General features: G+C 37.6%; 4 protein-coding genes across 6 annotated transcripts in view; 1 reads left to right on the plus strand and 3 right to left on the minus strand.

The window, feature by feature from the left end:
• Positions 1-3,824: 3,824 nt before the first annotated feature.
• On the minus strand, positions 3,825-19,018 carry SLC2A11 (solute carrier family 2 member 11). Of its 2 annotated transcripts, XM_072415608.1 has the most exons (12): positions 18,826-19,018; positions 13,205-13,297; positions 12,368-12,528; positions 11,783-11,907; positions 10,625-10,754; positions 9,971-10,119; positions 9,678-9,865; positions 8,999-9,109; positions 8,726-8,827; positions 7,942-8,017; positions 5,494-5,621; positions 3,825-4,861 (listed from the first exon to the last, which is right to left on the minus strand). In XM_072415608.1, exons 1-12 carry the CDS (start codon positions 18,880-18,882, stop codon positions 4,661-4,663), a joined length of 1,521 nt encoding a protein of 506 aa, XP_072271709.1. In that variant the 5' UTR covers positions 18,883-19,018; the 3' UTR covers positions 3,825-4,660. The 2 variants fall into 2 exon arrangements, with proteins under 2 accessions (XP_072271709.1, XP_072271710.1); XM_072415609.1 differs by lacking the exon at positions 12,368-12,528 and having other exon boundaries at positions 18,826-18,840.
• Positions 19,019-32,507: 13,489 nt separating this feature from the next.
• On the plus strand, positions 32,508-39,487 carry DERL3 (derlin 3). Of its 2 annotated transcripts, none has more exons than XM_072415612.1 (7): positions 32,508-32,604; positions 34,237-34,302; positions 35,312-35,385; positions 36,302-36,395; positions 36,968-37,163; positions 37,901-37,991; positions 39,305-39,487. In XM_072415612.1, the coding sequence occupies exons 1-7, from the start codon at positions 32,512-32,514 to the stop codon at positions 39,411-39,413; spliced, it is 723 nt and encodes a 240-aa protein (XP_072271713.1). In that variant the 5' UTR covers positions 32,508-32,511; the 3' UTR covers positions 39,414-39,487. The 2 variants fall into 2 exon arrangements, with proteins under 2 accessions (XP_072271713.1, XP_072271714.1); XM_072415613.1 differs by having other exon boundaries at positions 32,508-32,601.
• Positions 39,488-39,730: 243 nt separating this feature from the next.
• Positions 39,731-52,608, minus strand: SMARCB1 (SWI/SNF related BAF chromatin remodeling complex subunit B1). The gene is made up of 9 exons (XM_072415610.1): positions 52,451-52,608; positions 50,782-50,902; positions 49,362-49,491; positions 48,439-48,576; positions 47,566-47,693; positions 46,396-46,562; positions 45,845-46,035; positions 42,976-43,107; positions 39,731-40,208 (listed from the first exon to the last, which is right to left on the minus strand). The coding sequence occupies exons 1-9, from the start codon at positions 52,538-52,540 to the stop codon at positions 40,169-40,171; spliced, it is 1,137 nt and encodes a 378-aa protein (XP_072271711.1). The 5' UTR covers positions 52,541-52,608; the 3' UTR covers positions 39,731-40,168.
• A 6,994-nt stretch (positions 52,609-59,602) lies between these two features.
• Positions 59,603-72,089, minus strand: part of MMP11 (matrix metallopeptidase 11) — a 16,628-nt gene continuing 4,141 nt past the window's right edge. Inside the window, exons 2-8 of the mRNA XM_072415614.1 lie at positions 67,553-67,755; positions 67,293-67,436; positions 66,143-66,276; positions 65,789-66,033; positions 64,907-65,111; positions 63,487-63,747; positions 59,603-63,375 (exon numbers count right to left, since the gene is read on the minus strand). Coding sequence (XP_072271715.1) covers positions 63,233-63,375; positions 63,487-63,747; positions 64,907-65,111; positions 65,789-66,033; positions 66,143-66,276; positions 67,293-67,436; positions 67,553-67,755 — 1,335 coding nt within the window. The 3' untranslated portion in view covers positions 59,603-63,232. The remainder of the gene's footprint in view (positions 63,376-63,486; positions 63,748-64,906; positions 65,112-65,788; positions 66,034-66,142; positions 66,277-67,292; positions 67,437-67,552; positions 67,756-72,089) is intronic.

Raw genomic sequence — 72,089 nt, forward strand, 5'->3', positions numbered from 1 at the left:
CATTTCTCAAAATGTTCTCATCTAAAACTAAAAAAGTTAGGTTATAGATATCCTTTCATTACAGGGACTCTTTCATTACAGTATAATAACATTATCTAAGATTTAACATGAATATAGGACCATGGTTGTAAATGGGCACCATGTGCACAGACCGCAGGATACCTTGCCCACCACAGTACTGTTTGTTGAATACAAGAATCTGCTTCCAAAGCCAGAGTGACTTGCCTAAATGAATTCTGCTACGGCCAGGTGTAGTGGTCTATCAGTTAAACTTTGTGAATATTTAAGTTTCACTTACGACATTCTATTAACCATTTAACCCATATTAAGATATGTTAAAAGTTAATTTTTGTTTTTTGAACTAAAATGTATACCTATTCAACCCTTTTAACACTCAGTTATCCCTAATCAACCTAATTAACTCTTTCCTCCCCTTTACTCCTTAGCTATTGCTTTGCTTGACTTTCTTTGTTTCTTTTCCACAAAATTGAAAAAAAAAAAAGTATGGTGTTATTTTAAACAAGACAATTTGTATAATAAAATGTATATATAGCTGTACAATAAAACTACTTTTTTAAAGTTACACTGTCAAAACAAAAAAACATTTTGTCTAGTCTATAGATTTTATAGAAAATAAAACAACTTTTTGCAAAACAATATTGCCAAAAAAGCCTAGTAAAATAAACTAAATTAAGTTTTTCAAGTAAATTAGGACACATATACAAATCAGGTTGCCTCCAACCTATAAAAATCTCTACAATATGTTTACAGTGTATTTTCCACCCATTCATCTGAATTCTCGGAAGTCACTCTGAAACAGATTATTGACGATGAGCCAGTCTTTTTTTATTCTAAACAAGTGCACAATAAGAAGTGGTCAGGGTAAGGTTTACTTTGGTAGTTGTGTAATTTAGGAACAGCTAATACAAGAATTTAAGAATCAAGCTGTAACTTTGTAATAAATCTGTTTCAGTCTGTCTCAATTATCCTGTTTAGCATGAGAAAATATTTGCTCAATAAAAAACCTAAAGTAGAAATGCAAAAATTGTTCTGGTTTATAAGCAGTATAAAGGTATGAGAGGGGAGTGTTTAATATATAAATATGAAAGGACAAATGCTGAAAATCTTATGTAAAGAGTTGCAGATCCAAATATCCCATGAAAAGCATTTTATAATACATAATAAATTAAGAGGGAAATAAAAGAAAAAAAAACAATATTTACCAATGTTGTGAGGTATAAAAAAAACATCAGGAAAGCTTCTTCTGTATGTGGCTACTTGGACTTCACCTAACATTATATACCAGGTTTAGGCTGCCCCACCTTTTAGGGGCTCAACACTTTTCTTTTGTGTAACCATAAAAAATACCAAGTAATGTCCTTTAGAAATGAGGTGATGCCCTATTAGCAACTTTTAATGCTAACTGGTCCCTGGTAAACACAGCCACCTTTATCACACAAATGCCGGTAGTGAATGACCCCTCTCTGAGATGAAAAGAAACCTGTAAATTGGATGCAGGGCTGGTAAGGAAGTAGTCTCTTTTGCATGCTAATACCTGTATTTTGCTGTTCCACTAAATGCAGATTTCTTAAAACCTGGGATGTGCTTGGTGTCACATACAAAGGGCTTTTTTTTCTGTCCATGCCCTACAGATTACTTTTTTCAGTTTATTTCTCTTTATCATCATAAATCTTTCTTATCTGCAAAAGAATCATATATCCATTGTTATTCCCAAATCTGACAAAGTAAAGCTGCGTACACACTTCCAATTTTTATCGTTGGAAATGAACGACGAACGAACGACGAACGATCGATTGGGCAAAAATCGTTCGTAAAAAAAGTAACCAAAGATGCCGACGAACGAGGATAGTCGTTGGAAATGAACGACCGGACAGGCGGATCGGATTGGACGACGATCGTTGACCATCTATCGCGTGTACGGTCGTTCATTGATCGTCCATGGTCTGAGCATGCGCGGTGAATGAACGTTCGCTCACTTCCTGTGGTGCACATCACTTCCTGTATCGTTCAAACGATCGCATCTATCGTGTGTACAATATCTGCGAACGATCGTGTCGTTATCTGTATGTACAGGATCGGTGCTATACGATCGTTCGCAGATATCGTGCAGGATCGTTCGTCGTTCGTTTACCAACAATAATAATTGGAAGTGTGTACGTAGCTTTAGTTGTATTGAATAGATACTGACAGTCCATAGCAATGGCAGAAATATAAATGATTGCACAAAGTCTCAGTCAAAACAGGAAGTTAAGGAACATTTCCTCAAATCCCAAAATATTTAAAGAGTTTTCTGTACTTTGCCAATTGAATATCAAATGATAATAATAACTATTGTGGTACATGTGTTTGATTATGTCTTTGTAAAGACTCTTTTTAATTATGTAACAGTACTTGAGCTTAGTGACTGCACACTAGGCCTGAACACTGTCATGTGGCATGTGGTCACATGTTCCTCCATACCCAGGGTATCTTGCACCAGGCAAGGCAGATAAAAAGAGTGCCCAAAAGAAAAATATTATTAAGATATTATCACTGTAATAACAATTGCAACATTTTATTTCACATAAAGAAACTTTTCCTAAAGTATTGTGCTGTAAGGTGATGTAAGTATATTTTGTTTTCCTCTGCTGGAATACAGCTTCATCAATTTAAATTCAATCACGAGGACTCCCAAAGAACAGCTGGAGGGCTGACGGCACTGAAGGCCTGGTACAGGTACCTATGTGAGCACATATGGTCCAAAAAGAGTTTAGGCACACTGTCATATGCACAGAAATGATTACTGACCCAAATATTGGTGCCCTAAAGTAGAATTTACAGGTTCTATATACAGTAATCACATTTAGAATATGACAATAAGATCTTTATTGGTACCTGCAAAATTCAGCCTCTTTCTACCTTCTGCATCAAAAACATTCATTAAAACCTCAGACCTTTATTTTTTTTTTAATCATTTGCAGCATTTATTAAAACAACAACTGGCCATTTCACCATAAAAGTTTGATTTCCTTTTAAGGGGTGACAACTGTTTTCCAACTGTGATCCTGGTGCCTTTGCCTTGTTACCCAATCACATACGACTGATGAAGTCTTTAAAACAGGTTCCAATGTATTGAATCCAGAACAGGAGTATGTAGCTGTTGAGTACATCTAGGTAGAAAGTGTCTGAAAGAGGCTGGAGCAGATCAGCAGCAGCTGTGAGATGCACCAATAATTATAAAAAAAATCCTATTACTACACAAACAAAAAAGACAATTACCACCATTACAATATATCTGAAAGAGACATATTTTTAATATGTATGAAAATCATAGAACCGTCAGAGAAATTATTTGTAACCAGGTGTTAACAAAGAAACTCAACTTTTATTTTATCTGTATCTGGTAAAATCCAGTTCGTGTTGGTTTGTCTGGTACTGCACCCCTGCTGTTTTTCTATACATTACCATAATACATTAGTGTGAAAGGGCCCTGTTTTAGTTTTGCTCTACCAGGTATATATTGTGGACATGTCCAGAAAACAATATCTTAAAGCCCTTTCATATTGATTCATCAGGATAATGCTGTTATAAGTGTGTTTGCTTTACTATTATTACTAGCAAATTATGTGATGAAAATAAAATCAACTTGTGTAAAGTGTTAATGTTACACTAACACTAATATTATCAAGTTGGGGTACAAAATAATACATTCAAAATACCATTATGTTTCCTAAACACAAGTGTTCCACAATTGCACATTAAAAGCCTACAGGTGATCCAGGCAATAATGGAGAAACAAGATTTTTTTTTATTTTATTAATTCATTTTATCTAACAGTCTGGATGTAAACAGAATGTGACCCACAAGAGTTCTGGTACACATCTAGCACAGCCTACTGTGCATATTTGATATCAGATCTTAAGCACACTGTGCTACACACTGGACACTGACAGGAGGCAAGATGGGCTCCACTGCCACATATGATTTTGCCCTATGCACACAGTATAATAAGTCAAAGTGTATTGTGTACATTCACAATTGCACTTTTGCCTTTCTTCTTCAAAGGTATTCAAAGGCAACCAAATGCAGGGTTCTCCATCTCTAGAAAGTTGTGGTCATCATCCTGCTGAATGCCTTGATCTAATGTTTTTATTTGACGTTGCACATGCAGCACAGACAATATATTTTCATGAGTCGAGTCCGAGGGAAATAATTTATTCAATACAGAATGTTGAATAAACAACATAACTTGCTCATGTTTTCTTTGGGAAAAATTCTGTGTACATCAATCATAACTAGAAGGAGTGAAGTAAATGTACCATGACTACATTAGAATTTCTGGTTATGATAGAGAGGAAACAATGCACAAACATGAGTAATTTAAGGACGAAGTATAGACACTAGTAAGGCCACAATGTCCGGTCATATAGCATAACATAACATGCTAGGTTCTGAAGGAAAGGCAGTGCAGGAAGACGTAGGTCAGGAGGGGTCTTGCATCCTCCCCTTACATTCCAGTTCAAGTTTTAGTTTAAAGATTGCCAAAGTTAAAGTTTAAAAAAGCTGCAGAACAAAATTAGGCAAATATTCCACAGGAGTGCTCTGTAATCTAAAAAAGTTACTGGTATTTGAGGTTATAATGGGCAAGACTCCGACCTGATCATAACATGGTGGATTTAATCTCTTCAGGTGCAATCCAGCCATTTTCCCCCTTATGTGGCTTTGTCCTGTACTTTGTAAATTCCTCTGTGATTTCTAGAAGACTCTTTCCTTTGGTCTCAGGAAGGAAGAATCCAACGTATACAGCAGTGCAGACACACACAATCATAAATGGAATATAACAGTAGTGGCCAAGGCCTTGCTAGAATTAAAAAAAAAAGCAGTTGGTCAGGAGAAATGCAAATAGGCAATACATCAATATGTGTCAGAAAAGTCACTTTTCTTGTACCAAAAACTACAAGGATCAGTACATGAGACCTATATGGATATGATCAGGTGATAGAAGAAAAGTAGCTATAGATATGTAAAAGGATGTGTGTACATACAAAATAGCTAAACAGTCAGAGTACAGATGAGTTGTCTTGTTTAGCCAAAATGTATAAACAGCAGGGTGTGACTCAGGGGAGTACTTTAAACTGGTCGATTGCTTAAAAAGGATCAGGAGATATACCATGAAAACACAGTGGTGCCATAATGCCAGCCTCACCAATGTTAGGGTGATCATCATGATGGTCCTTGCCACTCTACACAATGTGGTCGATCTCCCCCAGTCTCATCAGACATATAAATGATATTGTGCGTATTTAAAAAAAAAAAAAAGGGAACCTATTTCCCCAAAAACTGCAATGCAAGCATATCACAAACACTGTAAATATTGGCCTCTAACTTTCTTCAACAAGTGGAATTATTACACAATTCCTAGCAAGTGTGTTGTCAATATATACTGTAGAATGATAAAATAGAGATGTAAAAATATAAATAAATTTTGCTCACCACAATGAAGGGAAATGCTAGCCCAACAACAAACAGATTTATCCAGATGAGAGAGCCGCAGATCATGTATGCAGCTGGGCGTGCCATCTGATCAAATATCTCTGCTGGCATAATTCCTGTGACCCCAGCTATTATTAACAAAAAAAATCAAAAAATTGGGATTAATGACCCAAGAAAAACACACTTTGAACAAAATCGTCTGATACATGCACACAAAAACATTTAGATTTTTTATATCTGATAACAAATTTTTTTTTACCTTGGCTGATTTAGGACAAACTAGAAAATATATGTGTCACATACTTTATTTACAAAGTATCTGCACATAAAGTACATGATATTGCACTCCTCCCCAGCCTAGGTACAGACACAAGATTTCTGTCAATGGAATCTGCTGCTGCAGATCACTAAATGACATTGGGAGAGTGCTGTACTGCTAGATTTTCACCTAAGATAAACACAATGGCCCTGATTTATTAAAGCTCTCCAAGGCTGCAGAAAATACACTATCATTAGCAAACCTGAGTGATCCAGGAAAAACGGAATGGATCTGGTCCAGAACTGAAAAATTTGCTAACAATTAGCAAATTACTTTTAGGAAATCCACTCCAGGTTTGCTGGATCACCCAGGCTCACTGATGAATGTTTATCTTCTCCAGCCTTAGAGAGCTTTAATAAAACAGACCCAATAGTTCATCTCAGGTGACAATCTGAACTTTTTGTACATAACTTTTCAGTGAAGGATCGGAACCCACTCATAAGGAAATTTTCCCAACAAGCTGGAACATCTCACTGCATGAAAATAACTGTCTCAAATTGGCATAGGCCCTGGTTATTTTTTTTCTTACAGTGCAGAAATGTCAAAATAATCAAAACTTGGAGTATAACTTTCCCTTATTGTGTCATCTATAGAAAGCCTAAGGCAAAAGTACAGACAAATTAAGTTATCTCATGCTTTATTTAATCTGTAAAGTAATAATTGGTAGGGCTGTGCTCTTTACCCAGGATGTTGTCTGTGTCTTAAAACACAGTGATCAAGTTAGAACACATTCTGGAAATATTATTGTTAATATTGAGAGGGGATGAATTTGCTTTATGTTCATAACACCATGAAATTAAGGATCTGCCATTTAAAAAACAGCATACACTAACATAGGGGGTCCCTCATTCTGCATACAATCTCCCTAATTGCAGCTGAATCTTGTTGAATAGGAACCCTTCATTAAGGGGAAACCTAAGAAATTTGAGTCCAGCATTCAAGTTTTTAAAGTTCCTGCATTTGACTGTGTTGTCAAAAGTAGTTGATTCAAGCTGTATAGGTTATAAACCAGAAATTCCATTCACTGCTTGATGTGAACAGAGTACAACAAATCCTGCATATAGGAATGTGTATATATTTATTATTATAATCCACACAAGAGCATTGCTCTATATCTTATTCTGCTCTGTGGTTTATCTCTCATCCAACCAAGCAAGATAAGCATCTCATCTGATCTATACCAAGATAGCAAAACCCCTCCACTCACTGCCCCTGATTCATCAAGCAGAATCGGATTATCGGTCGCGCATTTGTATTCGCGATCCGAAATCGTACGCCTATTGTGAAGGCTGGAATCCGGCTGGCAGTGAGGCGAGTGTACGCGCACACTCGAGTCCGGACCGCGGTAATCCGCGATCGATGGCCGCGCGTACTTTCGCGCTTCCAGCGAGCGCGGATTTTATTGATGAATCAGGGGCACTGTCTCTTATTGCTCACTTTTCAATACAGGGCACATAAACCTGTACACCTGTTGGCTGATACCTGGGAGTGAGTTGCGTAAGGAGAGATCTATGTGAGCACTGTAGGTCCATCGGCATTTGAGGGGTATGGGGAATTTGACCCTTTAAAGAACAGCAAGGAGGAATCTTAGGCAGCCTTTGACCATTTGTCTGTTTATAGTGGTCCACTGAATTTGGTGAGTTTATTCTGGCCTCTAAGGGGGATTGAGGAGAACGGGTGACATGAAATCACTATAAGTTTTGTCATATAAAGCAGTGTGGAAGTTTTTTGTATATTTATTTGTTTTGTTTTTTTATTTTGTTTATATATTTATGATTTTGTTTTATTTGTATTTTTAATTTTAGTGGCACTTATATTGAGGCACCTTCACATACCCCCAAATTGGCTGTAGTTTATAAATGGAAGCTCTTTTACTTGTATTGTGGTCTGAACCCTCTCCCTATTTTAGTACCTCTACTGGCTGAGCGGCAAGAAGAACCTTTACTGACCAAAGAAATGAACATGAGAATACCAAAATGTAGGTGTAAGAGTTGTCTCCTTGCGACAGTGAAGTCATAGGAAGTGAAAACATAAAGCATGAGCATAATTTAAGATCAGTGTATCAAAAGAACAGTTTCCTCCTGTTATAGTTTGAAGCCTGTCATCTACTTTTATAGCTCTGTATTTACCTGGACCAATGCCAAAGCTCAAGATGTAGGCAAATATGCAGACCATGCTAAGGTATGGCATCCAGCTGACCTTTTCCTGGAAAGAAAAAAATTAATTCCAAGTAATTATCAATGATTTCTTGCTTGTTGCCACAGCCTGAACAAAGGTCACAATATTTTGACCATTTGACAATACATTAATTTGCTGCATTACGAATCCTTTTGTGACACAGATCAAGTACCCACTACTCCATGTATAGTGGATGTGTGATCCTTCTTCCCACAGGACAGCACTTGTGAGTAGCAATTGGTTTAGTGTCCCCAGCTCTTAAAACTTATACAGACCCTTTTTTCCATACTACTGGCAGTAAAAAAGTGTTTGGGAAGTGATAGAAAAGTAAGTAGAAGATTCTGTCAATTTAAAGTAAACCCAGTGCTTTGCCCTGCTCAGGTTAGGCACATTTTTATTCACTCAGCAGTTTTCACATATGGAGGGTAGACCAAAGATACATTATTCTGTTTTTACAGTAAAGATAAAAATGTTTTAGAAAAGTAGAACTTATGAAATTGAGTTCGAAGAGTGACTAAACAAATTTAGTTACCCATGTTTTATTGATTTTATTTAATTTTATTTAACTTCCAGTTAACATGGTGCACAGCCCAACACCCCACGAGTTATGCATATGTATTTAGTCTCTAAAAGACTTCTACAACCCACGGCAACTTGTTTTCTTGAATAATGAAATGTATGTGTGATAATGAGTGGCAAAAAACCTGATAAAAACCCTATATGAAGAACCAGTACCTGCTGAGATAAAGCAACCATAAAAATGACAGCCCACACTGACATCAGACTATAGCCTCCCATCACTAGAGCCCGACGTCCAATGCGATCAATAAATAAAGTCTGTAAAATATGAAAATAGATGAATGCAAATAAAATGGCACAAACACTAAAAGCATTGTCACATCATATGTTTTTACAACACATTTCATATGAACAATCAAAGACCTGAACAAATTGATGTCAAATAAAACAATAAATAATTAAAAAATGTTTTTGTACACAAATACTCACACAGGTGAATGAAGTGATGAGCTCACAGCTCCCTGTGCCAATAACAACATATGGAATTTTCTCGGGAGGAATCCCAGCCTCATTAAATATGTAGGATGCATAAAAATACATCTAGAGAGACAAAACAATGAGGTAGCAATTAACTTGGGAGAAAGAACAAAGTATAACAAAGAAACAAAAAATATGATGAAAAAAGAAAACAGTGAAATATGGCAAAACACACACACATAGCTAGTAGTAATAGCCTAGTAATAGTAAACATAAACATAAGGCCTGATTTACTAAAGCTGATATGTTTATGCCATTACCTTGATGATGCTTGCACCATTTAGAAAAATAGTGCACAAAATAGTATCATTTCATTTTTTTTCCCAACATATAAACATTTTTTCACATTGTATTCAATTAGCAAATGCGTGAATTTACTCATGATTCATTCATTCGTTTTCTAATTGAGAACAATGTGAAATGCGTGTATTATTGGTAACATTTGGGTGAATCTTGGGGGACGGACCCTTAAGTTTACTCACTGGGTGCTTTACACAGACAGCAGACAGGCAGCACAGACACTGACTGTTATGTTTTTACATAGCCAGAGTTAGGAATGTGTCAAAGAAAAGAAAACAGGTGACAGCTGATCATACAAACCATAAAACTAATTCATACATTTTTAACTTACCGAATCATTTCCACACAGTTGCATAGCACTGCTGAGCACCACTATAGTAAGAAGTTGCCTTCGCAGTAAAGGATCCTGGACTAGACTAAGCATGTTCTTTGGCTTTTGACCTTTGATGGCTGCCTGCTCTTCAAGCATTTCCTCCATCTCACTACTGAGATCACAGTGTCCACGCAGTCGTTGTAATGCTGCAAGGAGAATAAATCGGAAGGCTTGGTAGATGCAAAGGAGATGTTTTTTTTTGGAGTAGCTAAATTACCTAGCATTTAAGAAGGGGTCCACAAGAAACTCACCAGAGACACATGAATCCCTATCCTTCAAATCTATTAACAAGTATCGAGGGCTCTCAGGAAGCCATGGAAGGACCAGAACTTGCAGTATGGCAGGAATTGCATTACTAGCTAGTAGAAAAGGCCAGGCCTCTTCACTGCCAAGTAACTCCCTAAAAGATGAAACACAACACATAGAAAAGACATTCAGCATTGTGGAAAATTTGTCTGGGTATGAATAAAATTCAGGTTATGCCAACCCAAACATATCAATGTTATAGACCTCTGACTTATATCTCTTAGAGATACCAGAGGTAAGATCTGTCCATCCAAGATCTAGATTTGTTTCTGCTCAATTACAGAGCTCCTACTGCTCCAGTTGCAAATTCATAATGTAAAAGAAATTTAATGGGACTGTATGGTAAGTGAATACACATATATTGTTTTAATGAAATATATGAAAGAGAGTTCTTGGTTAGGCTATTCTGACTGCCAGGGGTACCTGAAATATTGACATGCTGAGCAAAAACAAAATCCTCTAGGTAATATAGTAAACATATATATCTTTAAGTGAACTAATTTGCCTACTTGGACACACACAATTGAGGAACACACACACACGAAATGGAAATTTTAGTTATTTGATTGTTTGTAATCACAGTTGCACTATTGTATTACCTGATTCCTACCACTTGTCCCATCACCAATCCAAAGGCAGTAAAAACAGCAGAAGACAGAGCTACTGTACCACGGAGCTTCTTAGGGGCACTTTCTCCAAGGTACATAGGCTGGACATTCATGCTGACACCTGGAAAATTAGAAGGTTGTAAAATAACATTTTTTTTATTTACCTTACTATCCCATCTAAGGATCTGTGCCTAGAAACAGAGGATTTTTGTTATGTCTTGTTTTATGATAGTGGCTGTGAGGTTCAGAAATCACAATCAGTATGCGTGCATGGACATCCATGCTTGCATTTTTTTCCAGATTATACCTATTATAACAAACACAATGGTAGTGCATCTTTTTTAATTTTTTTTTAAATTATCTTTTATATTGTTTTTCTTACTTTTACAATGCATGCAGAGTACAAGCTCAAATTGTATTATGTTGTTTTTAGACTGTATTAAAAAAAGAACATGAGGAGTGACAAGAACAAGTGGATGTGTTAAGGTCATCCTGGGGCCACCCATTATTTATAGTGACATTTATATGTTGTAATAAGGGCAAAGACATTGCTTTTCAAATGAAAATGGAGTTATGCCTAATGCATTGTTCAGGGAAAAGCACACTATAAAGACTTAAAACTAAATAAATGTATGATCATATTATTAGCTGTTGGTGTGAGGAAAGTAGATGGTCCAAGAAAAGATTAATATTGTCACATAATATACACTGCTTGGCCAAAAGTCACACACTGTAATAAATTGTTGAATGCCTTTAGCTTTTATTACAGCATGCATTCACTGTGGTTTGTTTATCTAAGCTTATTAAATGTCTCAACATTTATTTCCATCAAGAGCTGCATTGATTTTGACCAAGATCTTGTATTGATAATAGAAGTAGTCAAACTGTTCCATAAGGTCTTCTCCAGCAAATCCCAAAGGTCTGAACTCTGACCCACAAACCACTCTTTAATGATTTGAGCCCAAATAATCTGGGCATTGTCATCTTGCTAAACCTGACCAAATGAAGCAATGCAGATCATAACACTGCTCCTATAATTTTGTATTAATAGCTTATGTCTTGAAGCTGCAAGCTTTGTGTTGGCATATTATTATCACTTTTTTTACACCTTTATATACCATGTCATAAATTAAAATAAAAAATACTCACCTGAATTCACCCCAGCTAATATTCTTCCCAGTATGATCATCTCAAAAGATTTGGCAAGCTGGCTGAAACCACAGAGGACTGCTGACAGGACTATGAAAATGTTATTGAAGAGCAGTGACTTCTTTCTATATAGAAAACATACTACTGCATGAGGAATATCATTTGGGAAATCACAGAATACACGATATACAGTTTGCAATGTCCTATATATTTAAATGCTGGTCTTTTTCTACCCAGTGGTGGGGTAGCAAATAAATGTTGAGTGTATGCTGCTGGGAAGGTATTGCTTTGTCCAGCATTTTACATTTATTTCCCAAAGTAAATCTCTAATATGAAATAATATATACTTACTTTTAAGTTTTTTAGCTTCTTAGTTAAAGTGTAGCATAACTAATACTTTAATGATTAAGTAAAACAGTAAATGTGTATGCATTTCATTCTAAATGGATCCATTTTCCTGGAGTTCTACTTAAGTTAAGCACAGAAAGGAGAACCCCTGTTTATGAGATCTCTACATAACAAAGCAAGCCCTTGCCATTTTTACTGTTAAAGGATGAAGCAGTGCTACTTAAAATGCTACATTACCTTCCTAGTTTGATGGCCATTGGGCCTGCAAGCAGTGCTCCTAAGAACCCACCCAGTGGGTACACAGATACTATTATGGACCATATTAGGGTGATAATCCAACTGTCCAACTCTGATCCACTGCGTTCCAGCAATGTTTCATTTACAAATTTTTGAATATGCTGTAATAGGAGTGAGAAGAACATATTAGGTATTGAGAAATAAACCTGTAAATAACTACTAGCACTAGTGTGATGTTTATTAAAAAACAACTGTGGTAGCAAACAGCAATTCCAAACACGGTTGAGCCTTTTCATGTCATTCAGTAATTTGAATAGTGTATATACATACAGTATATATACTGATTTGAGGTCCAGCATGGAGTATAGAGGGAGTCCTAATGGAAGGCCTGAACTTTAAGGAGACTGATTTGAGGTCTGCACAAAAGGGGATTTGATCAGGAAAGATGGGGGTTTGATTCCAATGTGGCATTGTTTCCTCCCACTTACTAATGACACCATGCAATTTATTTCTACTGGCCGACGAAAACAAACGTTTTTCTCCCTTATTTTTGAGGGAAATACTAATAGGATATGTGGGAGAGGGTATTTTCTTCCTCCCTGTCCCTAAGATTTATTTCTCCTAAAAACTACCCAGCGTAGGAGAGGATAGTGAAAAGCTCAAAATCCACAGGAAAAGTTGGGATCTACATATATATGTTACTATAACTAGGAAAACCCCTTTCTTTTTTAATTTTTTTTATTATATGTCCAGTTTATATTGCTGACATCTGTGATATATTTAGTTGAAACAACTAAAGTAAACATAGGAGTAAATTTTTAGAAGCTGAATACTCACAGTTGTGGGGGCATTGATTATAGTAAGATTATATCCATACTGAAAGGTACCCCCTATACCAGCAGCACACATGGTGAAAAGCAGCACCCATCCCTGAAACACAGTAAAGAAAAAGATGTAAATAAATTACAAGCATGCAATATTCCACCATATACCTGAACAAAAAATAAAATCCACTTGAGCAAAAAAAAAAAATACCATCTCTTAAATTGCACGCTTTAATCTTTTGATTCTAATGAATTTCACTGCAGGTTCCCTTTTATCCCTGTATTTATCTTGCTCTGCTCACCTAAGCCAAACATCAGATTTGATCTAAATACTTATCAGGTTGACATATGAGATCTGAACAGCATTGAATGGGGCTGCACTTTTCATGTGATTTTACTGAAACACTAATAAACATCTAATAAACTGCTACCTTTTTATAGGCATTCCAGATCTTTTGTGACCCTTAAAGTGTATCATTTGGATAAATATATATACCGTATATATATATATATATATATATATATATATATATATATATATATATATATATTGTGGGAATTAGCTTGACAAATGGTAGGCAACTAGCCGGACTGGATGCCATATCAGAGTTTTATTGGGAAAAAAACAACAACAAAATTGTCCCAAGAGGAAGGCTTAACGTCAGCTGGTGAACAAAATAAACACACAAGCACTTATGTTCAGCTGTCCCGTGTCTATACCAGTCCATTTTCAAATAGGCAGAAAAACTAGAGTCACCTTGTCTGTAGAGTCTTGTCTCTCTCTTTCTGTGGAACACTGTGGAGCTGAAAGCTCTCAAGCCCTCTCCATTAGGGTCTTTTCCTCTTCCTTACACAGACCACCTGTCTGTGTCTCCAAGCAGGGCTCCCTCACACAGAGCACCTGTCTGTGTCTCCAGCACAGTCACTCACACAGAACACCTGTCTGTGTCTCCAGCACAGTCAATCACACAGAGCACCTGTCTGTGTCTCCAGCACAGTCAAGTCACTCACACAGAGCACCTGTCTGTGTCTCCAGCACAGTCACTCACACAAAGCACCTGTCTGTGTCTCCAGCACAGTCACTCACACAGAGCACGAACAACTTGCAGAAGAAATCTTTTGCTAAACACAGCTGAGGTTGTGAGTGATCTTAAGGAGCGAGCTCTGCTTTGTTTGTGATTAACTCACATTGAGGTTTTTATACAGTAACTGACACCATGCTGCCTAATAATATGTTGAGACAAGCATCTGTTCCAATTGCATTTTGTAAAATAATGTAGCTGTTCTGACTTACATACAAATTCAACTTAAGAACAAACCTACAGTCCCTATTTCGTATGTAATCTGGGGACTACGTGTATGTAAATATATATTTGTTTTATATACTGCTGACCTTAACTAACCTTGCTAACACTGTCCTTAAATAAGAAAGCCAAAATTTTAGCGTTTCCCCAAATCTTGAGTAGAAATCAATATAGACACTTGTTCCGGGGACACCTAAAAGCTAGGCCCCTCCGTGGCACAAAGACAGCAATAACCTGTCAGGGATTTTTTTTTCTATCAGTTTTATTGAGTTTTCAAAAAACAGAACAATAAAATACATACAACATAGTCAAAACATAGCAGTGTTGGCCTCCGTTGGTAAATATATAAAAACAACCTATATTCAACATAGACCCTGAGAATCATATAAACTAAAAAATAGAAACCCTTATGGCTGGCAGGGATTTTAACTCTAATATATTCTATCCAAAACAATCAAACTTTTTAATTTAGCCAAACTTACAGAATGTCAGCCAGGTATAATTAAACTATGGTGGTGCTGTTTATATCTGAACCGAGAGCAATGGAGAAGCAGCATCTCATGCATGTTCATTAAGGCTTCCTTTCAGAAGGGAGGCTGAGAATATCCTCACCTAAACAGAAAAGCTTAACCAGCTTTTGTCATTAGGATACGTTCACTTTGAGACACTTTTAGGATTTAGAGTTCATTGACCGGTACATATAACAATCAGTTGACCTCCTTCTGACCTGTACATGACCTGTTTTAGGAAGGTTTTGCCATCCCATTGAATGCCAAACTTGTGAAGTGAACAGAATTTATCAACTTATTTTACTTCCTCCCTATCCTAGGCATTCATAAATACCTCCTGCTTAGACACATATTGAGAACTTTGCTATCTATTTCAGGATTTTGCAGTCAACCTAATGGGAAGAAAATGGCAGGACAATTCAAAAAGCATTAAAGCGGGTATATTCTTATGTCCCTGCTCCATTGCAGTCTTCGCCATCTACTTCTTTCTTCTCTTCCTCATTCTGAGCTTCAGCCATTTAGTCCCAGCAACAACAGGGGAAGCCAGGATCTGCTGGGTGTCCGGGCAAACAACCAACTAGCTAATTTTGACAGATAAGATGGCGATCAGGAAGGTAAGAATGGTTAATAGAGAAGGGACATTGCCTGTCCCTTTCTGCAATACGACCTGCCTGATGCAGAACTTTTGGAAGTTTAAAAATGCATTTGCCAACCATCCACTACACTAAAATTGCTAAATCTGGTAATTCTGACCTCAAATGACTGGCTAGCAAGAATGTGGTCAACTTACAAAAAAAAGGATTCAAGTTTTAAAAACTTACATCATTATCAAAACACAGTAAAGTGAAGAAATGTTTATGTTAACATTGAAACATATTTTATGTTTTATACATTATGACAGCTAAAATATAACAAGAAACAGATACATAGTATATAGTATATAAAATCACTTCATTACTAGAGCTTGGAAAAAATGTATTTCCCATGACCCTGGTATTAGGTTTAATCAAAATAGAAGCTGACTGGGAAAAATTGAAATAGAGCCAATGTAGTTAGGTAAAAAGATTAACAGAATATGATAATCCTGATGGCCAAACAGCTTTGCAATGTACAAAGCTCAAAGAAAAGTCAGATGCCAGGCAAAGCTTTACAGTACACATGCAGTATAAGGTTTTCCAAATTTCATTTCAGGTTTCATGATAAAAGTTTGAAAGTGGTAATGTTTTATTTGGAGATAAATTTACCAGATATTAATTTCTGTAATGAAATAGACAATTACTAGATTCATAATGACAAGACAGACATGTTCCAATGGTCAATGCCACATAACTCACGTAAAAAAGAGAAGTACAGAAGATGTGATTAAGGGACTTCAATGCTTTTAGTGTACCTGAATTCCTGACGTCTTTTCCTTGAAATAAAGGGGATTTGTTGGTTACTTTGTCCCTGTGAAAACCATTTCTTGAGACATTCCTTCTTCCTGTCTGTAGTCTGGCATCAAATCTACAAACAGCAGTAAAGTGGGAATATCTCAGGATCAGGAGTTCATAGGGGCAAAGTAGAATTATGTAGCTAATCTTCACAGGAGAAAGTGCTGGTGCCATGAAAGTAAAGAGAAATACATGAGCACTGATAGGGATGATGCTTCCACCCACCACATGGTATACCGCACCCTCAGGTCTGTATCCACAAGGCCCCTGCTAACTGCACGGACTGAAAAGATAGGTGGGAACAGGTGATGGACTGTGTTCTGTGAAGCTTTCTGCTAATAGGTGGAATAGGATTGTAAGCTCTTCAGGGTAGGGTCCTCTCTCCTGTGTCACTGTCTGTATTTGTCTGTCATTTACAACCCCTATTTAATGTACTGTGCTGCTTAATATGTTGCCGCTATAAAAATTCTGTTTGTTAATATTAATAATAATCATAATATTAATATTATTATTAATAATAGGGTGCAGGGTAAGTGCAAAAGTACTGTACAAAGAAATGTAATGGCTGCTGTCACAGGAAACAAGAAGAGAAGAGAAAACTGCAGAAAGGTTTATGGTATATAATCCTGGTAAGGGCAAATATGTCTCAAAGACATTTGAGTATGGTGGGGTCACCTAAAATTTAATGATAGCAGGCTTAAAGCGGAACTAAGCTGAGAAAAAAAATGTACACTTACCTTTAATCCTGCAGATCCCTCGATGGCTCTGGACCTTCCTGCGATCTGGTCCCACGTCGTCCTGGAATTCCTCATCGTCTTGGTGAAGAACCGCCGGATGTCGCCATCTTCAGTCTTCTCTTCTGTCTTCTTGGCACGTCACCCAATCTTGCACTGCGCAGGTGCGAGATCGGGTGACATAGCACTGCTGTAAAGGGGGAAAAAAAAGCCAATCTCACTGTGCATGTGTGGGATCAACATCTCTTTCCCTTAATAAACAAAATGCCCCTTGGACATGCGCAGAAGAGTCTCCAGGATGCGTGACGTAGGTATGCGCTCCCATTCAGTCTTGATCTCATTTAAAAAATAACTGAATTTTTTCCTTTACATATAAGGTTTGTCTACCCTTTTATGGAAAGTGAAACGTTGAGTTTAGGTACGCTTTAAGGTTCGAAGCTGCCTGTGCATGTCAGTGCCCAGAGAATTGGAATGTCACACAGCAGTCCCGTCACATAGTGGCCACAGTGGGGCTACAGGGGATCCTACAAGGTGGTGTTGTCACCTTACAAAAAGAAATGGAAGAAAGACAAAAAATTTCCTAAGAGAAAGTGCAAAGAATTGACAGTCTCTCCAGTGTATGTATTGTGATCACACTGGTTGCAGCCAACTCACATAAATAACAAAGTTCAGATCATTAAAGCGTACCTAAACTCAGAAATGTCACTTTACATAAAAGAGTAGACAACCCTTTTATGTAAGGTAAAAATTATGTTGTTTTTTTTAAGTGCAACATGCATTTTTAAAAAAAAAAAAAAAGGTGCAGCACCGCCCCCTAATTCTTGAAGGCCTAGGCATTCAGGCCTCCCGGGATACCTATGTTACGCATCCCGGGAGGCTCTTGGGTGCTCCTTCTGCTCATGCCCAAGTATCTCGAGCATGCACAGGAGCCTTTTCGCGCAAAGAAAAAAAAATTGCAGATCTCACTGCAGTTTTTTTTCATCCTACGTCATCTGATCTTATCCCCGGGTCAGGTGACGTAGAATGAAGAACCTGGAAGAAGAGACGACGTGATCGGACTGTCCTGCGGGTTTGAAGGTAAGTGTAATTTTTTTTTGTCAGTTTTCAGTTTAGTTCCTCTTTAAGTGGTCTAATTTGTCTTTTAGTTTCAACCATTATATAAATCCCAAGACTAGAAAAGCCGTCAAAGTTGATCTTTTACAAGGTAAATCAAGATTTGAATGTTTTTGTCAGACAAAAGTCTGGTACAGCGATTAGTTCAAAGGTGTTCATTGTGGATAGATGAATCGATCGGGAAAAAGTGCTGATCGGTTCATCAATCCACGCTACAGCTACATTCATTCATCTGTCACTGGAAAGTTCATTTCAGGTCAATCCACCGACCTCCATATGACCTCCATGTGACCTCCATGGGGCTTTAGTGCATCAAAACTGTAATAAAGTTCACAATGGCACCTTCATATTAGACATATTCACACTATAGGATTATGAAATAGGAGAAATTATGAGTTTTGGTAAAATGTTAATTGGTAGGAGAACATTTGGAGGTCCCAGTACACACAACGCGCATTCTATGCCCGCTACCCACGTGGTTACATTCAGGTCGCCTCAGGTTCTGTGACGTCATGACGCACAGACGTCAGCGGATTTGGATTACCTGGCCGTGTTGCTTTGTGTGTACTCGGTACTCCTCTTCGTCTCCGTCGTCCTCCATCCTTACGGAGAGTCAGCAGGCAGGAGGGCGGCTGTGTTTGTCGGTATGGAAGCCGGTGATAAGAAGGCTGGCTCAGTCACTGTGCCCGTGTGCAGTCTCCTCACTCTCCAGGCGGGCGGTGCTCAGCTCCTTCCTAGTAGCCCATCCCCCCTCCCCCATAATGCGGCAGTGTAGTGAGGAGCTGCAGGTGATCCATGGAACTGCGCCCTGATTGTTATTATAACTCACAAGATAACATAAGATGATACACAACAAGTGTCATTTATGTAATATATGGCAATGGAGATATGTAAAGTATGTAGTATTGTAACATTCATACCATTTATACACAAAGAGCTGAACCTGGGCGAGCAGCATGCCGGTCACTACTGAGCAGAGTGCAAGGAAAATGTTTTACTTATTTTTATTTTCTATATATCTTTCTGTATATCCCCATCATTATTATTAACTGTTTATAGCGCCAACATATTGTGCAGCGCTGTACAGTATGTGTAATCATGCTGAATACCTGATCAGAACCTTGTGATCAGCATAGTGTGTTCTATCACTACCAATCCCTAATGCCAATGTTACAGCTTCAGCCAGCAATGTATTCGCTATAGTGGCTGCGATGTGATCTGTCCTAGGTAAACTGTCCTGTCCAAAGGATGTGGTCGGTGGCTTTGGCTGGTGCATCCCCCCAGTGGGGTCCTTCTCCTGACCCTGCTTGGGGGGGGCACCGGCCAGAGCTGCAGACCACCAGTTGGCGACCACTGATTGGGTGCATAATAAATTGTGCAGTGATAAATCAAAATATCCAAGTTTCTTAGCTATACTTAATTGTTTTACCTATAAAATGTTTTTTTCCAAACTGAGAAACTAAAAATAGCACTGAAAGCAGCTATAAAGGTCAGGGTTTATTTGTATTAAAGCTCTTTTACTAAATGTTAAGAACATGTCATAGTTTAAAGCGGAATAAAGCCACAGGACTCCCCTATCTGCATTCCCTTTGCTGGGATGCCTGCACAGGAGTTCATCCATCCCTGGCACACACAAGGGAATCTGGGATCCCTGATGCTGTCCATGCACAGTTTAGCGTTTTACAAATTCCCAGAGTGATGATCAGGTCAGGCCTGTTGTTGCAGAAGGGACATTGCCTCTCCCTTTCTGCAGTAACCACCTGCCTGATCCTTTATTTTGTAATATTGTTCCATTTTAATGTCAATAGTCCCAGTTTAATGTGTATCTTTATTATTAAAAATATTGTTTTAGGATCTCCACCCTAGTGTTTTGACAGCAATTCCCACCTTCAGCTATGTAATTCGAGGGTTTAAAACTCCTCCAGACTTTCTGACACCAAGGATAAGTTTATGTTAAAATAACTGGGTTATTCAACACATTTCAGACCCCCTGTTCTCTGAGAATCAACATCAGCAGTGTCATGTTCCGTGGGTTTTGGATTATGGTGTTTGTGCTGTGCGGATATAAATGCTGGGATATTTTCCTGATAAGAACTGATAAAGCTTCTCAAAAAAGCTGCAAAACATCTTCAACATTTCAAGAACAAGTCCAGCTGAATATGGCTAACTGCTACTAAATATACAATGACCTTAAAGTAGAGAACCTTGACAGAAAGTTTATGCTGTGGTGTAAATTGGTGCAGTTTCCCTTTTCTTACCATCCAAGTGAGAAGAAATCTCCACAAGTTCCCCTCTTATGCAGGTGTCCCTGGAACAGAGGGCCTAATTGGAATATTTATTAGAACTAGAAAACTATCTGTACCTAAATTCAAATGCCTTTCGTATTTATACAACATACAAGGTTCTAGCAGAAACGCAATCACATGATAACACACAAAATCCTAAACTATTTCTGCACATTTCTATGCACACTTACATGCTGTTAGCATAAAAAGGGTTTCTTGGTTTGCGTACCCTAAATAAACCTGTATTGCAATAAATGTGAACCAGGAATCCTTGCAAAGGTTTGGCAGGAATATGCAAAGATGTATAGCAGAGTTCTGAGAATATCTTCAGTATTCCCACTGGAAGATTTACACTCATGTTTTGTTCTTATGATAACAATGTTTTTTTGGATTTCCCATCATTTGGTCATGGAGATCAGCATCCAATATGTAGCCAGGTAAAATCCAACTATATAGTAGAATCAAATTCTACTATATATATCCAACTATAATAGAATCAAATTGAATCTGCTATGACAGCTTGGATTTTGGCAAAATCCAGAAAAACGTGTTTTCGAAAAATATAAAAAAAAGTGTGGGGCCCCCTCAGACCCTTTAATATGCTTGGGACCTTCATGGAAATGGGTACATCAACCTCCCTTATCCCCTATTAATAAAAAGGTCCCCTGGAATTTAAACAAAAAAAACAAACAAAAATGAACAAAATGTAGCCCCCATTCCTATGGATAAACCAGACTCCTTCCTTTCCCAAACATTGACACAGGTCATTAAAAGCTAAAGCATTTTTCTTCTAGTAAAATGTGTGCCTAGTATAAAATTTGTACAACTTGATTCTACCAGAATTCAAAAATGGTCAAATTCAACAGATTAAAAGTATGTAGGCATACATTCCTGTAATATGTGCCCATGGAGTTTAAAGTCCTCAGACCTCTTGATTCTACTGTAAATCCACCTAAAAGGGTTAAGTAAACCTTTACCTTAATCCTTTAATGCAGTTGGCACAAACGTTGAATCAAATCAAATTTTGAGAAATTCATTGGGAATGACAAAATATCTTTCAGGAGATAATTTCCAACAAACTCATTTTTAGCAATACTGAGGATGTTCTCCAAATATATTTTGCGATGAATAATACACAGAAGTATCACTGCTTCATCGCCCTTGTTCAATGGATAACTGCTGTTGAAATTCAGTTTTCATTGGCACTGCCTTCACCAAATGTACAGAAGCACAGGTTTCTAAATATCATGTACTAAAAAGAGTGTATTTGTTAAAAAAATACTAAGATATGCTAAAATATTCTGTACATATAACAATCGGAGTCCTTACCATTTTCTGATCTCTCTCCATTCTTTTTTGTCAGATGAATTAAATCTTCTGTTACACAGCAAATGTTTCAGAAGTAGATATATAAACCCTGTCCTTCAAAGATTGTCAGGATAGTTATCCATTATATTCTAAGCAGTTTTCCCAGGATAATCATGCAGAGATGAAGAAATCCATATACATAGCACAATTAATAAATGATATATTAAATAATTTAAACATGCAAGCTGGACCCAGGATTACAGATAGTAGGTTGTTGTAGTGTGATATCTGTCAGATGGGAAATCGAACAGGAAACAGCTCTTTATTAGCTTGTAAATTGATGTTTTATGTCCCTGTTGGAGTGGATTTAGTGGATGGATGGACTATAGCCCAAAGAACATACTGTGAATGGGTCCTAACTAATGTACCTTTAAGGTTACATTAAATAATTTTTTTTTATGTGGCATGATTATTCTGTGTCACATAAAAAACAGTATGAAATCATCTGAGAAAAAATTCCTAGTGTCCGGAAATGACTTCACACTGTAAAGATGTGATTGTCACATCTGATAGCATTTTGCATTTAGCATTTTGTCCTTACGTTGTACTTTGGATCATTATTCAGAAAACACAGCCAAATTCTCTTCCACTAGGCCAAAAGTATATACATACTAATTTCGTAATCCTCATTTCCACGCAATAATTGTAGCTCAATTAAAGTGAATGTTTTTCCCACACAATGCTCCATGCTTTGCCTTTTTTTTACTAATATGGTACAAAAAAATTTGCAGAAGCCAAAAACAAACACTGGTTAGATGTTGTCCTTCATCAACCATGTTACATTGGAGAATAAAAAATGATTTCACATTGTTTAATGGTATACACTTCACTTTTCTCTCCTGCTCATTGAAGGAGTAAGCAAACTTTCAGAAGATCTTAAAGTGGACCTATCACAACATTTTTACTTTATATAAAAGGGTAGACAACCCTTTTATTTAAAGTAAAAAATGTTTTTGTTTTCCTAAATGGGGTGACGTAAGCAGAAGCAGGAAGATGACAAAAGAAAAGGGTGGCGCCCAATGGTTTCCCCACGGACCGAATAGAAGCCATTTTTTTCTGCTTTAACTGTTGGGTATACTGCTACCTACAGAAATATATGCTAAGCACAAAAAGCACTACCAAGGGGTGGCTCCTCGGGGCGAAAACTTGCCGATTTCACAGAGCACTAAGTGCGTGTTGCAAAAAGCAAAACAAAAAAAACAGAATTTTCTCTTTACATAAAAGTGTTGTCTACCCTTTTATGTGAAGTGAAATTTCCGAGTTTAGGTACGCTTTAAGTCTAACATAAACCTCCAAAATCACCCTCATCAGAAGATTAGGAAGCAAAAACAGTTGGTCCAAATATTTAGACCAATCTCTGGAGGAAAGGTTCCCGAACACTGGAATGTTATAAAACCACATTTGTATGTGCGCAATGTTGGCCTTATTGTAAAATATCATGAGGAGGCCTGTTCAAAAGTCCATGTTGTACATGTAGACATATTCAAGAGTTTCGATTTGACAGTAAGGGATCGATGTCCCAGCCAAGGTGCAAACCGCTGGGGCTGTGGGGAATCTGAAAAGCCCCAAAAAGGTAAATGGGGGAAGTGAATGGCTATAACTAATTATCTGTTATTAATTCCTTAAAACGTTTTAAACTCTCATAATCAAAGTTTTAATGTTTGTTAGACAATAGCAGCATCTCATGGTTTTATTAAGGAATTGCATGTCTAAATAGCAGTAAAGGAAAAACACTTTCCCTTGAAACATTATATGACATATATAATTCTACAAAGGCAATTTTGTTATTTAAACAGGATAAAAGTTTTTTTTTTTTTGCAAACACTGAAATTTCAAATTAAAAAACACCCCTATGGGTGCAGAAGTGTGAGTGAATGGCCACTGTGTGCCTTAACATAACAACAGGCTCATGACCATGTTTACATTACTTCATGGCATTGTTAAAGTACACAGTGGGCGACCATGCTCTGTACACTACAAACCACAACTAAAGTTTTGTATTGTCAATCAATTAGTTTGGAAACTAGAACTTTTGCTAAACCCAGAACAAATTAGACCCAGGCAGCTTTAGTTTTAACTAGCTTTGTGCAAATAGAGAGTCCATAAACTCCCAGGTCCTGTACGATTCTTGAAAATCCATGATAAATAAAGAGTATGCCTGCATGCATTCACAAGGTACAGTCTGTGCCAAGCTGTAGTTGAAATTTAATGCATTTTGTGTAATATTTTACATCTTTCATAGAGTACTCTATAAAGCTCATCCATGAATTGGTAAATTAATGGGTTGTTAGACTTCTGAAAAGGTTGAAATAAACATTGCAAAGCATCTAATTCACCTGGAGAGGATTTTTTTTTTACAAACTTTTATTTGAATGAAAACTGGAGTTGCAGCTTATTTTCAAAGATCCTTACTTCCTTTTTTTGCAACAAATGGATACCATTTCCACGAGTTGGTATTTCAGTCACCTGGATAGATGCTTCAAGCAGTATGATTAGGAATGGATTATGGATATGGATAGTTGATAACCATGCGCTGACTGCCCATAACAACCACCTGGAGGCTCATTTTTTAATGAGCATCCCTGTGCCGCTGGCTGCTAGGCTGTCAGCTGCCTGAGATTCACCTGGAGACTGTAAACTAAGCCTTAAGGTGATAGGTGTTCAGGTATCTGTATCTCTGTTAAAAACTTTGAAGAATAATTACTTCAATGTATATAGCTACAAGGGTAATTTTAAAGCCCAATTACAGACAGGATGTTTTGAGTCTTGGATTGAATAGTGATTGATTATAACTACTGTGATGTGTGCCTGGATGAAAGATTGCTCCTTACTCCATGTGCACGTTAATTAAAGAGGTATCATGCTTTTTGGTGGATATCAGACCATAGAAAGTGAAGAGGAGGGCTCAGCTAGCCGTAAAAACATACTTTCTAGTACAGGACACGCACTTCTTCCTGTTTCCAACCCAGATTTAAACTTGTCTTTGATTCACTAAGAGTTCTGTAGGAGACTTCTCCCAGGGCTGGAGGTGCATAAGAGATGATCCCTTGGAAGTCCATTGCAGTCTTTAGGAGACAAAGTGTTGTGCTTACAAGATAAAATACAGTATGTCTTAGATGTTCGCAAAGCTCTTGGAGTGTGATGTGCTGCATTGCAAGCAAAAGGTTTGCAACATAACCCCATGTTTAAAAGCCCTTTACCAAATTACATTAAAACAGGTGTTTAATTTCTTCTCAATGTAAACACTGACTTTCCACACCAATAATTCAACAGTATTCAAGCACAAAATGCAAACAAAAATGTTTTGGTCTATGTTATGAAGGAAAATGGACAATGAGAACATTTCCATGGAAAATATTGTTCATTAACTGTTTATTAACAAAAAGCATGATGTCTGTGCACAAGACACATGGGGGACCCCAGTACTTTAAAGATGGGGTCCCTAAAGTGAATTTTTTACACCAGTCATTTCTGGTGCATTGTGTTAATATTTATCATGTTCACTGTTATTGTGTGCTGTGTTAAGGCAGGGTAGGTTGCCAGTGCACCAGAGCAGATAATTGAACTTTGGCTTTTTTCCTAATGCAGAACAATACAGCTTGGGGTACCACTGAAAATTGATGGTACTGCAATGCACCTATGCATATGTTCCTATAGGACAGCAGTGTGAAACCAGTCTTAAACAATATGAAGGAATTCTTTTTGTGCCCCACGCTCTCCTTCCTACTTACCATAATCTGGTAGCCATGGAATCATGTCATTTTCTATTTACTTCTATAGGATCTTTTCCTACTTTTAAAGAGATACCATGCTTAGAACATTTTTACAACAAGATATAAACAAAGGAGGTTGCAGCAGTGGGATCAAGGTAAGTATTTATTTGAGGAACAGCACAAGAAAAGTGATCAAAGGGAACCTTTTGCTTTGACTTGCATGACTTTATGGAACCCATCAAAAGTCATAAATACCATTTAGGTTTTGAAATTATTTGAAGGCAGTATGTTAAAAAACAAGGCAACAACACATAAAATTCTATTTACAATATGCCTTACCATCATACCTCCCAACTGACCCAATTTCTGGGAAATGGTCCTGAGGTTTGCAAAACATCCTGCAGACCCACCCCATGTTCATGTGCCACATGCTAAAACTCTCACTCATACTTGGGTCTGATATCTGAAGGGGTGGTGTAATATGGAATTAAAAGGGATTCTTATGAGGTCCTAAATGGTTAGAGAGGTACGGGTGAATATATGAGGTATGAAGAGGCCTGTAAAGGGATGTTCTGATTGGGTCTAAGCATAAAGGAGGGATAGGTGTCTAATCTGGGGTCTGTGTGTACTAGTGGGGGTTTGATCTGGAATCTAAGTGGGAAGATTAAGTCCATGGTGTGAGTGTAAAGGTTGCTGGGGGAATGTAAAGGGAAAGTCCGTTCTTGTGTCTAAGTACAAAACTGGAACTGATCTGGGGACTGCAAAGAGGAATCTAAAGGAGGGTGTCCAATCTGAGGTCTCAGTAATAAGGGGGAGTTTGATCCAAAGGTCTCAGTATAGGAGGGGGGTAATCTGCAGTCCAAATTTAAAGGGGGAGTTTAATCTGGAGTCAGTAATCTGTTGGGTATTCTGTACTTCTGTACTATATTTAACTGTCCCTTTAAACGATGCCCAAGTAAACACTACTCAAAGCCATGGCCACTTTTTTCTGTGGTTCTGCGCCTTGGTATGAAAATTTAAAATTTAAAGGTATGTATTGTTTACTTGCTTGATATATTTCCCTAACAAGTATTGACTCATCATCCAGCTATCTTCACTTCATTCATATAATCTAAGGATCAGTACCGTTAGGCTTTCGAGGAACAGAAGAAATACAGTGAATGGCATCAGAAATATTAATCCTTACAAATGACTGCTAGATTCAAAACTTCAGATTCAATGCTATAATAACTCTAATAAAGGATAAGAAAAAATAGTGTGGAGTGGGCAGATCTAATATTTAAAGGTGTGTAAGATTAATATTATTATATGTCCTAACATTGTCTTGCCTTAATCCTTTAATTCCCCAGAATGTTAATCCCACAGAAAATTAAAGGGAATTTATAATCACAGAAACTGGCATAGCTGTCTATAGTGACAAAAACAATGATGGTGTTTAGGGAGTGTTAGGAGTTACCCTTCCTTTAGGGTTTTTTTCCTTTAGTTTTGCTAATTAAATATCACATTTTTACATCCCACAGAATACACCTTATAATGTGTCATCCTTTTGGTAATTGAGCATCCATTGATTCTTTTTTCAGTTGAGTGGGCTGGCAGACAGCTTAAGTATAGCAGAGCAGAACTTCTGATACAACTCACAGCAGGTAAAAAAATCTATTCTCATCTCTCTGCATAAAAGCTATTCACATGACATCATTGTAAGAAGATATGATAGGAGAAAAAAAAATCTTGCTATGATTCCCCTTAAAGCAGTATACCTGGCAAGCTGAATTGGGAGCGACTTTTGAAGCTTTATAATTGGCCATACCAATGAATAGAATTTGCAGCTTTAGCATAGTTGGTTCTAGTATACAATTTTTTTATATCCATAAACAGCTTAATTTTCTTATAGCAGAACTGAATTCCCTATCTCATAGCAATTTATTTATTTTACAGTCCTGGCATCTGTATAATACCTAGGAATAGAGCCCAATACTAGGACAATGCAATTTTTTTTAGCACATGCAAGTTGCATCGCCACTGGCCATCCAATACCTGAGTGGCAAAAACACAGACTAAGGAAAAGCAGCAAAAAGAGAGAGAAGATTGCATTGGCAGACATGAGCAGTGAAGGAGAGGGCAATGTTGTCATCACTAGAGCAACACAAATGCTAATGTAGGTTTGTTATACTGTGCAAATATTCTGTGCCTACTTTCACATTCCAATTGTTGGACCCGAGTCCTCAGTTCCTCCTCAATAACAGATAAATCACAAAGCATTAGTCTTTGTATTTTTGTTCTGTTTGAAAAACATGAGATGTATTGCATACTCCCCTTCCTTTTTTGCTGTTCTTTGCCTTTAACCTCCTAGCCGTTAAGCCCGACCTTCGTACGGGCAAAAAAAACCGGCTAGGATGGTTAACCCCGAGTTTTTTCCTATGCCCACTTACCTGGTCCCCCTGTGCTCATCCAGCGTCGTGTTCGTGTTCCAGCGTCGTCCTCCGTCGATCGTCGTCCGCCGATCTCCCTCTCCAGCGTCGGGTGTCCTTCGTCGGGTGCCAGCGGGACCGGTAAGAAGCCGGCCGGCATCTTGTGTTCCGCCGGCCGGCTTCTTACCTGGTCCCGCTGATCGTCCACGTCCTTCTTGTTCCAGCGCCGGATGATCTCTGAAGCGAGAAGCCGTCCGGCGGAGAGAAAAAAAAACGGACGGCTCCTCCCTGCGTCGGCGATGACGTCGGCGCGTGTGCGGGAAATTCAAATTGAAACTCATTAATTTATTTTGTATTGGATTCAATACAAACTCCTGTATTCAATCCAATACAAAATAATTCAAATAATTACAAAGTATATAACTGGTAAATTCAAACTGTCATTTTGTATTGGATTGAATACAAACTTCGGTATCCAATCCAATACAAAAAATAAAAAAAAATAAAATAAAAGTAAATAACTTGGAAATTCAAATTTTATTTTGTATTTGATTGGATACAAACTTGCGTATCCAATCCAATACAAAATAATATAACATTAATACAAAGTACATAACTGGTAAATTCAAACGCTCATTTTGTATTGGATTGAATACAAACTCCCTATCCAATCCAATACAAAAAATAAAAAAAAATAAAATAAAGGTAAATAACTTGGAAATTCAAATTTATATTTTGTATTTGATTGGATACAAACTTGCGTATCCAATCCAATACAAAATATTATAAAATTAATACAAAGTACATAACTGGTAAATTCAAACGCTCATTTTGTATTGGATTGAATACAAACTCCAGTATCCAATCCAATACAAAAAAATAAAAAAAAATAAAGTAAAAGTAAATACATTTTTTATATTCATATTATCTACTAGAACCCTTGTTCGGACATATTTCTGTAAGTTACAGGTCTACAATTTAAAAAAAAATTTAATGAAAAACAGTGAATCACTTTTGGTACAGAAATCTAGACCTCAGTGTAACGCTCAGGTGGTTAAAACCACTAGATGGCATGTGTACATTTGAGTCACCTCATTCTGAAATGACAACTTGTAATTTAAAAATGTATAAACAAGGGTTCTGCTCTACTTTCTACATTATAACAATAATGATTGGTGGAACCAGCTAGAGGAAACATTTCAGAAAAAACTTTACTGGTATTTATTTTCATCTAAAGTGAAGAGAAAATGCAAATACAATATTGTACAAATAGGCCTATCAAAAAAGACAAAGTGATAAAGTCATCTTCCATTTCCAAAATGCATTAGTGTTAGCCTAATCTACACAATGTGTACAAAAATGACTGCTATGAATGTATTCCGTATGTATAATGGGATGCAGACATGACCCCGTTTCTGTTTTGTAACCCCTAGAGCCATGACGCATATCTGCCATGGGACTGAAGAAAAACACATTTTTTAAATACAGCATAAAAAAGCCGTAAATAGGAACACAACTACGTGCTCCTCGCTTTTCATAGTCCCTTAGCTTTAATTCTTGTGGTTGATGACTGATTAAGGAGGTAAAATTAGGTCAGATTTTGATTATGGACACTGTGAGGAGGAAAATATCCTCTGGTAATGGTAATTTCCAGCTGCTCCCTAAGTAATTGTGGGATTTTGCTTGCTACATTTCCAAATTTATAGCCGTCTAAAGCTAAACATAAACTGACTCAGTACCCCAGACATTGACCCAAAAGGTTATTCACATACTAAAATGTAATTACAGCCCAGTCCTGCTTTTTCCTCATGTGAAAGGGTAATATTAATAATAATCCTGACTCCTAAAGTTGAACTCCAGGCAAATACAAAAAAAACATAATCCAGTTACAGTACAATACAATAACAAATCCTAATAATATAAATCAATTATATACATACATCTGTCTGTCTAGATACAAGCCTTGTGTAATCCATGCATTATAATGCATAAACTGAGAGCTGAATGGACAGCACTGTAAGCCAGAGTATATTGTATTGCACATTGTGATCTACCTGTATATAACATTGGAAGATTCCTAAGAGGAGTAGAGAGCCTTCTCTAGCAATGATCAGTTCAGTAACCACCAATGGTGAACCATAGACCCACCAATATTGCTATATGAAACCGGAAAGGTCTTAGTGAGAGTAGGCCCTGAATGTGTTTTTTTCATTGGGTTTATGGGACACCCAATCTTTGTTAAAAAAAAAAAAAAAAAAAAAAAAGAAAAGCTACAAGTGTGTTGCATGTATTGTATCGATCTGCAGGGATGGCACAAATAACCTCAGAGTGCAGAACAGAGATGTCTATAGGCAGAGAACATTAGAGAAGATTAAAGAAGTGAAGCTTGGACAAAACATTAGCACTGAATTAGGGACCTCCCAATCAGCAGCAACCAAAATATTATTTTAATCAATTTCAATGAAACTAAAAAGCATTTTAGTGTGATCCTTTAATGGTGTCAAGTTTAGCAAACAGTATTACCTTTGCGTTTAAAATAAAGCACACCCCTACTCTAAGCGGCAAGCCAGGCATTTTTTTAAATTTGATGTTGTCCATCTCTTTACAACTGCTGCACACTGAAGATGCAGAAGAGTGAATTATGCAACAGGGTCAACTTAAACCATCTCCTACTTACTCACAGACCAAATCCTACAATTTATAAATGAACATTTAATGAACATTGTGCATCTAACCTTAGATCAAGGTCAATAGAGTCAAAAGAGGAAGGGGAGATTTGGTCCCAAAGAAGAAACAGACTATTCAAATGATTTTTTTTCATCAACCAGTCTCTGGATAGAGAGTGAATCAAAACACCTGGAATCTTCATAGTTTGAGCCATATCAGTGCCTTTATGTTGCTGTGCATTCCTTGGATAATCCACATGAAAACCACGGATTGTCATTATTAGTTATCCAGCTGGGCCAAAATGGCAGAACCTCCAACTAGCAAGAGCCAACAAGTGTCAGTATTCTTCAGTACTTTTAAGCCACTTGTGCCTTTTTTCCTGACAAAAGGGATGCATTTGCTACCTGTCAAAGCATTGCAGGGACTCAACAGAAGTATTGCAAATTGTTTTTGCGGCCAGGTCTAGCAACAGCACTCGTGAGCAACAATTGGCTACAAGATCAATTAAAATGTCAGGCCAAGCTTGGATACCTTTGACGTCAGAAGTGAAGATTTATTCATTCATAGTGGATGTCCAAGATAGTCCAAGTGGCCAGAATTTACAGAATGTTTGCAGGCCATGTAGCTCATCATTACAGCATAGTTAGACAAAAACAACTGGGGTTGCTGGTATCTAGATTCCCTACAAAAAAGGAGCATGTTGATTTGAAACATGATTTTGAAGAATACTGACGGTTAAAATAAAGAAATCTGGTTGATTAAATGATTGGGGACCACTGGTACTATATAAATTATTATTATACAGATAATTCAATTATCTGTATGTCCTGTTCATACATCTGAATAAATGTATATGAATCTGAATTTATTTTCAAGAAATGTTATATATACAGATGAGTTAGATGTTGTGGTTTACAGCACCACATAAACGTATACTTTGCTATGTGAATGAACTAGCATTTCTTATATGACTTCCTTGAAATAATGATGTGTTTCCAATTCTAGGGGACATAATGTGATACAATGTAAAGCCTTTCAAATTTGAGAAAGGGAAGTGATGCCAAAAAATCCTGTCCACTTTGCTGATCTTTTAATCCCACCAGAGAATAATACATTTAAAATGCAATTTGTGCACCATCCCTACTTTATCTACTATATATGTTTGTGTGTATATGTATGTTTTTAGCTGTTTGTATTGAAATCAGCAATTCTAATCAGTTCCTACTAAAATATTTACTGCAATTACTTTATTTACAACACAATGCAATCAAACTGGGTAGAATAATGTCTTCCTTTGACCCATCTCTAATTTATATGCATGAATATAGAAAAAGATACACTGGCAGGCCTTTTACAATGCACTAATATAGATGTCTAGCTAGTGTTGCTGGATTTTTTATACAATCATTCCACTTTAGTTTTTCAGGTGTGAGAAGAAGAGACTGTCCTGTGAGCAGAGGGCTGCTGAGCTGAACTATTATTGAAGTTAGTTCTGCACACTTTAACCTCACCCTCAGTACCAGGGACTTGATTCTGGTAAATGTTATCCTCACAATTTGTAATGGATGGCAGTCGCTAAGTCAGTAGTATACTTTTCATCCTTTATTTGTACATAGACACCTGTGAGGATAATGGTAATACAGCAAAAGACTTTTTGGCAAGGAAGACCAATCAGTTCATCTTTGGGAGGAGGAAGTGCCAGAGAATGAAGGAGGATGTACTTGTCTCTTGGCACCTGAGCAGAACAGCTGTTACACTGCAGATTGTTGGGCTCCTGCATATACACAGTATGGCTCAGCTTGGTACCATCTGGGACTATCAGCACATCCCAGCTGTCACTTGGGCTTACACCACTGCCTGCCTGATCACCACTGCTGCTGTGGTAAGGAGGAAACAGCAATGTCACATAAAATTGTCATTATTTCCAGGGATGGTTAACATTAGGGACAATCATTCCTGGGAATGCCTATTATACAGATCCTCTTTCTCCCCTTCCTCTTTTAGAATTCTTCTATTGCTTTATTATCTATCCAGGTCTTCTGTACAGTAAATAAATTAAGCAACAGTGCTTTGTAGTTGTTACTATGTTCAATTTGATGTACATTTATATTTTGAATACAGGAAAAAACAGCATTATACATTGTGACAGTTTGCAACACACAGTAAGTGGTTCATTTTAGAGACAAACTCAGTACTGCATACATTTGGAATAGAAAATAAATTTAGATGAGAGACTGGAAAGTAATTATACAGATATATGACCGGGGGAAAGGTGGAATTGTTGAATCATTTCCTTTTTAACTCACAACACCTCTCACACTTTTAGGTCAACCTGCTGGCCATTTGGTCTTTAACAGGAAGACTCAGGAAAAAATAAGCCAAACATGACTTACAGAAGTAGATTTGCATATCATTTTGAATGTCTATATCTCCAGATTAACAAATATTTTTAATTTTTTTATTTGCTGAAGTTAAACTCTCCTAAACTATTTTACATTGCGATCCTGCAAACAACTTCCTGTAATAAAGTGACAACCCTCACTCAGTGTGCCATATCCTTGAAAAAACACCATTGACACCTAGCTCTCTATTAAATTGTAAGCTTTTTGGGGCAGGGTCCTCACCTCCTCCTCTGTCACTGTCTGTATCTGTCTGTCATTTGCAACCCCTATTTATTGTACAGTGCTGCATTATAAGTTGGTGCTATATTAAAATACTGTTAATAGTAATGATAAAAATAATAATTAATAATGACAGTATTATAGAAACCTCCAACGCTCCATTTCATGGAGGTAACCGTCTGTTGGGTAAATGTTCTGGTGTTAACAGATGAAACCGGGTAAGGCTGATAAGATTTTAAGATTTCAATTCAGTGCAGGAAGTTGCAAGGACACTAGATTTTTAGCAAGATTAACAAAAGTTTTTCTGATCTTGTGAAAAAAATATATCCTGAAAATTATATACAGGACTGAAAAGCTGCAATATATGAAATTATTTTCATGGTCAAAGTACTGTTGAGCTGAGGTATCTTATTTTCATACAAAAGAACATAATATACATCACATTTTTTTGGCACACACTTATGATGGAATGCCTTGTGAAAGTCTGACAAAGTATCAGATAAGAGAAGATACCTAAACAAGGGCCATCATGGTAGAATCCTGAGATGGTAATTTAATTAAGGCTGCAGATTACAATAAAATTTAAATTACATCTCCATGCTATGAGGTATTATTGAATAGGTTTGAATACATGCAATGTTTAAATTTTGGCATGGACAGAGTGGGGTAGGGATAAAACCTTGATCATTTTTTTTTGTCTGTTGTTCTGTTATTGTGGAGATCCTCCTCCTGTCCTGTATTCCATTCTCTAGAACAGGAAGTTAGGAGAGATCTTCTTAACTGGAGTGATTCTGTTTATTTCCTGTCATCCATTATTAGACTTTAGAAGTTGCAAGTTCTCTGATTTATTAGTTTATGATATGGGATCAATAAATGTACTTTCCAATTTATAGGAAGCTGAAATTGTTAGTCCTTTCCAGCTTTACTTCAATCCTGAGCTAATCTTCAAAAAACTGCAGGTAAGTCAGTTTATATCTACCATTAAAGCTAAACTTTAGGGAGGTAGAAACACTTACAGTATGTCTTCTTTGACAATCATAAATTGTATTTTGAAATACCTTGTGGAGCTGTCGCGTACATACATATGCTGTCAGGATGAAAAGCAATGCGAGAACTCAATAGTCTTTGCAACCCCTTCCCCTAATGTAATAGGCATTAAGGGGTGGATATTTAGTAGCCCGGTAGTATGGTGACAACTCTTCTCCTGCATATAGAGTGTTGTCACTCTAGGGCAGGAAGTGAATTATGAAAACGATCACATGAAAAACAAGTCAACAGTTGCAGCTTCCAAGATGTAAAAACTGGTAAGCTGCAATGTATATCTTTTAGTTTTAGGGTTTAAATGTTCTAAGCTAAACTCTGGGCACCATTGTTTAAAAATAATTCACGTGTTATCAATTAGTTTGTTGGTCTGGCTTGTCACTAGTTTCATGTGTTGTTTCCTTTGTATGCTGAGCCCATTCACAAAATGCATGGCAGCAGTGTCATCACTGGTTGCTGTTGTGAATGGGCAAAGCACAGGATACAACACTAATGTCAATCACAGATGCAGCCCTGGCGTGGGGGAGTACAGCACAACGTATACTGACACACAGCACTACTAGAAGTATAAAGTAACACTTTGGAGATAATGAGATCCTAACTCATCTAGGCATAATAAAATAACAACTCCCCAACTTTGATCATAAATTGCATCACTGATAATGGTTGTGAAGAAGCCTGACAACCGGAAGATAAATTAATTCTGTTATTACCACATCCTTTGTCATCATCTACAGAACATGTACAGCATGTTAAGCTAAAACTGCTCTTAGGTATATTGTATAATACCAATAAAGAGTTTACATCTGGTAGTAGATTTTCTCCTTTTCATCCATAGCATGGTTTCAATCATTTCACAAGCACAGTACAAATATTAGCATTCTTCCTGCCAGCACAAACCAACCATTTCTTCCTTTTCTCCTACAGATATGGAGACTGATAACCAACTTTCTCTACTTTGGACATTTGGGGTTTAGCTTCTTTTTTAATATGATTTTTATGTATCCTTTTGACAGTGCAGGAAATTTTTCATACCAGTTTAACACTACATTAGAAATGGATTGTAGAATGTATTATATATGCATGTAGTTCACGCTTGATTGATAGAATGAAATGAAACTTTAAGGACAGTTAGGCTTTTTTAAAGAAATAAGGTGGCAAAGCACTTGGGGACAGTGTGCAAGCAAATCACAATCGCAATTAATTTCATTTGTGCATGGGCAATTTTTCCTATTGATACAGACTCCTTCCCCGGATAGCTTCCTCTGACTTTAATGTATAATTTAGGGTGTTGTAGTGTGCTTTAGAAACTGCAGCAAGTGAGCCCTTCTCATTTCCTGTCTGATGGATTTTCAGCTTCATCTAACCCATTCCTCTCTAGACCTACTATCTATCCCTAGTCCTTTCATTAATTGGATTCCAGTGTTTGGAAAGCACTCTGATGGCCTCTGCCACCAGACATGAGCTGCCCAAAAGCAAGGAGGAGCACAAAGACCTCACTGAATGTAAAATAAGGTATTTACAATGTTTTTATTTTATTAGAATGTTATTAGGTAAATGAGGAACCTGCTACCACTACTTATTTGCTTTTGAAGCAAAAGATAACAGGACAACTAGCATTACCTGAATGATCTGCAATGGCAGCTTACATATTTTTCTGCTTCTCTATAAAAGAGCTGGACTCAGTAGTCTTTCATCAACATGGACATTGGCTCTTAGTAATAAAGTAGAATGACCAGTCAATCTCTCTGCATGAAAGGTTAGGCCAGTCTTGTCACAATGCTTAACATTTTTAGAATTCCTATATAGGTTTTATAGGAGTTTTAAGCTAGGTTAGGAAGGAAACCAGTTTACCTCTTGGTGTTGGTGCAAATACTATTGTGTCAAGTTTCCTTTACAGATAGTGGTTGCCTTCAGGTTCAGATACTGCAAAATGCTTGAAGAAACCTCATTTAGGGGTCGTACGGCTGATTTTGTATTTATGTTTCTTTTTGGAGGATTCCTTATTACTGTATCCTTTAAATATTAGTGTGGAAGAAGCCTAATATGTGCAACCTAAAGTTGCAATCCCAGCAGCAGCCAACCATTTAATGCCCCTGGGTCTGTGCACTGTTTATCTTTTAGGTACCACATTTATGCTACACAAATGCTAGAACTTTAGAACACTTTGCCTTTTTTTCTAGGATAACACCAGTTGTGATTTAGTTTCCAGCATAGGCATAGAAGACAATTAACAGTTCTGTATTCAAGATCTTCAGTAAAAGTCAAAGTTTCTTGCATATTAGAAGTCCACTTCCCAACATATAGTTACCTCTGGTTATTACTCCAATTAATTTGTGTGTAGCTAATCTCTCTTCCTATTGAGTTCTTTTAGTTTGGTAGATGTTGACTAACCATATACCATTTCTATCTTTCACAACATCTGAAAGTCTACCTGACCCAGTCCCAATACATTTACATTATAATAACTTAAAGGCCTATAAGCTGCAACCCAGTATGTTAACACAAATGAGGTAACTTTATTTTCTTATGGTGTTTTCATTTATGTGAAAAGATGTGTCATTTTTCCTTAACATAAATCAGATTTTTGGTCTTTTTTCTAGGCTTTCTTTCCTTAGTCAGGCCTTTACTCTTATGTTAGTGTATGTCTGGTGCCGCAGAAATCCATTCATTCGAATTAATGTCTTTGGCCTTGTCACACTACAGGCTCCATTTTTGCCTTGGGTTCTTCTATGTTTCTCTTTGCTAACAGGAGACTCCATTCTTGTGGATTTGCTGGGTAAGGTGTACTTCTACATCAGTAACTACATGCTAAGCCTAAGTCCCCAACAGATTAGTTTTTACAATACTGTAATGAGTCTACCTTTAAATATTTTGCTAATTATTTTGTGAAGATAGCCTAAAACTGTTTTAGGATAGACAAGGTTTTCTTTTGGTACCATTGCATAATAGCATAGCTGGATTTCTTTATTTTTAAAACATATTCAATAACAAGGGACTACAGTTTAGGAAAAAGTGTATCCTTTTGTAACAAATAAAATCCAGGTTTAACTTTTTGTTTTATTGTTGTTTTATCCATATTGGGAGCGATTTCCTCTTGGTTCCTGCACCAATGACACATAGGCAAAAAAAAGCAATAAATATATCGAACAATTTTCTATATTAATCAGTGTGGCTCCAGGACAGAAAAAATGGAAAATCTCTTACACAGGATTACTGACAATAAAAAGTTGAGCGTGACTCTAAACTTCCTTTGTTCATGCAAACATTAAGACCAAAAGTTCTTGGTTAGAGTTTTGATTTGACCCTATTTGTCAGTTAGCTTAATTGGAAAATAGTGCAACTCATCTGACAGCCAAAGCCATAAAAGGTAGTCAAAAGGTGATGGACCTCACTTTGGGGTTCTAAAAGAACCTGTATTCCCAGGAATATTACATCTAAAATAATTGTCATACTATGGTCCAACCTTTGTATGCATTGTATCTATTTACTCATTTTTGAATGTTCTCCTCTTAGGAATTGCAGCTGGACATATTTACTTTTTTCTAGAAGACGTTTTCCCAAACCAGCCTGGAGGAAAAAAGCTTTTAGTCACCCCAGCTATTTTGTAAGTAATAAAACACAGAAAATGACGTGTCCTTATTCTAGCCATTTGTTTACATATAGCTCTGGCAAACCTCAAGAGGTCTATTTGCTGAGCATTTAAAGCCAGAACATCCTGTGCTTTTAAGATAATCCATGCAAAGATACAACTGATGTGGCACCAAGAACAAGACAGGAGTAAATAACAGTCAAATTTTGTGCTAGTTCATTTTCTACTGTCAGCACACATGGAAGACTGGCTATATGAGGTTAACTGCCCATGTAATAATGACTGGGCAGTTATGTGGATAATTTGTGTGTGGTTAGAAATCAGGCAGGGAATGTGTGCTATATGAAATATGTAGGCTGCCACTGCTGAACTTCTAAAAAATACTTGTTTGCTGGCAGTCCCTGGAATAACCATTTTCTGAATCATTAGCCTGGAACAAGTATGCAGCCTGCTGTGTCCGAGTGAATCAGCTTTAGTACCCAGTCACAGAAAGTACCAAAGCCACAAAATGATCACAATAGCCAAGCAACTAGTAATTTCAGAGACCAGCAACAGCCGACTAAATTTCTACAAGTACAGGTTTTCCTTTAAATTGTAACTACAGTTTTTAGACAAAAGTACGGAAAGACTCAAACCCATGTCATGTTCTATCAGTGTCTGCCTGGGAGTATCCTTACCTATTCTGTTTCAGTGACAATATTTTAGAGCAATGTTTCTCAACCAGAGTCCCTGGTTGAGGAATTTCCACATCTTAAGTCAGTTTATTGAACACCAATAATCTTTATGGCTATCTGTAACGGTGGCATTCTTCCCAATGACCAGCAATGTAAAAGGCATTCTTCTACTGACCACTACACCAATGTTCTGTGAGCTGTAGATATAATAATTATAAAAGGGGTTCCCTGAAAACCTGAACATTAGTTGAAGGAGATCCCATATAAAAAGGTTGAGAAACTCCGCTTTAGACTATGTTTACAATGCTGTAAGCTACTTGATGCCCAGGTTTTTGCTGTGAGCGGTTTGTCATGGACAACCAATGCGATAGAATTTCCGATATACACAAAATGCAAGCAACTGAAAATCAAACAAACCTCAAACAAAAGAGGGTTTTATTTAAAAAAAAATGATATAAATGTTTGGTCGGTCATCGTTCCAATACCTTAATTTGAAAACCCTAAACTTATTTTGGAGACCTCTGGGGACTTGAAGGTTGCTAACGAAGGCTCTAAGAGAAACACGACCTTAAAATAAACAAAAACTTTGCAACAATTGTACTTTCTGCAAGTGATCAAGTCTTAATAGTTATCTTCTGTCTCTGTACTCTACAGAAAGCAAATATTTGATGTGCCATTAGCTGATCCCAATTATAATCCGCTACCAGAAGATATTGTAAACAGACTCAATCATCATCAACCTCCTCCAGAGGCCCAGGACTAAATGGTCTACCAACTAGGCTTGTGTTTCAAGGCTTGAAATATTACATGCAACTAAAAAATAATAAAATCTCTACATAAAAACAATCAAAATGTTCATTGCAATCCTATAATAGAGTTTAGCTGGTGCAGATAGAGCAAGTTTTTTGGCATTGTTTAGGCAGTGGTCAAATTCAGAAAATCTAAGTATTGTCTTACCTTTACTAGCAGGTCCTGTGGCAAGCTGGCAGATACAGCATCACAGTGATGAGACAAATGCTGCTATGCACTAGGGAAGCATCCATATGTGATAAGCATAGAACATCACCCAAATGAGGCAAGTTATTGAGCATTACTTTTATTTAAAAAGTTTTTTTTCTACAAGTGCATAAAGCACCTATACAAATTAAAAATAGAACACAAAAAAGCTTTACATATCACGTACACAGGTATAAAGGAGGGCTTGGGACATCTGTCTCAGGTCTTCCGGTAGTCAGGTAGCACTAATGCTTCGCACTCTGTACATGGAAGGAAAGGTTGTGAGGGAGTCAAACACAGCAGCACCCAGCTGCTTTCAATGTGGAATGTGTGGGTCCCCCGCACCTTCTGATTTGGCTCAAGAGGTGCTGTGACCACCCTCCTCTCCTCCACAAATCTTTACTCTTAGTTTTTTTTTTTTTTTTTTACTTTTTCCTTTTAAAATTGTTACTTTTTGTTTATTTATGGGGCGGGGTTCCATCTCCAGGATGTGAACCGCGAGTTTCGTCGGGAGGGGACTGTTTACCAGGCCGGTGCAGTGTTGGCAAGACGTCTCATACGCCTATAGGGAGGAAAAGAGAAGAGGGGCAAGGTAAATGATAAGGAGGTTGTAGCTTTACTCTTAACACTAAGTCAGAGGATCATCTTATGGGGGATTTGTACTTCATACTCATCCTGGAAAGAAACATCTTAATCTCAATATACCATTACTTCACTTCCAGCCACACTAATTTAGCAAGTAAAACAACAACAACATATACACATTTCCTATAATATCATTATTAAAGTTAAATCTAGAGGTCATTCACTCATTGGCACCAAGTCCAGTACTGCCAACAGTGATGCCTGTTAGGCCACAAGTGTGCTTGAGAGCTATAAGAATAGCTAACTGAGCATGTACAATTGTACATACTGTATCCCTAGCCTAAACTCTGAAATATATTTTCAGTGCTTTAGTTTAGCTAGGGTAAGACAAACTAATGCAAAGTTTTAGGGAGCCAAAACAATGTATCCTTGCTATAGCAAAGACTCAAAAAAGTGCTTACTATATTCATTTATGCACATAGGCTACCTGGATCCTGGGATTTCTCCAACCCTGATCCACGGGTAAATAAAATTAACGGTTACAAATAGACTGGCAATGCCAATTTCTGGCAAACAGATTTTGGCAAACTGAAGAACAGTTCTATTTATTGGGGTAGGGGATTTTTAACAAATACTACTAGATTAAAAGACACAAAGTGTTGTGCAAATATTGGGCTGCTTTGTAATAAAGCAAATTCATTGGTAAATCAAAATAACATTTCTGCTGATCATAAGTACAATATTAAAGACTGAAATGCTTGCAAACGCAAACCATTTCGTGAAACGTAAATGGCTGCCTTTAAATTTATTAGAAAAAAGCCATTGCCTTTATCAGTTAAAAAGGTGCTGAGAGAAAAAATAGGAATTGAAAAATACAAGTGTTCTTCCTTCCTTAAAAATTTCTGCAAGGCTTTCTGCGATTCTCTATGTATGTATCCTGCCAGGGATGCTTTCAAAGAGTGACACCATGAAAAACTTGGAATGTACCAAATTCAAAGTATAAGAAATGGTGATCACAGCAAAATTTAAAACCTTTCCATGGTGCATTCCGGGGGGGAAAAATGGCAGGATAAGCACAATGTGAACCCTAGTTAGGAAAACAGGGTAGCTGGCTTTATCTGTTGGGAGGTTAAACAAGAGGAAAGTAGAGTATTTGTAAGTTATGACACAACAAATTTGTTAATACATTCATGGCCTTGATTTGGCATATTTTAAAACACAGCTTACTAGGCAACTTGTCCTATTCCCTTGTGCTATGCAAGAACCAGACACTGACACAACTGGTTAATACTAGAAGCACCAAACCAGACCACATACACATCAACTTTTCTAAAAAGGCACACTGCAAAGACGTGTTGTATACAATGAACATTTAAGTCAATATATAGATATCTTGGAAAGGGATTAAAACAGACGTAAGTGCCTAACCTTATATTTCACATTTTTTCATTTTAACAAGGCAGAGACATTCTCAGCACTGTTCATCAGCAGCTCCGAATGTCCGTAAGTACCAATAAACAACAAACACAAAATAAACCAGAAACTCACAATACTCAGGGTACAGCAATGGTCAAAGAATGATCATCGACTGTACCATAACTCAACCCATTTGATTTCAGCTAAATATTTAAAGGTAACATCACTAAGATCACTAAAACCTCAATGCCTTTTACTTGCTAGAAGGGCCATACTGTATATGGCACTATTTTTTGTACAACCAGTCCCATCGAAATAATTCGACGAGCAATTCAAATGGCACTGACTATTTTTACTGCAGTTATAAATTNCCCCCCCCCCCCCATTTCTATACCACTAATCTGTATTTCCTTCTGGTGGCAATAAGGCCTTCTGGGGGCTCCGCAACCAGCATGGGCCAACCTTTCTGAAAACAAAAACCATTTCCTTACCGTCCAAGAAAACATTAATACTGTCACTACCACTGCCATACACGTAGAAAGGAAAAAAGCAGTTAAAATGGTTACAAGTCTTAATACTGCACATACTTCATAAAGCCACCACCTGCACTATAATTGGTGGAATATCACGTTGCATTTAACTGCGGCATGCACCAGTAGAATTATGCTCTACAGGGACTGGCAGAAGTTAAATGATTACATTTAGCATCTAAAGCAGCAAAGCTATCTAGAACATTTCACAAGCATATTTTTGGCACCATTTTATGTATTGCCTACAATATAAAGAATACTAAAGCTAACAGGAATACAATACACTAAAGGACATAAAGGTTACTATAGTTGGCATAATTCTGTTATGGGGCTACTCTTGATTACAGAAACCAGCAATATGGAACATACTGCAGGTCTCACCACCAGATTAAGGGAGGCAAGAGGGTGTCAGACTATCTCAATGTGAGACAATGCAATTAGTTAAAATTTGGCAAATTTAAGTGCTTAAGGCGACAGGGCCAAGTACGGGCTATCAGGGAATTTTAGCATAGACTGTGCTACTAAGCTAATGGCGAGCACTGGGAGAAATGTCCAATCCCACCAGCTTAAGTTAAACGAAATACCAAACACGTCACTTGCAAAGTGTGAGAATGAATAAGAGCAGCTCCATAGGCTGAAGCAGGACAGCACAGACACAGAAAAAGACATCACTTCAAAGGCTGGTGCGCAAAAGCTGAAATGTCTTCCTCTTCCGCTTTGAGGAAGTGCCACCTTGTTGTCTATATTCTACCCCGACGAGAAGCCCGGAAGGAAAAGCGTATGAAACGACGGTGGCACCTGGTGTTTCTGTCCTGGTCACGAATCTTCTTTTCCATTTCGGCATCTGTAAGGGTCTCCAGAAGAGGGCACCACTGGTCTGCATCACCTGTATTTCGGATGGCTATCTCCACAGTTGGCAAGGGGTTTTCACTAAAAAACAAATAAACATGATTTAAAGGTGGGATAACCATCATCATGCCTACTTTCATGTGCTGAACAGCCTCAACAAATATGTGCATTGCATTTCACTCAATGCAGTGATTGGTGCCCAAGTGTCCAACTGCTGTGTTATGCCAAGTGCAAGTACCAAATTTGAGAAATGTGCCCCAAGTTTTATACTCTCCTGTCAGATTACTTGTGTGGTCAGAAGCTGCATTTTTTTTTTTTTTTTAACACAGAAAATCTCCACCTATTATATATCTCATCAGTCGCCTTGTTGAAATGAACAAGATATTTGTACATTTACAGAGAAGAAGCTGCACAGCTAGTATCTTGCAGAAACGTGTCCTTTAAAGACATGTACAGCTGTAATAAACATACCTTACACTGTCATTTTGTATTACTGCATTGTACTTTTTTACACAACCGATACTACATCCATAGCAAAAGTTCATTAAGGGAAGTGTGTTGAGAAAAAAAACATAAGACTTCTGCTGTTAAGCTTTTTCTAAAACTGACATTTATTTGGCAGTTATGGTAATCCAATGTTTTTCTTACCTGGAACAAGTATGCAGATGCAGGGTTATAACTCTACTTAGGGGGCATACCTGTTCAAGGTCGGTGACAACATCACAGCAATGTATTCTTCTACTATCAATGACTATGGCTGCCTACACATTATTCCTCACAGACTTAGACAGATGAAGTTTAAAGTGTACATCTCACTGTCACGCACAAGCTACTTATGTTGGGTATTCTATTCAACCACTAATTAGTATACAATGATTTAGTGATTTTACACACACAAGCACTGATGTAGAAACACATCCAAAGCATATGGCTTCCAGCTGTTGTCCCTGTCCACCGTAAAGTCTTCCCGTTGCTTTCCCAGTGTGGCAGACAAAAATCGATGGTTGGTACTCACTGTAAAAACCTTTTCTTGGAGTCGATTGAGGGAAACAGGAAGCCTTTCACCTTCAGGTTATACTGTTACCTACAGAAGGACTAGACATTGATATCTGTGGGTCAGCTGGGGCTAAACCTCTCCTCCTACCAGCATGCCTAAGTTATGTAACAAGGCAATAGCAAGAGCATGAAGGGTGGGAACTGTGTTCCTCCAAAGTCCTAGGAAAAGCATCATATGGCGAGATATTTCTAGTTTTGTGAGTTATAGAGTAAGTCTTTCACCATCAAGATATTCAGAAGTTGCTCAACTGAGCAGTGGGCAATACAGCCCAAAAAAACAACATCTACAAAAGCCTGGGGCATACTAATAGTAGGAAGGGTTATCCTGGACAGGCCTACCAGTTTCTTTTTCAATGCTTATAATAACCCTGCAGTGTCGCACAGACAAATGTTGCTGGCATATTATTGGAAAACAGTTTACCGCAAGGTATACAACTGTGTTAGGGAAAACCTGGGCTTATTGCTTTTGGGAGCATTTTCAACAAAGTCACTAAAAGTATTTCTTCCCTCTCAACATGGAGATTCCTGAAACAGGTCCAAAAGCATGGCACAGGGTACCATAGGTTACAACAGGCCTAGTTTGGTTGTAAGTAAGCTGAAAAGCTGATAACCAAGGGCTAGATATCTGAACCCCATGTTAACTAAGTAAATATAATCTCCTTCTAAAAAAAGCTAGAACTGAAAATATAAAAAACTTTTCTTAAAAATAAAAGATCTAGGATACATGGCTGTAGATTTATGAAGCACATATTTTTGTCCTTACAAAACCTCTGGACACTTTTGTTAAATGTATACGGTAACAATATAAATTAACGTTGGTTTCTTTTAAGGGCCCACCATGGAGTACTGGGTGGTAATGATTTGTGTAATGTGCTCTTTATATAATAGGTAACCAGACAAAAATTAAAAACCTAGAGGCATCTAAAACTGCCTTTTGTATTCACCCAGTGTAATACCAAGAAATAGACAGACATACTGTTCTGCATAAATATTTGTGCCAATATGTGCAGGCGTTAAACTAAAACTTTATTGTAAATGAAGATTTTTTTTATTTCCTTGTTTTTGTTATTGCTAGAATTGATGGATGCCTTGAGCCTTTAATTTTGAAGCTTCCAGTTTAAAGTTTAACAAACTTACTGGAATGTGCTCAGCAGAGCCTCATATTGTGCAAAAAACAAGGAAAACAAGACATTTGCATTCCAATTGTACAGTGAATTTAAAACGCTTGCTTAACCAACATGACAAATGAGATTCCTCTTTATATGATTTATCAATTTTTGAAGTATGGAGAAGGCACAAATTAGAAAACCTACTTTTGTTAGTAACCAAGGTAACAGCTTGTGCCTGTTTCATACAATGTGTACAGAACATTAGAATTATAATTTTGCTGTTACAAAACTTTGGCAGTGATAAGATTAGTTTTTGTATCCCCCTTCCTGCCAAAGAAGCAGCACCACTTAGGGATTGTGACTCTCTTGGATCATGATAGAGAGACTTGCCAAGAGTTCTCCATGGAAAGGTAGCATACGGACATTCATGCAAAGATCTCAAAAACATTTTAAATGTCAGGGCCTACTTGTTTTAAATGAAGAAAAACTTCCAAATACTATTTGTACAACAGTCATGCACACATATAAGAACTTGTAGGCTAAATAGCATCATCCCCTTCACTGGGTCACCATTCATCAGCTACCAAGGTGGAGGGAGCACTCCTCCCACTGATTTATAGTATAGTGAATTTTAAAGAAACAGGTCATCTTACCTGAATGCGTATGTCTTCTGGTGCCAGCTGAGCTGCCCTCGAATGCTGTATGCGATAGTGGTAACAAACTCTCCGCCTAAACCAAGCTCAGAACATAGTTTCAGTGCAAACTTCTCTGGTGAATTCTCCTTTTCAGACATGTCCCATTCAAACTGGTCCACCAAAGAAATGTTCCCAACGTGGATATTCAGCTAAGAAAGAACACAAGGACAAAACCACGAGCCAAGAAGTGAGGCCACTATGTTCCATTCACCAACATATTTATCTTAGAGACAGAGCTGACTGGACACTCACAGGCAGCCTTGTTTACACAGAGAAAAATCTGCAAATGCCATGCAAAATGGTATGCAGGCATCAGCTTACTTACACACTGACCAACCAAACTGTCACCTTATCAGAGAAGACAAATACTGCATGCTTACAGTCGCTCTAAATGATGTCCATGCAACACACTGCAAGGCATGCATTGGAGCCAGCTAGGAATGGATATAAAAAGATAAAAATGTTACAATGTTTTGAAAAAACAGAAGGGACTTCCCCATTAGGCGTACCTTGATAATGACTCTCTGATCTGACTGATCCTCCAGTATGCTGTCAGTGGGATAAGATTCTATCTGCTGACGAATCGCTGAAGCAATAGCGGGGACAAAAGCAAGGGGGTTGAGGTCTAAATCATCACAGAGGATCTCTGCAAACATTTCTGGTGTCATCAGTTTCTCTGTTACACAAAGAAAAAAAAAACAATTTGAAAAAAAAAATTATATATAAGGAAGCTTTGTTATTTGATAATGGCTGTTCTGTATTCCAGACAAAAGATTATACCATTTACTGAACTACCAGTGCTATCAAGTAACTGTGCTTTTAAAATAAAGTTAAGGTTTTATTTAGGATAATCTAAGCTCTCCAACAGCAGAGGGTTCAGAAAGTCTTACCCATGGGAAAGGGCATCCTGCAAATGCTTAATTTAAGCTCGTTTCAATGTCCCCAACTCACCTCCAATGACCAATTTAGTGCTGCTTCAACACCTATGGTAATCTCCTTTCAAACGGGGTTGATTAATAGCAATTTGTTAGTCTCCATGGAAAAAGCCACTTTGCTTCAATTCTCATTCAGCATGGTATCATGGTACCAAAGTAAGCATCCAGGCTCATCAATACAGAATGCAGTGAACTTGCTGTGTTACAATGTTGTAAATGATGCAAGTGCATTAGACGGTAAAGAGCGTGGAGACTAAAGCTGCGTACACACCTGCAATTTTTCTAGTTGGAAAGGATCTTTCACGATCCTTTCCAACGACAAAAATTGCAAGTGTGTACGCAGCTTTAGTCTTACTGTACCCTATTAGTACTACCCTCTACCGCACCTAGTAATACTGCACCCTCTTCTTGTCCCCAAATACCTGCAGCACCTGCAATTTTAAACTGTCAAAACTCAGCTTCAATGCTCTGCAACATTTATTTTTTTCGGGGCAAAAAATGTATGGTGTAATCTCTAGACAAAATTATGCGAAATAAACCCAGACAGCATACAACTCCTCTAAAAGGCGCTAACCAGCTCCTTCTGTGTCTCACATCTCTACTGTACGTGTGTGCCAGCAGCTTTTAAAAATAACAGAAGAAAAAACCCGAAAGAATGGTAAAAGCTAGTTAACTATGGATTGACCAGAATTTATATCCTATATTTTATATTTTTTATTTTAAGAAACTTCAGGTGATTTGTACCATTCATGTTCCACGTAAAGGCATCACGCAACTTCTGTCCATCTATCTCCATGTCCAATCGGATGGGAACTAGTACTTCTGGCTGAGAAGCATTTTCATGAATCACAGCTGGATCATGGTCATCAAAACTGTAAAGGAATAAAAAATAAAATCAAGTCAAATTTTAAATCAATAAATATATGTACATGTACCTTACTGAATACACAGAGGACGGCACTCTTTATATGAGCTTGAAACATGTTTTTTTTTTTTTTTGTAATATACTAAAACATATGTGAGGTGCAGCTCCCTATTAATCGTCATTGTGGGGTTGCCTTTCAAATCTTCCCAGTACTTAATCTCATACTCTAACTAAAACCCAGGGTTTTTCAACTGTTATTGAATCGAAGATAACAAAAAAAGGACAAGGGGGCATCAGAGGTCTCCTAGGTCCTGGATGTCTCTAGACAAGAGGAACATATTATATAGGTGGTTTTGGTCTCTTGTGATAGCTATTAGGCATATCATACCCAAATTTTTGTTTTTACCCGGATTTTTTGTTATCTTTATAAACCTTTAGTTTACAAAAAATAGTAAAAAAAGTATGTTTTGGTAAAACTAGAAAAAAATATTTACTACATCCAGCAAAACGTGAAAGCCACCTAAAGCTTTTCTATAACATTAACATGCAAATGTAAATATTCAAATAAAAAGGAAAAATATTTTAAAGTTCATCATATTTTCCGTAAACTGTTCTTCATTCTCTAGCAATCTTCTATGCAAGGCTGATGATTAGCTAGTTCATACCCAGATTTATAAAAGATCATTCTATCAGAATTAGAAAGTAAAATGCAGAGTGCAACGTTACAGCAACGAAGTTCAGACAAATCTCACCAAAGAGGGAAAGTCCTTTTCTTGTCACGACCCAAACGATTTCTGTTAATAGTAGTCGAACAGGGCACAGCATCTAAGTGATGGGAACTGTTGGGCAGTGTTGGAACCCACTGGCTGTTCCTCTTTGCTTTTTGTTCCCTAGGATTACAAACAAAGATAAACAAAGGTATTAAAAAATGTTTTACAAAAAGATTATCATCAAAAAATCATTGAATTATCAAGCAGATTGTATTTATATCTAAAGCCTACAAGTAGATAGAGATCACTCTTACAACTTTACTTGACAGGTAAAAGTGTTTGAAGCCTTTTTCAAAATGAATGATATACTTAGGCAGACAAAAATTTTTACCCATTATCTAAGGGTGCCCATACACATAGGACTGCAAAATCCCAGTCAGGCTATCTAGTTGGAGACGTTATTTCATGGCTATTTAACAGCAATAGATCACTCCAGCCAACACATCACAGGTGACAAACCATTTACACACATTAGAACCTCATCCAAAATATATAATTTCCTGTCACCTGGCACCAAGACTGGATCATGTCGCCGTATACTGCCTCACCTCCTGCATTTCTTTATACAATGCGTCATATTGTTTATGCCTGACACTAGGAAAGCTGATCTCTGCCTGCACATATGACTGTTCTCTGTATACTCTATGGCTAGCTTCACCTTAATAGATGTTTATTTTGCCAGGGAGTTTTTCACAAAAGTACCAATAGGCAGTATGTTCCCCATAAATCTTTTTAAACAGGGTGGCAAGAAGCTGTAAGCGGGTGGTGGCCCTCTGGTTTGTGACCCAAGTTTTCAGTAACCGCAGAAATACAGCCGGGTGGTTACTGTGGGTGCTGGGTGCTGTGCCCAGCTAATAGGGGCTGGGGAAAACACTGCCTATAGGTGTTAAAATGTTGGTACTTACCTGAGGTAGGTTGGGGGCTCTGTGCTAATGGAAACAGCTTTGTATTTTTCATCATTTCCATCTAGGATCTCTTCAACTTCTGAAGCTTTCAGTAGAGTAACACTAGTAGCTAATGTTGTGTATCCGTGATCTAGACAATAATCAGGACAAAACAGATAAACATAAAATTACAGAAAATTGAATTACATTCCTAAAAATAATTCCATTAATAGTTCATTATATTACATTAATGTGTATTTTACTGCAAACAACCAAAGCACCCATGGGAAGTAAAAAAGTTTTTTTTGTTACCAGTTCAACAAAGCAGTGGAAATACACCTAAAGCCTGTGACACAATATATAACCTAAATGTTAATTGCTCAAACAACCGCTTTTATACCTAATTTAATATATGTTTTAGAGGATATTTTGTGAGCCATTTCAATAGCACCCAGCCTAAACCTAATCATCAACGCATGTCATAAACATCTGGTTATTGATCCACAAAATGGAAGGAAATTCATTATAGGAACATCTATAAAACATCCTAATTCTGACATGCTGAGTCAACAAGTAAGAGTTTAATGGGTAACAATTTCCATCATACAATGAATTATAAGGCACAAAGTTATTGACAATGTGTATATGTGTATGTCCCAATGGGGGGAAACAGCACAGGTATAATCAGACTATAGCGGAGAGACATAAAGTGAGAGGGGAAACGTCTATGGAACCAATTTGTCTGGTCATACATATCACTGTTTGGAAACAAGTAGATGAGATATTATGCTATATGTTGGAGTTCTATCTCAGCGAGCAATATTCAAACCTTCCAAATCTAATCCAAAAATGATGATACCTTTCCAAGATGATTACTAACTACAAAGAAGATTATTGCACATTTAAAACACTAAAATATTAAAAGCAACATACAATTTTCTGGTGAAGATATAAACTCAACACCAAAGGCAATGAACATCTAAAACATTTACTTTTGTCCTAAACTAAATGCAGTTAGGTTAATTGGCAACCCCCCCCCCAAAAAAAAATTGACCTTTAGACTGTAATAAAGACAAATGACTGAGGTAGGGACATTAGATTGTGAGCCCCCTTGAGGGACAGCTAGTGACATGACTATGGACTTTGTACAGTGCTGCGTAATATGTCGGCACTATAAAAATACTGTGTTATAATAATAATATCCAGCTCAGATGAATGTCCCAAGCTCCTTTGCCACAAACCACACAAGTCCTAACAATGGACATTAGACCTGCAAATGAAGGCAACAGGAATTTGGGGGATTCAAGAAGAAACAAACAGAGATTTGTCTGAATACTGTAGGGTGGTCAAATGTATTAGGTGGACAGAACAAATCTTTTTTTTTTTTTTTGCCATATCAAAAAAAAAACAAACAAAAGAAACAGGAAAAAAAAAATTTTACATTTCTTCCCATGTGAGGAAGCTACAATCTTCTTCCTTTCTTCAACAGTGGCCAGGCGTCTCCATAGAGAGGGGTACCTTTTGTACAGTGAGCCCCTAAACATGCGAAGGTAATTCCCCACCTGTGAAAAAAAATATATACATTAATCACAAGATAGACAACAGCAACTGGTATACCGTTAATCATATTCTGTAAAACGTTGCAAGCTTTTCCCATAATACAGATTGTAGTATCAGGAAATAGAGGGATCTTCAGTGGCAGCACAAATCCAGTCTTTGGAATTGAAACAAATGCACGTTTGTTTCTGGTTAATCAAAGCAGAACTATTGTACCTCTCTCCTCCAATGGTTGGGCTCCCCTACACAATAACACGTTTTATGCTTATATCTATTAGGAAACGTGTCACATTCACGTCTATAGGATACCACTACACATGTGTGCAATATGGGATTATGGAGTGGGGCTGGGGATACTTCCAAAAATGTCAACTTTAAAGTAGTAATAAAAATGAAAATATAGTTCCACATGAAAAAATTACAAACAGGATTTTAATGCAATGTCCCTTCTGAAATAAAACATAGTTAAAGAGTACCCATACATAAAAGGTTAGACAACACTTTTATGTAAGGTAAAAATTCTGTTTGTTTTTTTTTTGTTTTTTTTAAGTGCAACAACCCTTTTTTTTTTTTTTTTAAAAGGCTGCAGCACCGCCCCCTAATTCTTGATTGCCTAGGCAATCGAGAATTAATGGGAGCGCACAGCCTCCCGGGATACCTACGTCACGCATCACAGGAATTGCCGATCTCACTACGCATGGGTGAGATCTGCAATTTTATTTCAACCTATGTCACCCGATCTTGCGCCTGCGTCGGATGATGTAGGAAGAAGAGAAGATGGCAGGGCTGGCTGGGAGATGGATACCGGGACGACCCTAGACCTGATGGAAGACACTTCCGGACCGATCAAATGCTCTGCGGGATTGAAGGCAAGTGTATTTTTTTTGTTTTTGTTTGAGGCACTTTTGAGTTTAGTTACTTTTTAGCTGCCTGTATGGCCATGTAGGATGCCAGGTATCCCAGCATAAGTGTTTTGTTATATTGGCCTAGCAATAAAGCAGGTAAGGTAGTTTTATGGTCATAAGGGAAGTTTAGTTTCACTTACAAATATAGTTACACCATCAAATATATATACATATATATATATATATATATATATATATATATATATATATATATATATACACATATACACATATCGATCTCAATAATGAATGCAAATAATGCAAAACAAATGGCACAAATCAGAGTTGTGGTTGGCATGGCAACAGGCACACCATATGACAGGGAGTTTATGACTTATTATACATAGGGATCTCATAAGGCGAGTTAATCTGAGACATATTAGGACTTATACATGAATGAAATGACATGGAGGGGTATGATATGAATGATTGGAGCCAGCTGATATGAACACATACAGATATATATATATATATACATATACACCCCCCTCCATTCCTCCCTATACACTATACGCTCAGCCCGGTGTATGTTGCCCTCTCCTATCATTGTCTCCCCCCGCACTCCCTTTGTCTCAGGCCTCGGCCTCTGTGTGGGGGAGGCCCCGGCAGAACCCCGGCAGCCGCAGCCCCGCACTTCCAGGCACTCACCTCTGAGCCGATCATGTAGAATTCCCCATCTTCCTCCAATTGAAATTTCACCGGCTTCTGACCAAATGTTTTGCTTAGCGCCATGATCATTTTGTCGTTCACCAGCGCCGGGCCCGCCGCACTGAGCAAGCGCACAACATCAGCTTCCTAGTGCGCATGCGTGGTGCTCACTCTTACACACTGAGCATGCGCGGGAGGTGGACCGTGCAGCATTGTGTGAATGTTGTGTGTTGTCCTATAGATGGTTTGGTTGTTGAGATAAAACGTGGTGGTTAAAAAGTTTGCAGCGCATGTAGATTTCCTGTCAGAGAAGCCGAGGAACACAGGTAGTCTCTCCATACACTGGACTGCCTGGGCATTATTTGAGGGAATAAAGTATAAGAACAATTCCTTCAGACATAACTCCTGATTGCCAGGGATGGTGTGAGACACAATGGGATTCTGGGTAATCTGAAGGGGGGAGGGGGCAGGTAAATGCACAACATGCCATCTTCCTTCACCACACTACTATTCTGTGTGCTGGGTCCATGGAGAAGGTGAGGGGGCTCGGGATAAGTACCCAGATTGCACAATGTCTCCCCCTTATGGTTGATTATTGAATAGCGATCAGGAACAACCACCGTGCTTTCCTATGGAGGATAATACATCTGGGTGCTACTCATCCTCACCTCTGCCCCCTCCATGCAACAGAACAGTACTGTATGCACAATACTTCTTCATCTGCATTAAAAATAATCCCAAATGATCTTTTCCAGTGACAATAATCTGATGTATATGTGACATCTGTATGAGGCTTTACCCTATACCCAGCCCTGCTAATATGTGTTTCATCACCAATATATCATGACCTAACTACAATATGGAGAGTACAAATGCTCTTGTACAAGTTCTGTGCACATGTGGGAGTTACGTCATTCCAGCCTGGCCAATCAGGATGGCCAAAGATCCCAAACTCATAAAAGGTCCATGGGGGGAGGGGCTTAGTTCTGTTTTAAATGCTGTACAAAAACCCACTGATACAGAACATATGCAGCCACTGGCAAGCCCTCAGATAACAGAAGGGCTCCATCAGCAGAAGTCAGCCAAATAATGGAAAACAAAAAAAGCCAATTTCCACTGGCATGTTAGGGCTGTGGATTTGCATTAAACAAAATCTGCCCAATGTATAAATGGCTTTTGAAACCCAAAGAATCACATTACATCTCAAAACCCACCCTACCCGTCTTCTGTCTCTTAATACCCTCACTGCTCTTGGGGGCAGGGTCCTCTCCTCCTGTGTCACTGTCTGTATCTGTCATTTCCAACCCCTCTTTAATGGCTGTTAACGGCTGTTCTCGCATACAATTTCAGTAAGCGAGAATGGCTAAATTCGCTGCGATATCGAGTTTTAAAAACTCGCTCGCTCATCTCTACTTGGGACTCAATATTGGGGAAGTTATAAGAGAATTTAATAGTGAAAGGATCAGCTGTGGTCAACACTAGGTGGTACTGCAACACATCAAATACGAATCACATTATAATGGTAGGTTCAAGGTGTTACATATTGAGGATTCTTACAGTAAGGAGAGGGGGACTGACTTTCTCTGAAGTATGGAGAATCCATTACCTATTGACTATCAAGAAGTTGATTCTATCGCATTGAAGGATGGCAGGCATTGATTCTATTGCATTGAAGGATATTCTATTGCATTGGCCTGACCCTCCAACTTGGGCTAAAGATTGACAGATATTACATGAACTAATTTCTTATAGACAAGTTAATTGCTTTCCATAACAGGAATTATTATACTGAGCATTGTTTTACAACTTGGACCAAATTTTTATTGACTATCGAAATACCAACTTTTAGAGGTTAAGAGATTGATCCAACACACAAAGTGGTATTGACATGTGAAAAGGGAAGTGCTACATTTGGAACTTTAGATGTTTTATAAAAGTTGTCTCTTCTTAATGCAATCTTCTTGAGACCTTAGGTTAACCTGTGTTTTTGCACCTCATGTGTTATGGTTTTGAAATGTATTATCAGTTCAGGGTGTGAGCTCAAATTATTTGACTTTACTCTTGTTTGTCTCCATAAACTAATTGATTGTTGCTGGTGTTTTTGCCTGATTTGTTATGTTGTGTATCCTATATTGTTTCCATTTTTCCATTTTTTTTGGACACAATGACTTTTGTTATTGTTATTATTATCCCTGTTTATAAAATGTTATAAAGATATGCAAAAAAACAAAACAAAAAAAAAAAAACATCCATCTTATCTGGTTGGTGTTTCTATCCTCTGCCATTTGACCAGTCTTAGGCTACGTACACACGTCAGATGATTCTCGTCTGAATATCGTTTCAGAGCTAGCGTGAAACAAGAATCTGACATGTGTACAGTGTTCTTCTGGTGTCTGTCATCGTCTAAGATCCTTTCCAATAGCCTGTAGCCTCAGTCACGGGCCAAGAATGAGTATGCAGCTTAGGTGTTCAGCTAATGGTGGCCACATAGGTATCTGCATGTTTGTTTCTGGTATGTGACTAATGCTACTGACACCAAAACACCAGCCTTACATCCAGGCAATTGGCAAATGAGTTCAGTTAAGAACAGCTAACATAATTCCTTAGTGCTAAAGCCTTTTTTAAAGAAGACCTGCTCTCTAGAAGCTGTGCTTAAAAGGGCATACAGGGGGCAATGGACTGGTCATTACTTGTCTCTGGTCTCCCTCCCATGACTGATTTGCTGTGTATGTTGGTGGAGGAAAGACTTGACTATTCCATATCAGAGTTGCCCCTCTGATGCCTGGTGATTTGAGCAGAAGGTTTGAAAAGGACAGTTTCACAGAATGAATCAAACAGAAGAGGAAGGAGATCCTTCCACTGCTGGTCCTCAGGTATAGCTTCCTTTTTAGGAAGGAAAACAATGAGCACCACAGTACTGATATCAGCAAATCCTACTCCAAATTTTCTGAGATGAACAGTTGAAGGCGGCAGTGTTTTAAGCTTTGTACAACTCAGTTGGATCTTTAAAATTCATTAAAAATGTGATTTTTTAGTACAGTGTGTTTTCTCAAATATTCAGCCATCTACTTCATCGCATTTCATCGCTGTAGGTTATTGGCCGGCTGCTGACAGCATGATTCTACATTGTTTATTGCTGTTTTACATTCTGTAATGGTTCCAATACGCTTGCAAGGAGCGTGATGGATGGTGATTCTTACTTTCAAACATAATTTGTTGCTGCTTAGAATTTTCTTTAACAGTTGTGGCTGGCTTGTTGTCCTTCTCATTTATTGTGGTCATATTGATGACAACAGACCTAAAGTAAATAACAAAATTTCATAAAAGCCTTAATGGTAAAACAGTAGCTTGGATTGAAGTAATTGTGGAACGTTTTTGGTTGGGTGCCTTCTGTCTCTCAGTTGTGCTTTTGTGTTTTCACCCTTTGATGTGTTCCTATGAGATTACAAGATGCAGTTATAATGTCTCATGAGGTTATAATTTATTTATTCTTGCATATCTATTTCTGTATCTTCAGGTTGGCTTTAAAGCAAAACAAAACCTTTCCTTGCTCTGTCACTAGCTTCAGCATATTCTCCTAGTCCTCCTTTGGATTCAGGTCATTGTCTATCTTAATTGGCCAGGCTCAAAGGATATACCTCCTGCGCATGCATAGGCGTTCATTCATTCTCTCCAGCCAGATATGTCAGTGGGCATTAAACAAAAGATTGCCAACAGGCAGGTCAATTTGTTTTTTTGCCGAGTTAATTAAGTGATGCCTACTCACAATTTTATGTTTCTTAGGTTCAGTTCCACATTAAGTTTGACTTAATTTAACACATCATGCTTTACATTGCATTTCAAGCAGTAAAAATTATGATGTAACCTGGATTTGTCTGCCTCCTCCTCACAGTAACACCAAAAAGCAACTGGTATACTTACCTGTGCCTCTGCTTCATTCTTTTGAAGAGCTACATCAGCTGAAGAATTTTTAGCATCAATCATCAGTTCCAGATTCTTTTTCCACTTCTGCATGACATTGTACCATCAGGAACACAGCAGTGACAAAGCAACCAACAGGTGGAACCAAAGATCCACTAAGTATAAGGGATTCCCCTGTCCCCTGATGTGAACTCCCACTCAGCATTTAGCAATGACATAGAGTTGGAGCAATGGCATGCAGAGGGAGACACAGATATTTAACATGCCATCTATTAAATGCCAAAGAGGTTTATGTGGGTTGTTTTATTTGAAATCTGACAAGGCTGCTTTAGCTGCAGTAGGAAGCGGTCAGGTCTCCAGGTTGGTTGTGCTGTCTAACTGGGCTGCCTAATCCTCCAAACTAGATAAACAAAAATACAAAGCCTTTAGCAGGAAAAAACATATAGCACGTAATTCATATGTGTATTTAGGACTCTATTTATGAATTATTCCCCCTGAAATTAGCAGATAGATGGACGTATCTCTTTAGGCAGCAGTCCTCATCCTGTGGTCTGCAAGAAAATTTAAGTGGTCTGAGGCTCTGGCCTGTGCACCCCCCAGCGGGGTCAGGGGAAGGACCCCACTTGGGGCGTGCACCGGCTAGAGCTGCTGACCATGTCTCCTGTTTGCATCGCAGGCTCAGGACCGTGGGCGGGTTGTGTCATCATGACATCCATCTAGGGGAAGTGACACACAGATCCTCACACATGTGCGTTCCATAAATTTAGTGGTCTGTAATGTCCAAAAGGTTGGGGACCAATGTCTTTGGGGGTATCCTTTTAGTTTCCATGAAAAATAATGACTCATTCTGCCATCTAGTGGCCAATCTTAAAAGTACACAGTTGTCATAGGAAATGCTATCTGTGTAAGCGAAAATTATTTAACATGATTTATATAGCGCCAACATATTACGCAGCGTTGTACATAACACTATGAATGAATCTAAAGCCAACTGATAGGGGAATCAATTATAAATAGAGCCTGTGTTGAATTGTGCCAATAGGGTAAATTCTATGCCTTTTATTCTATTTTATTTTCATACTTTGTGTTGAGAGATATAACCAGTGTATGTTGTCATGGTCCATTGATGGATTTTCCAGAAAGTATTGGATCTACAAACTATTTTTGCCAAGAAAATAAATTATTTTTTTTAAACTAGAGCTGTATTTGACATATTTATTGGTGTACTTTTTGATTTCATTTAACTGCTCACCCATCAACTCATTAAGTTATCTATATTTGTTTTGTATTGGCACGTTTTTAGAGTTGCCATACGTTGTTCAAGTACTTCTCTGGTCCAATAGCTAACACCTTGGCAAGGATCTGACAGATCTTGTTGGAAATGAAAAAAAGTCTTTAGTATTGTTTCTTTGTACATTTATCTCTAAATGTGTTTGGTTATTTGGAGAAGTAAAGTCACTTGATTTTACAGCAGTTCATTTTGGAATAAACATTTTCTAAACAGCAAAATTACTAGCAATAAGTTTTTAAAAAATATGTAAAATATGTTTTACCATAAAATCTCTTTCTACAGTTTTACCACTAGTGGGATTTGGATAGTAAACTTTGCCAGTTTTTTGGTAAAGTCTTCATTGACATGTTATGTCTAGCATGTGACTGTTTCCTGTTTGTCTTTGCTATATTATGTCTTGTGCAATGTGGTAGAGAGATATAAATGTAGGAAACAAACTTTTTTATGTGATTTTTTTTTTCATTTCATAAGAAACACAGAGGATAAATATTTTTAAAGACTGCAATTCTATTACAAAATGTTGCACAAATTGCCTAAAATTAATGTCAGTGTGACATGACAATTATTAATGCTTAAAGATTTGGACTTAAAATCTAGGCCATCAGATACATTACAGAACAAACATATATATGTTGCAGATGTTTTCCTGGACACTGTTTCCTGACCCCACATACTGGCTCATTAGAAGTCCTATTTGAGGGCTGATGGACTACTAGCATCATTAGGCCCTTTTCTCCTAATCTTTGCCATGCACTGCCCTCTCCCCATGGGTAGTCTTTGATCAGTTGATAGCAGCATGATCATTGATGCCCGTTGGTCAGTCCACAGAATTATGGGAAAATGTTACTGGCTACAAACACCCGATGTTTTGAGCAGCACACCGGTAGAGCTCCACCCACAGGAACCGGAAAGATTGCCAATTGGTATTGTAATACATTATTTAAAGTGTTTACTAGCCTTCTTTTTCTTTCCTTTTTTATTAAAAATAAGGTAAAACTTCAACCAAAACTTTTCTTATAAAGAAAAGTATACAGTGAAGAACACCAATTTTTGTGGCCGGATTTTTTAGGCCAATACCAACAACATGTATAATGAAAATAACAAAATTTTCTTATTATTTACATTAAAAACGTCCATTCCAAGTACATAAGACACCATAAAATTATTATTATTATAAGCAATAACCTCTCCTTTCAGAGTATCCCTATGGGGATAACATTCTGAGTTTGTTCTCTGCAAGTTTCGCGGAAATATCCACTTCCTCAGGAGAGAGAATCTTATGCTTGTATTTTCAGCAACACTCTCAATTAAAATCAGTGGTGAGGGACAAGCCATGGCAATCAAGCTGTTATATACTCTAGTCTGTTTAGATCACATTCGGTTGTTTTTATGGTTCCTTAGGTTTCCAGTGTTGTTTACCTTAGTCAGTTTCATGCAAGGCTTCAAACAAACAATACCGCACTATAATCTAGCAGCTAAGCCATGCGATTGTAAACCAGCTTCCCAGTGTGATAGAGTCGGCATAGAGAACAAACTCAGAATGTACAACGAAAGGAGAGGTTATTGCTTGTAATAATGGTGTTATGGTGTTTTATGTACTTGGAATGATTGTTTTTATTGTAAATATTAATTAAAATTTTGTTATTTTCATAATACACGTTGTTGGTATTGGCCTAAAAAATCCCGCTACAAAAATTGGTGTTCTTCACCATATACATTTCTTTATGGTTTATTGGGGATGCGGCCTGTGTAAGATAAAAAATACGCGTAGGTGGAAATCCCTAACTTTTCCTATGTTATACATACACACGTGATATGTGCCTACTTTAGTGGGCCTGATGTAGTAAATACCAGTTTGGGAATTTTGTTAACAGTTCCCTGAAAAAGTATGACTGGTGTGCCTTATTGTTTCCTGTTACACTAGTAATTGCACAAAACTGTTTAAAAAAACAAAGTCTGTTTATTGTAGATCATAAAAAAATTTATATACAACATTACATGGTAATAATCTCACATTTGTTATTTAAAAGTTAGTGTTTATCACAACACTGCATAATGGCTTTTTATAAAGGAATACCTTTTCAGCTAAAGCCCAATTGAAATTGGGTGCCTAAATCAGCCAAATACTTTTCACGGGTACCAAAACAAAGGTGTGCAATCTTTATAATTTCTTCTAATCCATAAAAAAAAATCTTTAGAATTAGTTGCAGACTGAATAGAAAGTTTGTCCCCTGCCAGGATAATGTAGAGAAGGAACCTATGCTCTCTGTGTAAAAGAAGTGATCTCTCTGCAGACACCTGCTTAGATTTGGGCTTTAGTGATTGCAGAATTATTTATCTGAATACGTTGTAAATCAGACTTATGCAGAGAGATCATTGTTTCCACACAAAGAACAAGGGTTCTGCAGCATGCTGGCAGGGGACATGCATTTCTACTACATCTGTGTTTGCTTTCTAAACGAAACATAATGAAATACTTTACACACTTTTTGCTTTGATGCACCTGGCTTTGGATTAGAACTGAAAGTTCACTTGGGCACTAACACCTAGCAATGAACACTTTTTAAATACATTATGACCACAAAGTTTCATCTGTTTTATACCCTGTAGTTAACCAATAACCAATAACCCTGTAGTTAACCAATAACAACAGGTGCCAAAGCGTTCTAGGCACAGGAAATTACAAGGAAAAATTGCCACTCAAGTAAGATCAAAATCACACTAGACTAACAGAGATGTGCAAATATAAAAAGGTCACAGAAAGTTAGAGAATTGCAACCTCTGCATAGATGGTATTTGAATTGATGTTTTCCCTCCAACCAAGACATTAGCCCAGCATACCAAGTAGAAAGTCTTCGATCTGTATGGGTGGAGAGCATAAACCATTTGACATAATGATATCTTCTAAGAAGTCATTAGGGCAAATGGGGCATGTCTCCACAAGGATATGCCCGCAAATAAGATTGTTTTGTTTTAGCTAAGGTTGTTTTTGTGAACCCTACTCTACCCGCCACTGATGAAGCACAAAGGTGTGAAATGCATTGGGTTGAAGGGCTAGAAAAGGAGTGGACTATATGGACTGTTGCATTGTCTAGCACTACATCTAAAGTTATGCCTTTGACATCTATCATCTGTTGATGTTTTCATAGATGGTAATGTTCATTTGGATGTGTGTAAATAAATTACTTGAAATTACCTTGTTTCAAGGTCACATTCTTCTTGATTTGAACTACACAACCCTAGGATCCCCACTTTTGATCTCAGGTTTTACCTTAAAAGTTGGATACCTACCCTCTTAAACTGTTATATTTTAAGGGGATTGGGTTGTTTTGATACAGGCTTGATTCCCTTTCCCTCCTTTCTTCTTTCGCCCTCTTTTATTTTTCACACAGTACTTAAAAATTATATCTTCCCCTATGTTTTGCCTCCACCTCACTTTTCAAACACCAAACTTGTGCTGACACATATATATGCTGATATCAGGTTCTAGCATACCATTGGTAACACCAGAGGTAGTAAAGTCATTGTAAACCACTATTGTTTATGTAGATACTCATTTCTGGCAAATCGTTAAAAGTAATTGAATGCTTCTTTGTTGGAAATAAATATATTTTGAAGGTCCCACATCCAAATTAATTGTAACAATAAACTTTTTGGTATGTTACCATGGACTTTTAGGGCACCTGATTCATTAATTCACATTAAAATATAAAATACATCTTTTCAACTTTATCGCAAAAGTGCCAATATTACAAGTACAGATTCAGTCCCAGTGTCCCAATGTGTTTCGCAAACTCTGTTTCCTCAGGAATCACAGGACTGACATCAAAATACAGGGTTTGGATTGAGGATTGATTTCTATAGTGACAAAAATAGACAAGAATATTGCCCAACATTGGGACAATGTTGGAAGAATGCTTTTAACGCCTCAAATTACACCAATGATGAAAAATCCCAACCTATTGGTGGACCCTATTGCAATTCCTAAAAGGTTTTATTTCAGATTCATCCAGATTAGAATATATTAATTATTAATGCTCTGAATGGTTTGTCTAATAGACGGCAATTATCAATTTACTTTGATGTCAGTCAAGCGATTCCTGAGGAAGCAGAATTCCTTAAATGCATTGAAGAAACTGGGACTGAATCTGTTCTTGTATATTGGCACATTTGCGATAAAGATGAAAAGACATTTTTAAGTTACTTTGTTTTCTTCAAACCCAGTGCAGTCGGATGAAGAAGAAAGACCCATAGAAGGGTTCATGGATTTTGTAATGACTTATAAAAAATATGGTACATATTACACTGGTGTTATTGATTATGGATTGTGATGAATAAGGGCTCACCCGCTGTCATTCTCTCTTTTATTCAAGTAATGGGAGCGGTTGGGAACCATCTTTTGCTTGCAGCTGAGGCAGATCGCTGAAACATGACTCCCATATGGTTGTTTAAAGATTTGCACTGCAGCCACATGCAAATGTTTTGCAAGTGTTTGGGTCTGAATAGGTTCTGAATAAAAGAGCAAAGAGAACCTATTAACTTTGCTGCATGAAGGTAGTAGCTTGCCTGCACCCATTTATAGTGCGATATAGGCTGTAACTGTAGTGAACAAGAACCTGAAGGTTAGGGGGTGACAACATTTCTGCATTGTCACTAATGCATTGTTGCACAGTTTGGTCATCTCTGTTAGCTAGTATGCTGGCAATCTATATTTCTCACACATTTTGGTTGTCATGTTTTCAGGGTAACTCCTTTCCTTCTTTTTAGTAAGATGGGTTTGATTTGCAGACAAGTAAGCAGATTGTTCAGGTATTGACTTGTAAGGACCATTTGAAGGTATCCAGCCTTAGTTTTACATTACAAAGAAGTCATTTACTAGATTTAGTTTACAATGTTACAAAACTGTTACAAAATTAGTACGAGCAACATTTGCTGTTTCCAGACAGTAACATGCAATAAAAATACTGAACCATAAACCTAGCCAGGTCAGTGACCAGCACTGATAGAGGTAATGGCTTTGTATAGACACTGATATTTAAGTTAAAAGTCTTTTTTTTGGCACTGCTTTAAGTTGGTTTAACACATGCAATCCACTGCAATTAATAACTGAATGCTCACTTCAGAATTTTTCAGTTTTGAGCTTTGTTTGATTTGTCCATTGAAGAGAGTCAAAAATCTGTAAAAGCATAGGCAGTGAAGAAGATGCCATTTCTGTGACCTTGTGTACAGATTACTGTGTAAAGCCACAAAATGCAAGCTGCTTTATGCATAGATAAACTATGTCAGTTTTTCATTTGCCATGCCAGTATGTAAAATGACTTGACATACTCGGCATAGATTAGCAATGTCCCTTTAGTAAATTTTGAGTACATGTGGTGAAACCTTTCTGCTGTGTAAGAAGGTTGTTAGGTAAAAAACATGACCAGAATACAACACTTAAGAAAAGACTGGTTCCTGCTTGCATCTGTATGGTGCAGCAAAATCGGGGCATGAGTGCCCTCAGGGCCGTGCCAGAGTAGGTGAACCCAGAAGAACGTCTGTGTTCTCTTGAACACTGATAGAGTCCAACTTCATCGTAATGAATTGACTGAAGAAGATGATACAGGACAGTTGAAGAAATCCTTGCTGACCAAACGTGGATAACCCTCCATAACTCTCACCTGTACTGGGTCAAACTTCCAGTAGTATCTTCCCCTCAAGAAGTAGGCAAAACCTAGAACATCAAAAAGTCATCAGTGTTAGTGGAAACACATTTTTAAAGTTATTTTTTATTACTGTGGTGGATAACCAAATCCACCAATTTAAACTTTTTTAGCTGTCATACCATGTTCGTCCTGGAAGGCCGCACTTATTCCTGGAGGTACTCCTCTCCAATCACTCATACTTCGGGAGTGCCAACTTTCCACCCGTCTGGTGTCAGTATTTAAACGCCAGTACTCTGCTCCTCTAAAAAGGTATGTTTTCTTGTTTTTGTCAGTCCCCCATAAAAAGGCAGCTTGAATGCTGGTGACAGACAGTCCAAGGTCTGATAACTGGAAGGGACCTGTAACCTGAAGCTTTGTATCATAAATCCAGAATCGTGGTCCTATAATGAAAAAAAAAACATATAGAAAATTACATTTCTACATATATATAGGCTGATTTGTGTAATGAATATGGATCCACAGCAACAGGATAATGTGTTACCTAAAGAAACATAATAGCTGATAGGGCCTATGGGAGTAATGTTACTAAACAGGGTGTTCTAACTGTAAATTACTAATTATTTCTTCTGCATTGTCCCTAGTAGTCTTTTGGGTAGTATCTTTTGCAGAATATATTATCTCCTGGCTTTTACAATGTGACTGTTTCTTTTGCACATATTGTAAACAGTGAACACAATCCAGTTTCTTACTGTTTTCTATGGTAAAATGTCTTCTTTTGCTTTTCGTATAACCTTTGTCTGCATTCTAATTCTGCCCTTATATTTTTTCTCAGCAGGTGAAATATTGTGCCCTTGGGTTTGTTATGTTATGGGGTAGTGGAGTAGTGGGAGGTAGATCTGTCGGGAACTGGCAGAAACTAGAAAATCTGCAGAGCCTAAGGGTTAATATAACACGCCAAGGCTCCTGTGTGCAGACACACAACTATGGGCTAAGAATGTTCACAGATCCCTAGGCCCGTCTTAACTTGTATCATATTACCAATATCCACTTTGCCGATTTCAAGAACAAAAGATGAAATACATCCCTATTTATGGTTGTTTCAATAAAAAAAGATTTCTACCCTGCACCTATACTTTTTTTTAAAACTTTCTAAAGCCCATCCCAAAGTACATCCTATTTTTTCATTGTCTTTGTATTATGCCCCAACTGTCCAGTGCCCCGGTATTGTGATACAACTGCCTAGTGTCCCATGTTTTGTAAAGAGTGTAATCACTTGTATTAGTGGTATGCACAGAAGGAGCAGCTAGGAGCCTCCTGGGATGTGTGACATAGGTATGCCGGGAGACTCTGCACTCTTGATCGATGTGGCGATCTAGACAGAAAGGGGAGGTGCATGAACTTTCTTTTTTTTGACTGGGAATACAAAAATACGGACAGTTTGGGGGTGATAGATATGATTTGTACTCTTTTACTCACCTCTAATAATCAGTCTGCACATGGATAAGCTATTTTGGCATACTGGTGGATCTCTTTACAGGATAATGCCAGCTGAGATAAAACAGTGCCAGACTATCCCATATACCCATATATTTTGCTTACCATTAAAGAACCAGATGTTCCCAGCTGAGTCTTCCAAAGCAGCATCCACAGACTCTGGGATTCCTTTCCAGTGCCGGGAAGCCAAGGCTGGATATCCACTCTGTAGTTTTCCTCCTCTCAAGCGCCATACATAGCCGGATTTGAAAAAGAACAGCTCCCCACGGATTGTGGATACAGCATCAAAATCTGTGAAACAGGCATCTGGCTGCAAGCAACATAAAAAAACCTGCTCTCAATATTACATTGTATATAAATGTATGGAAATAATAAGTACAATGATATCTAGCTGCCACTCCTCATTTTTTTGGACGCTTTTTTATACCTTTTTTTTACCATGGCAATCATATACAACAATTATTTCACACATCACATGCACTTTAATGACTGATTCACACGTCAATGCCCTTGCCTTGTGTGCTGTGTTATTGCATGCACATGAACTTATTGTGCTTTGAGTTAACATGTGTTGCGTTAAGACAGCCCATTCAAAATAAATATATGTACAAGAATGGACAAAAAAATGTACATGCTGCATTTTTTCTGATGTGGTACACCACAACACAGTGTAGTGCATTACGGTCTGATGCACTACTGTGCATATGCTTCAGAACTGCCTTACCTCAAAATAATTAATATCGCAATGCATTAACGCAAGTAATACACCGCATCCAAAAATGTGTTTCAGCCCTAAACGTTAGATTGCATTAAGGAATTATAAACATTCAAAGACAAAGCTGTTTGCTAGGAAACAGCAAAATGTTTTGATAGTTGAAATGTATAATTTATACTAAGTACTTTTACTTATTACTAAATCTTCTTAAATCCAATGTAAGAACACAGTTTAGGGGTTTTGATATATGTAGATAGTATTACTTTTCTAACCTCTGAATAAGGGATTTCATTGCTTTCATGTTCTGGCTGATTGCCTTCTGGCTTTGGAGTTGGAGCTGTGGTTGGGGGATGCGGTGCTCCATACAAGTACTGAATGCCTTGCTTATCGTCTAAACTAAGACTGAGTGGGTAACGGAAAGAGTAAAATGGAGACATCAGTGACTTGGAGACTGAGGAATGTTGCAAGCCAAGCACATGTCCAAACTCATGAGCAGCTACTTGAAGAAGATCTGTGCCTGCAATACATAAGGAGAAAGAAATTTACTCATAATACAACTACATGATTTTAAAGTAAGGAAAGAATAATTGTTCCTATTGTGTCTGTAATTCACACCTACCACCTACCTATACTGTTTCCAATGGTCCAAGCTTCATCATAGTCAAAATGTACATCCCCCTCTCTGTGTGTCTTTGGAAAGAAAGCATGTGCAAGGATGCCCCCAGGACCATCAAAAGGCAGATTGTCTCCATGCCAGTACCTGTAAAGTATTGTATTGCAGATTATGTCTATATTACTGTTATGATCCTCCTGGTGCCACTGCTGGCTCAGAGTATATCTCTGTTATGATCTCAGGATCTGTTTCTACTCGTCTCTGGATATACACACTCCAGTATTTACATCGATATTAGTAGGAGTCAGTAGTAATTAGTACTCAGGATAGTATTTACAAACAGTATCCTATAAACTACTACTAGCAAGCATAGGTACCAAAAAAACACTGGATTTTTTTTATTGTTCTTCCTTCAGAACTGCTATTAGCATGTATATGATTATGATGAGGAAATTGATTTTGAGCTCTTTTGACAAAAAAGATTGATCTGAATATATTTATGTACTCCATATTGCCTTACACATTATTCCTTACTGTATTCATGAAATGTAAATAGCGTCTGCACAAAAACACTTTTGGATTTATTTTTAAATAGATTATCTGTGTACATTTTTTTTTTACCAAAATTGAAAATACGAGCATTTGTTCTTTCACAATTGAATTTGCTTTCTAATTTCAATCCTATTAGGGTAGGCTACTCTATGATAATACAAAGCTGACCCATTTTTTACCTGACTGTAATCCTTTAGGAAAGACTTGGGACTTTTTGGATAGACTTGGAAAGAGTAAATATTTCTAATATGTTTTTAGTGCAGTATGTGACCCTGATGGGGAAATTCACATAACTTCTTTTCCCAGTGAAAATTGGACAAAAAATAAAGAAAGCGGTAACTACCTAAGGACACAGACATAACTGCAGTGGCTCTAACTTTTCACTATCTGAAACATTTAAGAAGGGAAGTCTTTCTGTGAAGATGTAGGTAATAAATAAAAACTGACTGGAGTTAAGATGTAAAATTAAGGAACTGTATATTGTTGTTGTTATAGGTTTCCTAATACTGTATACATCCATAGTAGGTAATCATAGTATATTGACTTTATATGCTCCATACATCACTACACAAATGTCCATGCACTTGATTGTGTATATTATGTGAACTCACCGTGTGAAATCAATAACAATGTCAGCCCGCCCTTCATAGACCTCAGTGAATGTCAGAGGGGTCACCTCACTCCATACTCTCAGTGCTTCAGCAAGAGTCCTTCGCACCTTTGCTTTACTGAGCTGCCATGGGAAGCGGATAATCCTGAAACATTAGAAACAACATTATCAGGCCTGGTAGATGACCACCGTCATCTTCCAAAAACACAGAAGGAAATAAAAAATATGGTAACATTTTATTATCAACACACACAATTTTACCTGTACGTGAGGTTTGTCTTCTCCCAGCGTCCACCAGAAAGCACAAAGCGCTTTTGTCTGTTACGTCCAGAGGAATCTGGGGGGGCAGGAATATCAGGTACGCCACAGCGAGGGGGATTCCATGAATTATTAGGTCGGAGCAGTCCCTTTGTATGAGTGTTACGTGTCCATGGCCTTGGTTTTACTGAAGGCTGCTTCTGGTTCTAAATATAAAATAGACTGAGTTATTTATCCAGGCATTTGTAATGATCCACCTTGTTTGTTCTCCACAATGTGTATAACAATGATATCAAATATTGCCCATCTTCCGGCAAATAAATAATTTTCCACCCCTTCTATATGGAAGTAACTTCTTTAATACATAGGAAGTGGGGTTATGTTTTAGGTGTTTATGGCATACAGCCAGTGGAAACCCAAAGAAGGATTACACCTTTTGCACATAAAAAAAGAAAGAAGACTCTGGACTGGAATGTCATGTGACCATGGTTTTAGCTGCATAAAAGGGCATTTTTTACTGCCTAATTTCAGAAAAAAAATACTATTGCAGTGGGGTACCTTCATACTGTAAGCAACTTTACTTACTTACTTTATTTTTTCAATACTGTAGCCACCTCTAACCCACAGCCATTTCTATAATGTGCTCTGTGATGTGGTTGCAGCCATGAAATTATCCCTTATAATGCACGTCAAAAAATCCTGCTTCCTAGAAAATGCCAATGTAAAGGAGCATTCCAGCACCGTGGGGCAGGATTTTTCATTTTAATTTGTGGAGTTCAATTTTAGGGAATAAGTTTATTCTGTCGGCATTTCCATAAAATAAATGCAGAAAGAATTGCAAAAAATACATATGCTTCAGGCATCTTATGTAAAAAAAAAAATTAAATAAAACCTTTCATTTGTAGCATGCACCTGAGCTGTGTAGTGGATTTCAGATCTTAAGGAGTGAGATTTATGTTGGATTACAAATTAACTGGATAGGTGTGTGTACTTGGGGTCAGAGCACCAGGCTATCATCTCCTGCTTGTCACCTCCTGTGGGTGCACAAAATCAATGACTTCCTTTTCTTTATGTGCAGTCTGCTCTTGAATTTCAGTTCCTGCGTGAGCAATCACCCCTGCTTCCTTAATTTACTCAGGAAAAAATACTTTGTAGTACACAATGTACTACATTGCTTACATTGTGTGTACTACTTCATTTAATTAATGATTGGCCTTTGGAAACATATGATTGGGCAAGATATAGGTTCACTTTTATAAAGCAATATCAGGCAACAAGCAAAACTTTGTAGACCTTCCAGAAAACATTGTAATTGTACTAAAGTATGACAAATCCAGTTAATTACTTGATGTGCAATATTTGACAGCCAAAACGCTGAAAGATTATCTGGAAGTATGCGTTCTAAAGGCCGTGCTGTATCCTCTCTTTGCTGTCTATCATCAGTCACTTTCAAAGGCAGGCTTAAAACTAGTAGCTGTGAGAAACTTTTAGAACTCTCACGTTCCTTACATCAGCATATTGTATTCAATAAAATGCAGTCTTTATTATTTAGATAACCAATCATAAGCTATATATACACATTTAGAAAAAAATACCGGAGGAGCAAAGCTGAAGTACAATATGTTGCTAAGGATCATGTTTTACTGTAGATAAATATAACCTGTTTATCACAAGGAATCCCACATACCCGGTTAGTAAAATAGGTCTGAATGCCGCTTTACCCCTACAGGTATGGTAAACCATCTAGAGTTCAAGACACTGTGCATGGGAGGTACAGGGCTCAAGTGCTTTTTCTTCATAAAATAAACGTTCTCAGTTGGATTCTGGTTCTATAGGTTGGTTTCACACTCATGTATGGAATGATCTGCAAGCATGCATTTTTACAGCAAGCTTGCAGTAATTCTCTTTGTAGTGGAAGCCCCTTTGCATGAATACATATTAAATACAACTTTATCTACCAGAGCTAATAATGGTTTACCCTTTTTTGTAGTAATGAATCATGAATTCTGCAAAAGAATCTACCATCCCTGTCCCAAAGAAAGAAACTGTGGGTGAATTCTGAAGGATTTGGATAGAGTTCGGTTATGTTACTTAGTTAGTCTTCATCTTGGTCGACAATGGACCAAACTAAAATATTCCAAAGCATCACACCAAATTGTATTCTGTATCAGAGAGCCCTTCCTTATCATTTCTTATGATTTTATGAGTATGTAAGCCAGTCCATAAGCTGGTGAAGATCCAGTCATATAGAACAAATTAGATAATGTGGACAACATTCACAAAAAGGGAATAAAAAACATTATAAAAGGAGAGTTTGGCAGGAAGTACATTTTTGAGGTTCTTTGAAAATCTTGTTCTCACACATCATATTTTCCCCATCTGTAGATAAAAATGGCATTTCCTAACTGGTATTAGGTAGATTTACTTTTCATGGTTCACTGCACACCTGGCTTAAAACCTCCAAGTGGCAAAAAACTTGCCGTGGTGCCAGGTATACTTCCACTTCTTTTGTTCCATTGTTGTCTATTCTATTATTCTGTTGCTGTCTATGGGACCAGCAGCCAGAGCTTGGCCTGGCACCCTGCCCAGTAGTGTTCTTCTGGGATGATTGGATTTGAGTACGCAGTGGGCCTTGGAAAATATATATTTCTAGTAGTACATCCACCAAATCCATAGAAGGAATGCCATTTACATTTACTAACAACAGGTTCGAGTGGGGTTGGACAATAGATAACTTAGGGGCTTAGAGTTTTGCTGCCTATGCACCACCCAGATCTGTCATCACATTACACCCCGTGGTCTTTTAGTATAGGCTGGGCGGCATTTTTGTAAATTGCTTTTTGTGTTTGTGACACCAGTTTGACAGGTTGCATTTTATTATAACTGAGCTGGAACAATTCTGTAATTAGCAGCGTACAAGGGCTTCTCTTCACTGCCCATCAATGTAATGGGACTCTTCTCCTCTGTCAACTGATCTGAAGAGGGTTTTTAGCACTGACAACCAATGAAAAAGAGGCATTTACATTAACCACCAATGTATAGGGGCATTTACACCAATCTCCAATTTAAAGAGAACATTTAGGTTGCACATACTACTAATGAGAAAAACGTAGCTATGGGCCCCCTTGGCATTAAACTCTTGATTGCTCATGTACAAAGCTTCTTTTTTTATTTTTAATCCAAGATTTTAAGTTTTTTAGTGTACAGAATGTCTATGTCTATGTACAAAATGATTAGCTCCTAGCTGTTACTTCTGCGCATGCCCAAAATCAGGCATGCACAGAAGGGGCCTTTTTTCTACACTGAGGGGAAAAGGTGGCGATCTCACACATACGTAGTGAGATGGGCTTTCTTTTTTCTCTCTATTACAGCGGGCTACATCATCCAATCTCGCACCTGTGCAGTGTAAGATTGGGTAACGTAGCCAGAAGAAGGATGAAGAAGAATGCGAATGGCAGTGCCCAATGCTTCCTCAGCACCAGGTTAAAGAAGAATTCTAGGACAGGAAAGGTCCAGTGCCATCAAGGGATCTGCGGTGGTAAGTGGGATTTTTTAATTTTTTGGTTTAGTTCCACTTAAAGCATAATTTTTTCACCAGCTAGTAGGCATACCTGATATACTTAGTTTATTTGTATCAGCACTGGCCAGATTATCTAAAAAGGCAAAGAGTTACTAAGAGAAGGCTCACGTTTCTGGATAAATGGTTTTGTCATGCCTGACTCTCCATGGTTTTCTTTAAGGTTTACAGCTTGTCTATAGTAAACAGTCTGTGTTTGCACTGTGTGACCTGGAGACTTCAATCTTGCCTAAGGATCCAGTCCATTAAACACTAAGCCCTGACTAATTTATTTTTCTGTCTGTGACTTCACCACTTATCAGCATCTAAAGACACCAATGACTAAAATTCAAAGTCACCTGGAGACATGCATGGGCTGGTTACCCATACAAAGCTGAGACAGGATAAATACCAGAGGCTATTTCATGGCACTTTGTACTTCCATATCTCTACAGGTTTTGGATGACTTCAATTATAGAATACTGTTTGCATCACGTATGTGGTATAAAGTTTTAATGTGATAAATGAAAATACTTCCTATCAAGTTCTGCATGGATCTACTACCCCTTTGTTCCTGACAAACCATACATAAAACTGGAATGGCTATACTACAAATAGGATATGCATTAATATTTAATAGAATATCATGGTATTTAGGTTGCTGATTTTTTTAACACTGGCTTTCATTTTACTTTAGAATCAAATTCGATCTCCTATGCTTTCTCTCCAAATCCCTCCACAGTTCTTTGCCCCACTTACCTTTATGCCCTGATTAAAAAATACTCCCCTAGCTGCTCTTCTCTCCTCGGATGACCTACTAATGACTTACCCTTTATAACCTTCTCACACAAGCGGCTCCAGGACTTTTCTAGAGCTGCCCTGACTCTCTGTAATGGTCTTCCATGTCCTATTTGGCTTGCTCCTACTTTCTGAACATTTAGGGGTGCATAAAACCCATCTTTTCAATGTTGCCTACAAGTCTTC

The sequence above is a fragment of the Pyxicephalus adspersus genome, chromosome 6 (genome assembly GCF_032062135.1).
Source record: "Pyxicephalus adspersus chromosome 6, UCB_Pads_2.0, whole genome shotgun sequence".
Classification (NCBI taxonomy): domain Eukaryota; kingdom Metazoa; phylum Chordata; class Amphibia; order Anura; family Pyxicephalidae; genus Pyxicephalus; species Pyxicephalus adspersus.

Coding starts and splice junctions, on each gene's coding strand:
- SLC2A11 (XM_072415608.1), bottom strand. CDS start 18,882: ATGGAGGACGACGGAGACGAAGAGGAGTACCGAGTACACACAAAGCAA. Junction 9,866..9,970: donor TAGGGATTCATGTGTCTCTG/GTGAGTTTCTTG, acceptor TTCTCCTTGCAG/CATTACAACGACTGCGTGGA. Junction 8,018..8,725: donor TGGTTGCTTTATCTCAGCAG/GTACTGGTTCTT, acceptor TTTTCTTTCCAG/GAAAAGGTCAGCTGGATGCC.
- DERL3 (XM_072415612.1), top strand. CDS start 32,512: ATGGCTCAGCTTGGTACCATCTGGGACTATCAGCACATCCCAGCTGTC. Junction 34,303..35,311: donor TAATCTTCAAAAAACTGCAG/GTAAGTCAGTTT, acceptor TTTCTCCTACAG/ATATGGAGACTGATAACCAA. Junction 37,164..37,900: donor CATTCTTGTGGATTTGCTGG/GTAAGGTGTACT, acceptor TTCTCCTCTTAG/GAATTGCAGCTGGACATATT.
- SMARCB1 (XM_072415610.1), bottom strand. CDS start 52,540: ATGATCATGGCGCTAAGCAAAACATTTGGTCAGAAGCCGGTGAAATTT. Junction 49,492..50,781: donor TTCCTCACATGGGAAGAAAT/GTAAAATTTTTT, acceptor ATTATTGTCTAG/ATCACGGATACACAACATTA. Junction 48,577..49,361: donor GAGCCCCCAACCTACCTCAG/GTAAGTACCAAC, acceptor TTGTAATCCTAG/GGAACAAAAAGCAAAGAGGA.